This window comes from Lonchura striata, chromosome 20 (genome assembly GCF_046129695.1).
Source record: "Lonchura striata isolate bLonStr1 chromosome 20, bLonStr1.mat, whole genome shotgun sequence".
In the NCBI taxonomy this organism is placed as follows: domain Eukaryota; kingdom Metazoa; phylum Chordata; class Aves; order Passeriformes; family Estrildidae; genus Lonchura; species Lonchura striata.
This window is the reverse complement of record NC_134622.1, coordinates 761,139-829,739: the sequence shown is the minus strand read 5'-3', so window position 1 is coordinate 829,739 and position 68,601 is coordinate 761,139. Positions and strand designations below refer to the sequence as shown.

Genomic DNA, 68,601 nt, shown 5'->3' with positions numbered 1-68,601 from the left:
CTCTGACAGGATGTGTTATACAGTGCCCCTTCTACAACATTCTTCCCTTATCCCATGTGTCCTGAGGGAAAAAAAACAGTCTCAGGAGGGCTCTGCTGACCTGCTCTCCTCCAGTGTGTGTGTAGGCATCACCCCAGCCCAGGTGCTCTCTGAGAGAACGTCTCTATTCTCTCACGGCCAGTGCCTCAGGCAGCAGCTATTGGGTCACACATGTGCCAGCTGTTTCAGTAGATCCTCAGCACTGGGCCAGTTTCTCCTTCTTCCCCTCTGGTTTCAGTCCCCATTTTCATCCAGTGCTTGGGTGCTGGTTGAACCAGCAGGTTCTCTTCTCTGACCTTCTGTCTGACCTCCTACTCCTGCTGTGGCCCTGATGGAACAGTTTGTACCACTGTGTGTCACCAGCACTGGGGGTCCATCTGGCTCTGGTACACTCTCTGTGCTGGAAGATGATGGTTCCCTGGGCAGCAGACCCCACAGTGAGGCCAGAGGCAGAGCAGGGGCAACTGCAAGTCTCCATCTGGGGGAGGCTCTTCTCCCTCCTTCCATAATTCAGCTTCCCTTGTGACCTCCAGATACCCTGGCTGGGCTCACACTTCCAAGGCCATCCATACCCTGCTACTTCAAGGATCCACAACACTGGAGGGGCTCACCATGGGGTCCTGGCTGCAGGGACCTCCCTTATAGCTGTAGGATGAGGATGTCACCAAAGGGTAACAGCAGCCATGTCTACCCCAGTGCCCACAGGTTGGGATGGCAAGCACAGCTTGGCACTTTGGCTTTGGGGCTGCACTTGGTGCCCAGGTGGGTGCAGAGAGCCAGCCCTGCTTCTGTGTGGCATGGAGAGTGCTGCTGGAAGGACTGGGGAGACCCTTCTCATCTGTTTTGACATTGGGCTGCCAGAAATGTGTCTGAGACAAATGCTACAGTCCCTGGTTGTATATGGCACTGGAAGCAAGGGTCAGGGCTGCAGATGAGGCCCTTTTGCTGCTCGGTGTGTGTGGAATCCCATGTGAAATGTTGGAGCACAATATCCCCTCAAGTGATGTGAATGTGAACAGAGCTGGTGGATGTCTAACAGAGATTTCTGGCATGACTAGGTGACAGACTGTCCCTACAGGGCTTGGCTTCAAAGCCCATAAGTATTTACAACCCTGAGAAAAATCCTTATCAGTAGTTTTTGTCACTTTTATGGAATTCAGTGTGAACACCAGCAGCTGAGAACTCTTATCACTGAAGCACAACAGCTGGCACGTGAGAAAACAAGTCTGTGGAAAGAGGCAAGCAAACCATAAATGTACAGGAATGGGTGAGTTCTGCTGTTTGGATTGACTACCTCACCTCGCTGACAAGCAGAGCTGGGCTGCTGGCAGAGATGCTTTGTGCCTTCCATCAGCAAAGGCTGGGGCTAAGGTCAACAATCTTTCCCAGGGGTGGTCCTGGATACTTGGTGGCAGCTCTGAGCAAAAACCTGGCCCCTTTCCCTACACTCCTGCCCTTATCCCATATGTCCTGAGGGACAAACTCAGGAAGGCTCTGCTGACCTGCTCTCCCTCACTGTGTGTGGGTGGGCATCACCCCAGCCCTGGTGCTTTCTCAGAGAACATCTCCATTCTCTTGTAGCCAGTGCATCAGGCAGGAGCTGCAGCTGTTGGGTCACATCTGTGCAGGGTATTTTGGTAAATCCTCAGCACCAAGCTGGAGTCTCTTCTTTCTTCTCCCCTGCTTTCAGTCCCCATTTTCATCCAGTGCTTGGGCTGCACCAGCAAGTCCTCTGGTTGGTGTAATGGTCAACCTGCTGGCTGACACCAGGGGCCATGGTCCTGGTAGGTGTAATCAAAATCTTTTCTTGGTTTCCTGGAATCCTGTGCGAACCCTAGCAGCTGGGAACCTTACCACAGACATACAACAGATGGTGCATGAGCAGAGGTACCTGCAGAGGACAAACAGACCATAAATTTCCAGGAATGGATGGGTACTGCTATTTGATCAGCTGCTTCACCTCACTGATGAGCCCTATATAACATCACAGTTGGCTGTGCTGCCACCAGACCAGACCTACTCAGCTCCCCACCCATGGATGAGTGTGGGATGGGATGGGATCAATTCTGTGTGCAGCTGGGCATCCCAGCCTTTTTTTCCAAGGTCTTAGGTCCCTGTGCTTTGTTTATGGCTCCTGCAGTAGCTTCTGAGTATCTTTAGGTACCATCAATGCCCACAACCCAACATGTCAGTTTTCCTCCAGAGGATACACATTCCCAGATTCACTGTTTATCTTCTTTTTCCAGCTGCTCATCACTACAGTCCTCTGCTCTTCACCTCCATGCTGGCCCAGCTATCCCCACTTCTTGCTCTGCACATTGAAAACCTGGAGAGATTGAAAGTAAATTTACATGAAACTGTTAATATCCATTCCAATGGGCCTCTTCCTGGTATGTGTTCTCTGTCTTACATCCCTGAACTCTGTTCATCCAAATATCAGGAGCCCTCTCCTCTGTGCAGAAAGGGAGGGGTGGAAAATAGTCTTGTGGAAATACAAGGATCCTGATCAAATCTTCCTCTAACTTAATATATTAACCAAACTTCACCAGATTTGGTAATTCGACTTTCTTTGTTATTGACAAGGTTGTATGTGGCAGCTTTTTCTAGGCAGACTGTTTCTCTTCCTTTATGTACTCTCTTCCCATATATATTTGTATAGTTCATTCACAGCCCTGAAACTTCAGAGAGACTTGTTGCCTTCAGGGGAAGGCAAGGCGACCTGGTTTCAAGGAACAGCACGGCAGCCCAGTCTCCCCTGGGCCACTCGGGCCAACGACACGTGCTGGACACCAATGTGGTGGACGGTCGAAAGCGTTTATTATCTTATCTCATGGGTTTAAATAGTCTTGGGGGACTCTGCTACGTCAGGGGGGGTTGGTAGGGTCTCTAGGGTTAGTCAGGAGTGGAAAACTACTGGGTTAGGTGTGGTTACATTCTTTGGGGTAATGGATAACATGTTGCAGGGTGAGAGGGGGAAGGGGTCTTTCTTTCCGTCACATCCCGAAATCTTCCGTTCGCCTGTCCCTATCTACTACATCTCCCCCCTCCTTTTCATAAGTAACATGAGGTAGTCGTAGATATAGGCACTGGAGTGAGGTACAAACTTGTAACTTGGTAAGGAAAAAAGGGTTTTTGGTAAACCTGAGTAAATCTCGCAAGGTGAGTTTCGAAGGCTTTTGCAGCTGACTGTGTTCGCAGTTTTTGGTTTACAGCATTTGTTGCTGGCCTACAAACAGAATGTTCGCCCGTTCTAGATGGGCCTGAACAAATGAGACTAGCTTGTTCAGCAGGCATGGTCCTATGGTAACAGCTAAAAGCAGTATTGCCAGTGGACCTACCAGGGCAGAAATTAAAGTGGTGAGCCAAGGTGATTGATTGAACCAGGATTCGAACCAGCTCTGCTGGGTTTCCTTGTCTCTCTTTCTCTGAGCCAGTCTATCTCGGAGTTCTGCCATGGAGTCTTTAACGACTCCCGTATGATCTGCATAAAAGCAGCATTCCTCTTTTAAAGCTGCACACAGTCCTCCTTGTTGCATGAACAAGAGGTCCAGTCCTCGCCTATTCTGTAAAACTACTTCTGAAAGCGAAGAGACTGATTTCTCTAGATAGGAGATGGATTTCTCGATCCTCTGCAGGTCTTCATCGATGGTTATTTGCAGCTGAGAGAGTCCGTGCTGTTGGGTTGCGATGGCTGAGACACCTGTGGCTGTACCAGCTGCTCCCAGGCCGAGCAGCATTGCGATAGTTATACCTGTGATTATTTCTCTTTTGTGGAGTCTGTCAGGTTCTTCGAAAAGGTGGTACACTTCTTCATCTGAGTGGTACAGGACCCTAGGAACAATCAGAACTTGGACACAGAAGTCAATAGAGTCATTAAATTTGGCAAGGAACACACAAGGACTCACTCCGGATCGCTGGCAAACCCACATCCCAGATGTGGATGGGACTACCCACTTACTGGTTTTTCTGTTGGGCTTGACAACTTTAGTGCAGAAGTTGCCTTTCTGCTTTGCTAAAGTTGCATTGCCAAAACATTTGCCTTGTCCTGTGATTTGACTTAGGGTGATTCCTCTGCGGGGAGTGTCCTATCTGCACTGGTGGGGGGCACTGGCTGTGGAGTAACTGAAGGGGGTGTCTAAAGCAATGCCTTCGTAGAAAGGGGGTTTAACATCATAACAAAGCCAACAGGAGTTAGTTAGGTTCGGTTTGGTTTCGTTTAGGGTTAGAAAGGTAGCTTCTAGTATATAAACACAGGGGTGTTCCACGGGATGGTGGAGGGTTCTATGTGACCCTTTTGCAGCTCGAGGTTGACCAGTTCCAGCAAGGCTGCCATTCGAGGCTTTGACAGGGGCCACTGCTCGACCCATACGGGGTCTGGTGATTTTTAAGTCCGGGACGGCCCTCTCACTCTGTTCACTGGGGGGACTTCTTTGCATTGCCAGTGTCGGGGCCACAGTGCTTGGGGAAAAATCGAGCAGTCTGCTCCTGTGTCTGCCCAAAACTGAAGCCCTATGACATGGGGGTCCTGACTGCCATAAAGGCGGCACGTCTCCCACACCTTCGGTGGCTCCTTCCCTATTTTCATGGCCAGGGCCACCCAGGGGTCCCGTTCTGGGGCGTCCCCTGCTGACCCTGCGGCACAGGCACTGCTTGCGGCGGTAGTGGGTACGAAGGTACCGCAGGCTGTGTTGCGAAATTCGCTGGCGAGGGTACCAAGCTGGCTGCCTCCTGTGTGGGTATGGGGTATAAGGGCGCCCCGTCCCACTGGGGGTTGGCATAGATGGGCTGCCTTGCATTCGCGGCAGGAGGAGGCTGGGTGCAGCCCGCACGCCCCCTCCCTCTCCCGTTTCCCTGGGGCCGGGACCTGAATTCCTTGGCTAGATGTCCTTTCCTCCCGCAGCTCCAACAGGCTCCTCTCGGGCGTGCTTGGGGTGGAGGTGCCGCGGCGGGCTGCCGTGCCGGCTGGGGACAGCTCACCGCGGTGTGACCTGCCTCACCACACTTGAAACACGCCATGGCACTGGTCAGGGTGTGGACGGCTGCCTGAATGGGTGTCAGCTGTTCTTCCCTCACTACATGTCTGATCATGCCAGCCAGGCTGGCTCCGGCTGGCAGGGAACGTAAGATATCTTTGGTGACAGAGTTGCACTGCTGGCGCAAGCAGTCAGATACCACGGGGCCCTTTGCCTCTGCCGGCAGGGTAGAAGAGTCTATTGCTGCCTGCAGGCGATCTACGAACTGCGTGAAGCTTTCTCTCTCTGCCTGCCTCACGGTGGACCACGGCGACAGCTTGGCCACGACCCGGGAGGCTGCACGAATAGCCTCCCTAGCAGCCTGAGTGGTCGCCCTGACCTCCTCAGCCCGCATCTGCATGGCTTGTTGCTGAGGCGTGATCATATCATCGTGCTTTCCCATAAGCCTGGATAAAGTCGATCTGTGTAGTGGCTGCCTCGCGCCAGGTGCTTGGGCTAATAGCTTTGTACAATTATCCTCCCATTCTTGTCTAAACACAATCATTCCCGCACCATCAAGTATCATGCGACCTATTCGCTCGATATCAAAGGGAAGCAGGTCGTCATTACTAAAAAGACCATCGATTAATGTGGAGACCATGGCCGAATTGATTCCTTTTTCTGCAATGGCTTTGACAATTGATTGTACATCTTTTGGGTTTACCGGGGCATATACCCTCTGCTGGTTCCCTTCTGGGCCGGTGATCCTCACTGGGAAGGCTTGTACGGCAGCCGCTGGGGACCATTCGGCACAGGCTATTTTTATTTCTCCCCAGTCGGTAAACTGGGCTGGCTCGTATTGTGGCTGCTTTTCGGTGCGGCTTAAAGCTTTACTTGGTTTTGTTTTAAATTGCATTGGCTCTATTCTCTTCGTCTCAGAGTCCCAGCCGGCTGCTGACAGCTCTTCCGAGCTGCCGGAGCTGCTGCTGGACTCCGAGTCGGAAGTCGAATGCCAGCGCACTTCCGGGGCTCGGTGCCGTTTTGTGCGGCTCCAACCCCGCTCCTCCCCCCGGGGGCGGCGCCGCTGCCGCCCCCCGGGCTCGCCCTGCCTCCTGCAGGGGTGGGTTTCTCCCTTACATGGTGGCGGCGTCAGGCACGGCTGCCGATCGGCTCCGAGCCCTCTGCCGCTCTCCTCCTCTTTCTCCCGCACACGCGCATTAGCGAAACTCCGCGCCTCTGGGCTCTTCGCGCCGAGACTGCCCGCGCCCCGCCCCTCCCCTTGGCTGCCGGCGCCATTTTCAAAGGGGTATGGAGGCGGCGTGGGCAGGATCCCCTCCCGAGCCACGGCCTCCGCGCCTTTGGCTTCCCCCGCCAGTCCCCACCGACAGAGCTCTGCGCGCTGCTGCACCTCCGGTACCAGGTCACCGACCGGCGGTGGTGGGGCGGATGGGGAAGCCGTGGATCTTTGGGAGGTTTCCGCGGGGGGCCCCGGGCCCCGGCCCGGGGAGGGGAGGGACGCGCCGAGCCCCCCCTGATCCCCGCTCCCGAGCGGATCGTCCTCAGGGGCTGTTTGCGTTGCCGCTCTTACCCCTAGCTTGGGTGTAACCAATAAACACGTACGCGCTGCGCTCCACATCTCCTGCTCTTCTATTGCTTTGCGCAGGGCTTTCTCTACTTTTCCCCACGCCTTAAGGCATTTGCCGCTGCCTGAGGATTTCGTGTCCTCGGCCAGCGCGGCTGTGCATTTTTCCCATATCTCCAGATGCAAAACATCCACAGGGCGTTCAATTGCCCCATGCTCAAGCAGCCTTGCTATAGCAAGATAAAAGTCTTTGAGCTTACACTCAATTCCCCATTGCTTATGAACCTCACTTACGACCCTGGCGATGGCATCCATGATGATCGCGGGTCCTGGGACGTCTCCCTCGCCGAGAACACGGTCTCACCGGTCTGGCCGCTGCTCTTGTCCAGGCGACACCCGCAACCCGAGCGAATTATTCCCGGGCTTCGGCACCAGTTATGTTGCCTTCAGGGGAAGGCAAGGTGACCTGGTTTCAAGGAACAGCACGGCAGCCCAGTCTCCCCTGGGCCACTCGGGCTAACAACACGCGCTGGACACCAATGTGGTGGACGGTCAAAAGCGTTTATTATCTTATCTCATGGGTTTAAATAGTCTTGGGGGACTCTGCTACGTCAGGGGGGGTTGGTAGGGTCTCTAGGGTTAGTCAGGAGTGGAAAACTACTGGGTTAGGTGTGGTTACATTCTTTGGGGTAATGGATAACATGTTGCAGGGTGAGAGGGGGAAGGGGTCTTTCTTTCCGTCACATCCCGAAATCTTCCGTTCGCCTGTCCCTATCTACTACAAGACTTTGTCTAAGTGAAAAACCAAAACGCTTTCTGAAGCTTGCATGTGGCTAAACAGTCCCAAAACTTCATCACACCACTGATGGAGGTCACAATTCCAGAGGCTCTCAGGGAAATGGTCTTACTGAGATGGGTGCTGGGATTTCGCTTAAACAGAGCATCGTTCTCTCATAGCTGTGAGCTCCCTCACACTCTGAAGGTTTCTGGAGCTCATTATGGATCGAACGAACACGAGTCCACCACTGAAAAGCAGGTTCACAACAACAGCTTCCATCTGTTTGCTCTTGGTCTGAGAACACCCATGGTCTGATTTCCCTCTCTATCCTTCTCTCTCTGTACATCCTACTCATCACTACTACCCTGAGCGACTTGTTCAGGGGAAAGTGTCCCTGCTTATAGCAGGGGGGTTGGGCTAGGTAGTCTTTTAAAGGTCCCTTCCAACCTAAACCATTCATAATTCCATGGTTCTATTCAGACATGCTGTCTGCTCCTTGCTGAGAGGAGCAAATAGGCAGCTGCTTAATGGCTGCAACATTCCCATTCTGATCTCTGATCTCCATAGTCTCTGATGCCTTTGAAGTTTTTCCAACCAAAAACTACCACACAGGAAGAAAAATGTGCAAGTGGCATCACTGAAATGCCCTTAAAAAAACTCAGTGCTGGAAATAATATCCTGTGGGGGGTATACTTATCTCTTTGCTGTGGCACAGGGCTGCTCTTTTCACTCCTTGTTTCCTGATGCAGATGAAACTGGAGGGATCATCCAGTGGAACCAGGCAGCTGACCCTCAGCAGACACAGGGCCGGAGCAGTAAGGACCCACATCCCCCAGGGAACAGGGAGAAGTGTAGGGAATGAAGGCACAGTGGAGGTGGGTTGGCAGTCAGCCTGGGGATCAGCCAGCTGATCACTTCAGCAGAACTCCAAGTGCTCCTCCAAACTTGAAGGCACTGAATGAGGGTGGGGTCAGGTTGGAAATGGGGAAGAAACATCAGACATTGAGAGTGGTGAGGACCTGGCACAGGTTGCCCAAAGAAGCTGTGACTGCCCCATCCCTGGAAGTGTCCAAGTCCAAGGATGGGGCTTGGAGCAACCTGGTTTAGTGGAAGGTGTCCCTGGCCATGGCAGGGGGGTGGAACAAGATGGGCTTTAAGGTCACTTCCAAGCCAACCCATTCTGGGATTCTGTGATCTCAGAGGACTTTACTGCCATTACTTTGCTACTATTACTCTGCTGCCACAAGTCCACAGAGAATGTCCCTTCTCAGCAAAGCTGGACTTTCACAGCCATCCACAGGGTCCAATGCTAAAGGAGTGAGGTTTCCTCCTTCCCAACCCTAGGGATCCAGTGAATGCCAGGGTTGCAGGGACAGCAGACTGGGATGTTGTGCATTGGTCCTCCAATGTTCTCTCATGCTCCAGGTTGGCCCAAGGACTGCAGTGAGCTCCCTGCTAGCAGCTCCAGTGGCGTCTACATCATCCAGCCCACAGGACAGCAAACCATTGTGGTCTACTGTGAGATGAACAGGGAAGATGGAGGCTGGACTGTCATCCAGAGGAACCACAGAGATACACCAGTCAGCTGGAATGAGTCCCAGAGCACCTACAAACACGGCTTAGGGATGTGCATACCGAGTTCTGGCTGGGCACCGAGTACATCCATGAGGCAGAAGGTCTACCATGTCAGGTTTGTCATCTGGGATGCTTCAAATAACATGAAGTGTGCAGACTACAACCTGTTCAGTCTGGATGATGAGTCCCAGGGCTACCAGCTGAGGCTGGGAGCGCACTTGGGGATGGTGCTTCGAAGAAGCCATGGCCTCCAAGGGCACAACCACCATGCACAACAACATGAAGCTCTCTGCTAAAAATTGGGATCAGGACACTTCTAGTGGGAACTGTGCCACCAGCCCTGGGGGTGGGTGGTGGTACTCAGCTTGTTACTCTGTGCATCTGAACTTCAAAAGGGGCCATGACATGGGGCAGCCTGTGCCCGGAGAACTGCAGAGCCTCAGCCATCCTCATCAAAGCCACCACCTACTGCTAGTTGCATTTTCATTTCCTTACTGTCCAACCTGGGGCTAATTCTGGGTCTTCAAAGAATTGGAACAAAGCAAAACCAAACTGGATGTGCCACGGGGTCTTTGCAGAGGTTGGTCATATGTAGCTACTGAATAAAAGAAGGAATTTTCAATTTTTAATTCCTCCTGTAGATTTTCTTTACTTCTCAGCTGTGCCTGTGTCCTCTAGTTCAGAGTCAGATCATTTTAATGACATTAATAATAGAAACAGTCTCCTGGAAATGCAGAAGTTTCCAGATTGGTAGCGTGCTTTATATAACATGTGAAATAGTCAACCCAGTAGACTTCTGTGGCTTTGTCAGTTAAATTACATCCTTAGTTTCACGAAAACTACCTGATTTTTACTGACGATCTTGCTCAAGATAGTAAAGTGCACAGGCACCTTCCCACTCTGAACCTCATGCATGTAAGGCTTAATTGATGTTAATTAGTCAAATAAATTGGTATTCAAAGAACTGTCTGAATTGTGAAAGTCTATTTCAGACCTTTGAAGTTCTCAAACAGGTTAATGCATTAGAGGGTTCCTACTGCTGCAGCTCAGCTTTTCCCTGAGTCAGGGCCATGATGACTTCCCAGAGTCAGTGCTGGTAGAAGAGTTGAACTTGAGGTAGAGGGCTTTTCCAACCCTCATGATTCTATGACACATCCTCATCTTTGAGGGCAGAACTCTTCAGCAGATGCCACCCTTTCCAGCTTCCAGCCTCCGTGGTGTTTACGTACTAAAATTGCCTTCAGTGGCATGTGAGTCCTGGAGTACCTTTGGTTCAGGGAGGTGAGAGCTGTTTCCTAATCAATATAGAGACATGAGCTAGAAAATAAAAATCATCCATAACAAATCTTCTATTACTTTGTCAGGCTTGTGTGTGATTTTTTTACACTGTTGTTTTACTGCATGTCTGCCTTGAAACCTGGGATTTCTCTCCCTGCCTCCCACTGCCTCCTGCTCCTCTTCAGTGAGTCATGAGGTGTGTGACAGGTGGGAGTAGGCATCTGCCAGCTCAGAATGGAGACTAAACCCAGTGTAGGAGACAATAACTTACATAAAGTGTTCTTGGCTGCCAAACTTGGGAATTTTGTGTTGCATTTAGAAATATTTTTTGTTTTTTTTTCTTGGCTAACTCACTTGCCTTGAGATACACATGGAGATGTATGATTAAAAGGACCCTCTGCTAATGCCTCCCCCCAGGCTGGGCACCCACTATGCATCCAGGTAGGGTGAGAGGCAGCTCAGGGGCAGCACCACCCTCCTGTGTTGGGCTCCGAGCATCACATTCCCTTCCATGACAGGAAAGACAATTCCATTGTATATTCCATCCTCATGGTGAGTCTCTTTAGCAAGATGCAGAAAAATCTCTTTTGCACCATGTCTGCTTATTATCTTTAACCAGTGGGACATTTGTCAGGTGGGAGATTGTCCCCATCTGTCCTTGTGAGACCCCAGCTGTAGATGTTCTCAGTTCAATCAGAGAGAAAAGAGAGAATTCTCCCAGGCCTAGCCTGGGAAAGTTATGAGAAGGAATGAAAGCAATTATCTCTCTTTCTGTTCATGCTGTTTATAGATATGTTCTATCACAGTGTGCTATTCATAGTGCACCAATGGTGTGAAAAGTTTTCACTTTGAGACCAATCATATTTCACCTTAGCAATCCTGGTTATCAAAGGAACATTACTTCCTGCTAATAAAGATTATTCTTCTTTAAGCCTTCTGAACACCATGGCGTCTTTTCATCCCATCCCTGACTCAAAAGCAGGCACCCACCTGCAGAGCTGCCTCCAGCTCTGGGGTCCCAGCACAGGAAAGATATGAAGCTGCTGAAGCAAGTCCAGAGGTGGTCACTGAGATGCTCCAAGGGCTGGAGCCTCTCTACTCTGGAGACAGGTTGGGAGAGCTGAGGGTGTCCAGCCTGGGAAAGAGACCTTTGATCCTCTTCCAGTGCTTAAAGATGTGGAAGTCCAGAGCTTCCCTCTGGCTGCCCTGGCAGGTCTGCGACCCTGGCAGGGGTCAGGAACCCCCCTGGACAGAGCCCCCAGAGACACTGTCTGTGATCTCTGTCCATGGAAAAGAGTTTTCAATCTTACAGGATGAATTACCAGCTCTGAGTGTTTGATATAAGTAATAATTAAGTGTGGCATGGGTGCAAAAGTAAAATTTTAGGATTCTAGATTAGGGGTTCAAAGGGGACAAGATGGAGGAAATTGGGTGTGTCTTGTCCTTTTTCTCCTTCTTCATGCCCTCCATGTGTCACTGTGGTGTTGGCATTTTTCTGTTGGTTCAGGCTGGGGACACACTGTCCAACGTAGGTGACAGATATTGGCACGTTATTGTAAATCCAGCCCAGGGAGTTTCTGGTATTTAATGTTTGTAACATCCCTCTGAGGGCAGAGCCCCACATGCTGCCCTGCAGGACAGAGCTGGGCAGGGCAGCAGAACATGATAGAGATAAACAGAATAAACAACCTGGAAACCAGCACAGACAAATTATGACTTCTTTGGCAACAGGGCTGACAGAGACTTTCTACAATCTTGGAATCATCAATACCACAGATTCCAACAAAAGAGTCGCCAGGAGAGATGAAGAGAAACTTTGAACAAGCCCCTGGAGTAACAGGACAAGGGGGAATGGCTTCCCACTGCCAGAGGGCAGAGTTAGATGGGATATTGAGAAGAAGTTCTTTCCTGTGAGCATAGTGAGGCCCTGGCACAGGGTGCCCAGAGAAGCTGCCCCATCCCTGGAAGTATTCCAGGCCAGGTTGAACTGGGCTTGGAGCAACCTGGTGTAGTGGAAGGTGTTTCCTGGCCATGGCAGTAGGGCTGGAATGAAATATGTTTAAGATCCCTTGCAACCCAAACAATTCCACGATTTTTTGAAGTGATACCTCACTTTTCGTAGAAGCTCCAAGGTTGCTGTGTGGCCTCAGGCTTCTCTTGCTCTCTCCAGGGAGGTTCAGCTTGTCCCACAGTAACAGAGATGAAGTCTAATGAGCCCACCCTCTCCAGCAGACTCTGCTTTCTGGGCAAACAACCTGGCATGCATCACCATCATGAAACCCACTTAAAATGCAATGTCAGTGTGAAAAGAAGGGATTTGAGAAGTGCAATATCACCATTACATTTCTGCTGGTCCCCAGAGGGTGCTCTTGCCCAGGTTTTGCCAGGCAGCTTCCTGTGGGAAGGATGTCTGGCAGACAAGGAGAGCCCAGAAATATTCTATGAGGAGTCTAGCTGCAGGCTGAAGGCTGCAGTTCTCTTTTCTATGTTCCTTACTCTGTCCTGCTACTGCATGGAGTGTTAAGCTCCTGTCAGCACCAGCTGTTCACAGAGGGAATGTGAGCAAGACCATCCAAGGAAAAAAGCATCAAGAACCTCATTGCATAGATATTGAATCATGGACTTACAGAATTATTTGGGATCTTAAAGCTCATCTGGTTCCATCCCTCTGCCATGGGCAGGGACACCTTCCACTAGACCAGGTTTCTCCAAGCTCTGAGTTCCCATCAGTCAGCTTTGCTTTGGACACAGAAAGAATTTTAATGGTTACAGTCCTCCATCAGTTTATCCAATTCCTTATTAAGTCTGATTGGACTTTTAGTTTCACAAAATCCTGAGATGAACATGCCAGCACTTCCTTTGCCTGGTGCCCTCAGAAACACAGAATCACAGAATAGTCAGAGTTCAAAGGGACCTCTGGAGATCATCCATTCCAAGCTCCAGCTCTGAAAAGTGATGAATAATCACCTATAATCATTCCCTGTTCCTCCTATACCCATGTCTACACTGTCAGTGCCTTTTACCTGATTCACATCTTTCCTAACAGTCCTGATCCTTTTTCTTGCAAGGATGCCATTCACACTTCTGACCACCCATTTTCTTCATCTTTGTGACCTTTTCCGGTGTTTCTCCAAATTTTCTCAGCCAGGCACCAAAGCCACACACACTTGTGAGCTTGCTTTATATGGGGGCAAGCAATATTTTCCTTGCAATATCTGGAGCCTTTTTTACTTTTTAATTACTCATGAACTTTCAGCTGATGTTTTCAGGGAACTGCTTGCAGTTACCTTCAGCTCTTGACTGGCATTAATCTAGAGTCCCCCAGTGTACAGTGAAGGATATGCTTCACTATACCCTTATCAACATTGATTCTCATTTCCAATGGCATCAAACATTTTAGGATCCAAACAGCCTTTTACAAAATTCCTCATCTCTGCAGCCTACCTGCCCCTGTGTCAGACTCCTGCTCTGCTCCCTGGTTGACTAAGGTTCTGTCACCTCATGGGATTTCCCTCCTCTGCAGCACAAGAGCTGCTGGACCAGCAATGAAGGATTTGTGATGTTCATAAAGGCCTCACTTGATGTGCTTCTCTGTTTCCCTCAAATAGATGTTATCCCAGAGGACTGAAGTCTGCCTGGGACTGGTGAACAGATGGCAAATGTTTTTGGTCAAAATTCTGGGAAGTGCCTTTTGCACAACATGAGTGGAATGTGCCCAGAAAGCCTCTGTATCTCTGACATGTTTGTTTCTTTGTGCCTTGCCTAATTCTTAGTTTCCCAGGACATTCACATGCCCATTACTGCTTTAAAATGTATACAGATGGTACTTTTAAAATTACTTCTCTATTCAACATCATGACAGGCAGCTTGGGACATGCTGAAGTGTTTGTAATGGATCACAGAGGGGAAAAAAAGCTACAGACCCACAGAAATCTGGCTGGAAAATGAAGACATGGTTCTCAAGTGAAGAAATGGTCTGAAAGGGAGGGTTGCACCAACCAGTGTAGAAGCTGTCCAAACCAGCTTTTTGTGTTTATTCTTCTTCTAGCTCTGGAAAATACCCTGGATAGCTGCTGACCCTTCTTGGACTTACCTGGGTGGTATGGAAAGTATTCAGCTCCATCTACAAACTGGATGCCTGCAGCTGTCTATTCTGAGTTTATCCCACCCATTTATATTGTATTTCCACTGGAGGTACCTAAGATCTCTGCCTGGGTGCTTTCCAGGCATGTGTGCTCCTTCCAGGATGTGGGGCTGGGAAAGAATTTGCCAGAAACTAGAAACCTCAGAGGTGAAGGCAATCCAGGGTGGATTTAGAGTGGATATTAGGAAAAAATTATTTCCTGTGAGGGTGGTGAAGTCTGAGCACAAGTTGCCCAGAAAAGCTGTGGCTGCCTCATCCCTGGAAGTACTCTGGGCTAGGTTGACAGGTCTTTGAGCAACTTGTTCTTGTGGAAGGTGTCCCTAGTCTAGTGGAAGGGTAGTGGAATGAGTTGAGTTTTAAGGTCCCTTCCAACACAAATCATTCTAGGATTTGATGAGTCTTTGATTTTTACATGACAACAAGATGTGTAAATCCCACCATACCCAAACTCGTATCTGTTCTCTCTCACATTTGTTGTTTGTATCTCCTCTCCTGCTGGATCTCCGCTTGGAGCAGGCTTTCCTGGGGCTGTTTCTCAGCTCGGCACTTGGCTCAGTGCCTTGGCTTGCCTTGTGCTGAACAGAGTGCCCGTTGCTATAATTTTACCTGTTTGTGTCCCTTAATCTGTATTTGTTCCCTTGAAAGTGCAGGGAGATCCATTAAAGCAAGGCACTGGGTAAATACCGCCTGCTCCTCACTCCACCAGCACCCAGGATCAGTGATTAACTCCAGGTAAACAGAGCCGACCGCCAGCCAACCCTTGGCCACAGCAACGGGGGGACAGGGGACCTGCAGTGCCCCGCCCCAGGTGTGTGGGGGATGTAAAAGCTGGGATTGTTAGGACACTGCTGGAGCAGGACAGTGGCATGGAGCTGAAGCTCTGGTGCTTGGTGGCCACCAGATGTGTCCTGCTGAAGGCCTGCCATGGGCGGGATCAGCCAGCAGCGCCATAAATAGGGCTGGCAGTGCATCAGCCCTGGGGAACCAACCGCTGAACCCTGGAGCAAGGAACAGATGGTGCTGTGGGCCGGCTGGAGGAGGTGCCTAGCAGGAGGCGTGGTGCCAGTGTTCTGTACTGGGGAGCTCAGCATGTGCTCGATGCCAATGGAGTGTCTGTAGGGCTTCAGCTCAACGGGGACACGGATCACAGTGCCGGGTCAGATCCATCAGGGTTCCCCAGTAGGCAGCAGGAATGGCAGGAACTCAGGTGGGACTACCGGGACCATTCCTGGAGCCTCCGGTTGGGCCTTGCCCCGTCTCCGACTCTGACTCTGACTCAGACTCAGAGGACACGGCTGTGGGTGGCACAGGACCCAGTGCTGCAGCACAGAACTACTCCCAGGTCATCCACAGTGGCCACTTCATGGTGTCGTGCCCGCACAGCGACTCGCTACCCCGGCGGCGGCACCACCGTGCCGAGCCCGAGCTGGCTGATCCCCGGAGTATTGACCCAACCCTCACCCGGCTCTTTGAGTGCATGAGCCTGGAGTACAGGTGAGTCCTAGAGCCCTTGTGTGTGTCTTACAGACCCCCAGCTGGCTGAAGGCAGGAGGCTAGCTGAGCCCCCCCGTTCCCCAGCCAGGAATTTTTTTCCATCTGACCTCCTCCTCCTCTTTTTCATGGGCTGTGATGTGTCATATGCTCAGAAATTGCCATCCTGGAAAGTTTCAGGGAGAGAGAGCTGATGCTGGGTTGTTGGCTGCAGAGCCAAGTGAGAAGCTTCTCTGTTCCACATGTATCTTGACTTTTCTCCATTTTTGCATGAGATCAGGCGTCACTGTGTCCAGCTGTATTTCCTCCATGGCCAGACCTAGCACACTCTGTAGAGCAGCAGTGACTCTGTGGACAGCTAACACTCAGTTGTTTGGCAGTCCAGCCCAGAGCAGTCCTGCCTTCTGTCCTTGGCTCTATCCCCATGTCCTGAGGTTATTCCATGATATGCAGTAGCACTTGGGACTGGATGGCTGCATGGCTTTTATCCAAGGTCTCCTGAAAGCTTTCCTCCTTCTCTCCTGCAAAATCAGATGGGTGCCTGCATTGTTCCCCTGCTGTACAAATTGCCAAAGCCCAGTGGCAGCTCTTTGGTGACAGCAGGACAGAGTGCAGTGTGTCTCTTATGGCCACAGTCCACATTTTTGGAGGCAGCTCCCCTCCTTTGCCAAGCCCCGAGGTTTTGAGTTCTCTCCAGCACGGCATCAGCATGGAGTCAGTGCCACACCACTTGTATAGCTCTCCCAAGATGTCCAAATGTGAAAACCTAGATGATGATGTTCTACCACGTGAAAGCAAAACCTCAGCAAAGCAGCCTTGAAGAGGTGCCCATTACCTCATCCAGGATCTCATCCAGTGACTGAGCTCTCTGGTTTGCCTTGGAGTCCTCAAGTGCTCAATGCAATAGGGAATGTGGTCACTGCCAGGGCATCCTTGGCACAGAGGGTACCAGTTCCCGCATGGCTGTGTACATCTGACCCTTGATCATATCCCAAGAGATGGATGGAATCATCCCAGTTTGCCAGCAGCCAGCACAGCATAGCAGTGCTCTCTGGGATCACAGGGAGCCTCAGCATGGGGTAACCCAGGTAAGGATCATGCTTCCTGGCTGGGCAGGTCACTCCTGAGTGCCACAAACAAGGGTCATAGAAACACTGGTGGCCTCGCTGCCTTTTCTTCTCCCAGCCCCATTCTTTCCATACTGAGCCCTGCAGATTTGAGGCTGGAGAAACAGACACTGTCACACCAGGGTGCTCAAACTGTAGACTCATGAGGTGCAAGGAAGCTTCAGTGTGCCCCTGGGCTCAGGAGCTCCCAGGCAGAGTGGAAACAGACAGGGTACAAGGGCTTTGACAACTGGAGTACTGTGTGTAACTGGGGGCTGGCCATTCCACTGCAGTCAGGGTTCTATTGCTCCAGTTTTCCCCACTACCTGGAATCTCAGTGGCTCATTTCCTTCCTGCACTGAGCATGGCAGTGCAGATACTGGCTCCTATGTAATGGGATGCTCACCCAAGCCTTGTCCAGCCTGGCCTTGGACAATTCCAGGGATGGGGCAGCCTGTGCTGGGATCTCACCACCCTCATAGGGAAGAATTTCTTCCCAATATCCCATCTAGTCCTGTCCTCTGACATTGTGAAATCATCCCCCCTTTTCCTGTCACTCCAGGCCCTTGACCAAAATCCCTCTCCAGCTCTCTTGGATCCTCTTTAAGCACTGGGAGGGGTTCTAAGGTCTCTAAGGTTGTCCAGGCTGGACAACCCCAGCTCTCTTAGCTTTTCTTTTGCTAATAATTTTTTTACACTCTTGTAGGCAGCAGCTAGAGAAAGGTATCAGGGTGGAATAATGGAGTTAAGTGTTCTTGGTGCATTTCTACATTTAGTGTTGTCTGATTTGATACTGGTCTGCATCACCTGTCATTTCACACTTCCCCTCCCATCCAGGTTCCCAGAGGCAGAACAGCCTCAGTTGGGGTCACCAGCCCAGTATCCTCCAGCCCTCAGGAGAGCACCCACAGTTAAGCTCAGACTAAATTCCTAACCAAGGAGAAACCACTGTAAGCTGTCACCTGGGAGGCACCTGTGGATTTCATCATGCAACTCTCATGCAGGGCAGGGCTAGATCCAAAGCCAAGTCAGGTTGCTCAGAGCCATTACTTTGACAGATGGAGCCCTAGGATGTGACCTCACCATCTGTCCAGCCTGCTCAGGGCTGCTCCTCTCCCCTAGGGAATTGCTGTCTGTGGCTGTAGTTTGGAGTTTCCCTGTTCCAATTCTTAGGTCTGTTTCCCCTTGGCCTTTCTCAGTGTATGATTGAGAACTGTCTGGCTCCATCTCCTCCTTAGGGCAGCTGATGGCAGTAATTCTCTCTTCACCTTCTGCAGGCTGAACAAACCCATCCCTCACAGTCCTCTTCTGTCATATATGTTAGTCCCCAGCCACCTTGATAGTCTCCTCCAGGATCACTCCAGTTTGTATACCTCCCTCTCTGTCCACTGGACACAATGTCCAGGCTTGGCCATAGCAGTGTGGAGCAGAGGGGAAAACCATCCTGTCTCCTGGTGAGCTGTGCCTGCTGCATCCATTGCTGTCTGGGCTCACACCATTTCAAAGGTAACTCACTAAACTTTCCCTAAATATTTTTCAATGGTTACCGCTGGAATTCTTCCCCTCTCCAGCATTCCTCCTCTGCTTTTCACAGACATTATAGCAGTCCTGTCTCAGTCTAAGCAATCATTCTGGGGATATGACTTATCTTCCTTCCATGGGCAGGACTGTACCTCACCCCTCACTGGTAAAGAAATGCTCTCTCCACATCAAAGTTTTCTTCCATCAGTAATTTGTTTCCTCAGATTCCCCAAATAGAAGCAACTCCCCTCTCTGAAGTCTTCATCCTAAGGCTAGGATAAAGCAGTTCCTTTTTACCTATATCCCAGGACATTTAGAGCAGCTTCCTGCTTAATGATCCTTTTTCACTCCTTCTCCTGGAACATCCTGCATTCCTTGCATCCTTCCTGCATTCCTTGCATGTTGTTTCCCCCTGCAGCTCACCTGGCTGCATCTCATTATCCAAAAAGCTGAGGGTGGAGCTGAGCTCCCTCAGGAGCTGCTGACATTTTGGCCTTAGCATGAGAAGGCTCATCCTCTCCATCACCACAGTGTGACCTGCACAGTGCCATGGCTGGCCTCACTCCCCCTCCTGTGACTTAATGTTGGGAATCACTGATCTGGGGAACATCCTCCTGAAGGAAGGAAAACTGGGGGCAGACTGGGAGATGTGAACTGCAGTAATTTGTGGTCTTACCTGCCAACATTTGTCTTGTGCTCCGGAGAGGAGACCTGACAAGCAGGGACATCAGACTGGGAAGTGACTTGGAGTATACACTCAGCCTCTCTTGTGATTTAAAACTGTGTGACAATTCCCTACTAATTCATCCTCTTGTTAGCCTGTGTCTCCCCTGGGAGAAGTGGAACTGCTGCTATTGATTCTCTAATTCACAGTGCCCTAAATGCTCACACAGGGGTAGTGAACACCAGGCAGAGATTCCAGGGATGCACCCAGTGGAGTTCATAATTCAACCTTATTTTTTCTTGCAGATGACCTCCATTCTAGAGGTTCTGATGAGTGGGAAAGGCTCGTGCTTGGGCTAAACCCACCCACGCTGCACTGTGGTTCTGCTGTCATTTGTGGCAGGGAGTTGCACTTCTTTCTTTGGTCATTCCCCAAGGTTTTGAGCCTGATCCTGTTCAAGGATCATACATAGGGGCTGGGCTGCTGTGCTGGTGCAGCCCTCCATCTCTCCAGATCACTCCTCTTTTCATACAGCAGCTCCTCTTGCTGTTGATGAAGAGGAAAGTACCCGTGTTGCCATGAAATCAGGGACTGCAACACCTGAAACTGCTGGATAGGTAAATGAGTCACAGACCAAACAAGGTACTGCTGGCCCCATGCCAGCATTGGACCCAGGCTGAGCCCTGTTGCCAGAGGTGGTACCTGCCACTGGTGGGTGCCAGCCCACCTCACCCTGAACCCCAAACAGGCTGTAGCCTATGGCTGGATCTGTGTCCCCCTCCTTTTGACAGTGTAGGGCAGCAGGACCCCCAACCTGTTTGGGGCACCCTATAACCTTCCCACGGTTCAATGTGAAGTTTGTGTCCGTCTCCCCTGGGGAGATAATTGCAGTGAAGGGTGGGGCCCTTTTCAAGGAATAGCAGGGAGCAAAGATCAGCCTGTTAAGCCCCAAAACAGAAAGGATCATTAAGGGGGAGACAAGGCATTTGGTAGTAAAGCTCAAAGGCTTCCACTGCCTCCAGGTCCCACAGCAACTCCTAGCCATGGCCCACTGGCCTTGCACGAGGCCAAGGTGTGTCCCACAGGCTCAGGCTGCTCTTTTTAGCTGGCTGTGAGTGAGGAACATGGCCTTGACCAGTAAGATCTGGCCATGTGCCCAGGAATCCTGTCTCTTCCATTGGCTCCTCCACTTGGCACCATCTTGCTGTTTGCCATGTGCGCTTGGGGAAAGTTCAAAATCCTGATGATAGCAGAGTGGTCAGTGTCAGCCTTAACTCTCTGCAGGCTGGAGTCACAGGTCCTTCCCCAGCCCTGGGGGCCATGTGTCAGGCTGGGTCTCCCTTGGGAGACCATCCCCATCCACTCCTGCACCTGCTCCTAGACACATCCCTGCATCAGGCTCAGAATTGCAGGGGTGTCCAGTCTTCCTCCTCTGCCAGAGGCGGATTACAAAGCAGGTCAAAACAGAACCCACCAAAATCATTATTTGAGAGCACTTAGAGGTTTCACAAGCTTTAATGAACAAGTCAGAGCCTTCATGCACCTCCCTGGGGGCATGCCAGATGGCACCTGGAGAGGCTGGGAACACGGGATACAGCAGCACCCTGACACCAGCTCCGCTTCCACCTTTCCTGCTCCATGCATGTGCCAAGGAAAAGTAGGAGTTAAAGCAGCACCAAGATATTTAAGGTACAAACTCTCTACTGAACATGGACATGGTTTCCCAGGCAGGAATGCCATGCAGCCTGCAGCCAGCTCTCAAAGGGACCCCTGGAGCACCTGGCATTGTCCTGAAGCCACACCATGTTGCTGGGAGAGTTGGAGATGTGAAATGGACTCCAAAGTAAGGCAGAGGGACCCTGGCTTCCCCCTCAGAGCTCCTGGGGCAGCAGGACCCTCAGGACTTCCTCAGTGGCTGCACATGAGGGGTTGTGTTCCTCAGCTGGATGGAAACAAGATGAGGACGAGGAGGAAATGAGGCTTCCTGCACTGCAGGTCCCATCGGGGACATCACCACCACCACTACGATGAGCTGCAGAACAAGCACAGCTGCCTCAGAACCAGGAAATGGGAAGCAGGGAGCTCAGCTCAGGCTGGGGGGGCAGGTTTGGAGGGATCGGTGTGGAGAATAGACCAGGGCTGGTGTCATTCTGTGTCTGTCTTGGAGCACAGGCAAGTGTCCCTTAACATCCTGAACATCCTCCAGTGTTGTCCTGCCTTCCCAGACCCTCCACAAGGGCTGCCCTTGACTGCTCCAGCTGAAGGCAGCATTTCCAAGCCTTGCCTGGTGCTAAAGGAAGGGTCAGAATTAGCTGCCCAAACACTGTGATGAGGCAAGAGCCACTACAGTACATGTCACCATGGATGTCATCTGGGCCAGAGACTTACCTTCCTGTCCCCCAGGGCCAGTACACAGTTGGTGTAGTCAGGGGCAGCAGGATCCCACCTCAAAGCTGGGGTTCAAACATCAAGTAATCAATGCTTCAATGGGCTGTGCTTTAATCCAGGGGTTTGAGAAGCCTTCTGTGGGTCTGTGAAGCTCAGGGTTTAGGTCTGTGCTGTTCACAGGGTGTGCAGGAACTTGGAATGCTCCACTGGGTACTCCCACAGGTGCCTGGCAAGCACCTCCAGCAGAGTCATGTGGCTGTACCTGTTCCTGACCTACCACCAGGCTGGTGGCCCCTGGACATCTTTCAAGGTGGTGCCCCTCAGCCTCCCCTTTGCTTGGTGTTTCAGTGGGAAGCTAGTATCTCCGAAGTGGAAGAATTTCAAGGGGCTACGGCTGCTTTGCTGGGATAAGATTCGACTCAACAATGTGATCTGGAGAGCATGGTACATACAATGTGAGTATGGGCACCAGGCCCCACTATGTCTGCCAGATGCCAGGCTGTGCCAGTGGGATGGGGCTGGCGCTGTAATGACTGTGGAGGAGTGCAGAGATAGGGATAGCCAACTGTATTCTCCCCTGTGCAGATGTGGAGCGGAGGAAAAACCCCATGTGTGGCTTCATCACCCCTCTGGAAGGCATGGAGGCTGATGAGCACCGAAAACCAGAGGTAGGACAGGGTCCCTTGCAGCTCTTTGGGGCAGCACCAAGGTCTGTGTGACACAGTGGAGATCTGGGAACACGTTGCATTTCATAGATTTGCTGAAAAAGGTGTTTCTGACAAGGCACAAGGAAGGCAGGCCTGGCTGTTGGGTGCTGGGGCCAGAGAGCTCAGCCATGACCCCCTGTCCTGTCCCCCAGGCTGTCGTGCTGGAGGGCAACTACTGGAAACGCCGCATTGAGGTGGTGATGAGGGAGTACCACAAGTGGAGGATCTACTATAAGAAACGGGTGAGTGGCTCTGCCTGTGCTGCTCCCCATCCTGTGGCAGTACCAGCAGTGGGATGGAACCAACTTGGAGCCATGGCTGACAGGGCAGGACATGACTTTGCCAGCATGGCAGGGTGTTGCTGGCTGGCCCCCTGAGCTCTCCCTGCCTGGGGGGTGACCTAGGCTGTCTTCTCCTTCCAGCTCCGAAAATCCACACGGGAGGGAGGGATCTCCAGTCCAAAGCGGGTGAGTCTGCTGAGAAAGGGTGGGAAGAGGGAGAAAGGGGAACGCAGTTTGGACTCCTGCACTGGGTAGAAAGGCAAAGAAAAGCCCCAGGGCATGATAAACCCATTGGAATGGGATGCTAAGCACCTGGGATGCTGGATTCACCCTCTGGAAGTAGCAATGTGCCAGGCCTTAAGGTTTGGAGGGAACAAACACTGCAGGGAGCATGGGGGCTGCTGGGTGGGCAGCCAGACAGCCAGACATGGACCCTACCCATGAAAGGTCCACTCGGCTCCTTTGCTCTACCTCATGTAGGACGAGGATGTCTGGAGGCCAACAGAGAAATGGTGCAACCAGCTCTTCTGCAATGTGGTGCCCATGCTGCTTGGAGATGAGGAGGAGGAGCATGGGAGCAGGCAGCATTTCGATTTGGACACCTTCCTCTCAGACATATCTGACACCCTCTTCACCATGACACAGATGCCCAGCACCCACCAGGCACTCCCTGAGGATGGTAGGTGCTGCAGACCATGCTTCAGCAGGATGTGGAGGAGGAATCCAGATTTTTTTGTCTTGGTTTAGCCCCTGAGAGCTGCCAGCCATGTCCTTTTGGGCAGGCAGGGTCCCCTGGCATCTGCCCTGATTGGGCAGGGGGAAGGGGTGTGTCTGTTCTGCCCAAACAGGATCCACCAGGGGAGGGGATGCTAAGGAGTGTTTGGGCAGGGTGGGGTCATCCCCTTCTCCTTTGGTTCCCTATGCATCAGCATGCTCTGTCCCAAGGCTGAGCTCCCCAGGGACCACCAGCACCATGAAGGACTTTGCCCCAGCCCCCAGGGCAGGTCCTGCTTCCATGGCCACTCTTTGCTGTCCCTACCTGGCCATGTCCCTTGGGCATCTGCAGCTCCAGACAGGTCTTGTGCCAATGATCAGCCTTTCACTGGGGTTCCTGGGAGCTGGATGAGGCCCTAGAGGGGCTGATGGACAGTGGTGAGATAGGATGGGATGTCCCTGGCTCTCCTCAGGGTAGGAACTTTTCTCCCTGCCCAGGAGATACAGGGTGATTCTGGGGTGACACAGAGATGTGACAGCCAAGTAGGTGTCAGGGCAATGGTGAGAGCAGCCCTCAAGGTGGGTCTCAGGGATGCAGTGGCTGGGCTTTGATGTTCCAGCTCTGCCCTCTTCCAGCATATGTTGGGAATGCTGACATGATACAGCCGGATTTGGCACCCCTGCAGCCCAGCCTGGATGACATGGACATATCAGGTAAGAGGCAGCCTGGTTGAAGTACTGCATCCCACCCAGCCCTGCACGCTGTGACTGCCTGAAATGGGGGGGTCACAGGTTTGGCCTGGCAGTAGTGGGAATTGCTGAGGCAGGCAGAAAGCACTGCACATCTAATGGCATAGGAAAAGCAGCATGGATGGGCAGGGGCTGTAGGCAATGAAGGCAGAGCCTTGTTGTGCCTGCCTGCCCCTGGAAAGAGCCACAGAAGGTCAGGAAGGGCTTGGCCACGAGCTGTGGGAGGAGATTTCTACAAAAAGAGGTTATTTCCAGGAGTGCTAAAGCCCCTCATTTTGGCTGCAGATAGAGGAAGGACAATTGTCCCCCAGAGGAAGAGGAAACCTCTAGAGAGTAAGTTCTGCTGAGTCCCCTCCTCACTCCACTGACCAGCCAGCCTGGGTGGTTGGTTTGGAGCTGGGACCCTGCACAGGGCTGTGCTACATGCCCTGGGGACAAGTCAGTGTCCCTGCCAGGCTGCCCAAAGACAAATCTGGCACTAATTTCCAACTGTGGGAACACCAGCAAGTGGGCAGGGGCAAACTGCCCCATGCTGCCATGTAGGCTCTGAGCTGTGAGTATCCATGCAGTCATCTGGGATATGTCTTGGTCACAGCAGTGACCATAAATGCCAGAGCAAGGCACTGTTGGTGACCAGCTTTGCCCTCTACATGCCAGAGCTAGCTACCCAGTTATAGCTAGTGGCCTTGGGCAGCACCAGCATCTCCAGACCCCTGTGTGAGCAGGCTGGAGCTCCATGGTCCATCTCCACTTCCTTCAGGAGGAGGAAAGAAGGGTACTTGCACCATATGGCTGTGGAGTGTTGCAAGACCAGATGCTGGCAGGGAGCAGGCTGGGCACTCTATGTGCCAGGGCAGGTGGTGGCATGGGTGCCCTTGGAATGGATGCTCTTGGGATGGATGAGGTGGGAAGACTCCTGCCAGCACCCTCTCAACTCATTGCAACCAGAGATCCCATCAGAGTGAGGCATGCAGGGTGGAGGGTCTGTTGTCATGGCAGGTGCTTCACCTTCTGTGCCTGGTGCTCCAAGTGGGCATCAGTTGCTAGAAGGTGTGACAGCTACAAGTGGGTCAAATTGACCTTTGGTAAGTGTTCCTTATCCTGAGAGGTTCTGTATGGTGTCACAGCAGTAGCTTCAGAATCTGTCTGAGGGCCCAGCATGGCCTCAAGCTCAGCAGGAGATGGCAGGAGCGCAGTGATTCCTTTCTGAGACAATATATCAGTTAGGTTGGCTTTTTTATGGGGAAAATGCCTCCATTTTTGCTTCAGGGTGCTTCTTGGCAATGGGATGGGTCTTACTGCAGACCATAACATCAGAAGGAAACATCCCTTCCTGCTCTGACCATGTCCAGTGCCTTAGCCCAAGGACACTGTTGGGGCTGAGCAGGGTTCCAAGTCTAGCTGTGGCTCCTGGTCTGCCAGGCTAGTGTGTCCTGGGACAGAGCAGCATCCCATAGGGTGCTTGGAGACCTGTCAGTGGGAGTTTTGTCCTGGATGGAGCAGCTCCCTGGGTGATAAGATGTTACATCTGAGCACTGTGTGTGCCATGTACCCCTGGGACTGTGGGGAGAGTGGGGAGAGGAGATAGGGATGCTGGGTGCCAGCCAACCCAATGATGTCCCAAAAGGTCACTTTTTCAGCAGGGCAGGCAACTTGGGAGCAAGGATCACCCAGCAGCCTTGTGCAGAGCTAGACAGGGCAGGCATGTGGGGTAAGCACATGAGGTCACAGGGCTGTCATTGTGTGGGGTGGTGTGGCAGAGCTCAGTGCCTGTCAGTCAGTGCCTGCAAACCAATCCCCAAATGAGGAAGCATCTCGTGTTTGCAGTGGGTGCTGGAGTGCGGTGTGAGGCAGATGGACGAGTGCTGATGGCAGAGGCGAGGGAGCAGTCCAGCCCTGTGCCCTGCTGGCACCGTGCTCCAGGTAGGATCAGTGCTGGGCACTGGGGCTGGGCTGTCTGTCCCATGGGGTGGCAATGCCCTGCTGCACTGCAGGGCTCTCCCCAAAGCCTGGGACAAGTGCTGAAGGGTCTTTGGGTTGGGAAGGCCCAAGCACATTGGAGATAATCCCCAGGTTTGAGCAGGATACCAAAGGTGTGGTTTGCTGACCATGCAGGCTCTTCTCCCTTGTGTAGGCTGTGCCCTGGCCATGCCTCACTGCCTAGAGTGTAACAGGCCAATACGACAGTGAGGAGGAGCATGGGCAAGAGCTATGGGGTGAGGAAGGGTGGGAGAAAGGGAGGACCAGGCTCCCAGGGACTGCCAGCCACCTTCTATCCCTGTAGCACAGTGAGAGGCACAAGAGGGCCTGGCACGGTGAGAGGCACAATTGGATCTGGCAGGCTGGGTACCACAGATTCCTATAAATACCTGCAGAGCTTCAGTGCTGGTGGCAGAGACATCTTTGTGCGAGCATGACTGAGGTGGGGGCAATGTGGGGCTGGGACTGCATCCCAGGAAGGCCAAGCTCCTGCCTGGCAGCACTGCGGCACACATAGAGTGCTGGCCTGTGGAGGGGCAAGGATGGCCCTGACATGCTGTCAGGGATTCACCATGGCTGTGGCAGGCGTAAGAGGCAGTCTGAGAGCTGACTGGGACATCTCAGCAGTGGCTCTGTCCTGTCTCACATCAGTGTTCCCCTCAGATGGCAGCGTGTGGTGTGCTGGAATCATCACCATGTCCAGTCCCCTGGCATCCACAGTGCTGGCATGTTTGCTCCTCTGGTGTAGATTCAGCAGGACCGTAGGCCTTTGTGGGTCCCAGCCAGGGCACCCCAGGTGCTGCAGCCTGGACCACAGATGGTGCCCTAAGCATGGCTGTGCACACCAGGTGGGCAGAACTAGCAGCAGGGCCTGGAGCTGGCATGCTAGTGCCAGCCAAGGGCTGGAGAGCACAGCTAGGTGATTCCCAGAGGAGATGCAAGTGCCTGTTCCCAGTGCCTGCTCAGGCACTGCATCTGTGCCAGGGGCTGCTAGGCAGCAAACATAGTGAACGCTCCTACTGCATCCTACAGGGAAGCATCCAGTGGTGCCATCCGTGTCCCACAGTCATCCTCTCCATGAAAAACCCTCCCTGTGGCGATGCCAGAACCAGCATTGACACAGGCACTGAGCCAAGGCATTCATGGGGCTGATGCACCCAGGGAGAGAGCTGCCAAAAGTGTGGGGCCAGCCCTTTGTGCTGTGGTGTCTGGGCCTGCGGAAGGACCAGGGCTGTGGGAAGGAGAGAGGAAGGGAGTAGGAGTCATGGCAGGGTCACGCGGCTTGGCTTCGGGAAGGCCATGGGATGTGGTTAGCCACAGGCTGCACGCAAAGCAGCAGTGCAGTGGGCAGCACAGAACTTGTTGGCCCTGAGTGAAAATTTGCTGGAGATGCCCTAACCCCAAAAAGTGCAGAGTGCCAGTAGCAGGGTATGGTTCCACCCCTCATGCCCCATGGTGTCCCCCTCCTTGCCGGGCACGTCCACTTATGCCGGTCGCTGTTTCTCTACTTGGCTCCGCAGAAATCTTCACCAGCCACCGGCCATCCCCATCTCAGACACAACTGGGCTACCAGGACCCATCCTGCTTCTCACCCATGGCTGAGCCCCTGTTCAGCAGTGGGGGGTCCCTGATGGGTGCTCGGGGTCTGCCTGTGAGCTCCGAGACCCCATTCCTACCTGGCACCCTCCTGCAGGTGAGTGGGATCCCAGCCTGCAGCCTTTGGCTTACTGGTGGTGTACCAGTCACCCATCCTGACCCTGCCATGTCTTCTGCAGCCCAGTGGTGCCTCCCAGCTCAGCCTCCACAGCGCCTTCCTGGGCTCTGAGCTGCCCCTGGCCCCCCTGCCCCCTGAACCCCCCGAAGTGGCACCCAGCAGCCTCAGCCCCCAGATCCGACACAAGCCCACACTGCAGTACGACTTCCCTGGCAAGTGCCTTGGCCCGGAGCCACCAGCACCCCACTATGCCCCCCCAGTCCCGTCCCCCCGGGCACCACTGCTGAGCCTGGAACCCCCCTTCTCCCCCACCTCGGCCCCCCGCTCTAAGCTCCCCTACAGCAGTTCACCTGACCCCTCACTTGCCACCCACCCTGCCTCCCCTCTCTCAAGCCCTTGCTTTGCCCCCTACGTCCCAGGGTTGGGCTATGCCACAGGCATGGGGCCCCAGGGGTACTCCAGCCCTGCTGTCTCCCAGCTCCTGCCCCCCACCCTGCTGGGCAACTCCAGGTTTACCCCCCACAAGGGGCCACCCCAGGGTGAGGGTGGGCAGCCCAAGGCAAAGCCCAGTGGCACCAAGGCAAGGAGGCTACCAGGACACCCCCTGTCCCACCTGCCTGAGCCCAACCGCTGCCCGAGCCAGCTCCTGACCACAGGTAACAGGGTTGGGGGGCTGTGGGGGGACACAGGAGTGAGGTGGGGGGCATGGTGTTGTGGGATTCAGAGTGGGGACCCCATTTTTCCCTGGGGTTGCAACACAGGGAATACTGGGCAGGGCGCATGGCAGTCTCCATAGTGGGATAGTTCCAAAGCCATGGGTGAAGCCATACCTGAGGGATCAGCCCTGGCTTCAGTGGCCTCAGAGGGAGAATAAGCCCAGCCCCCGGACTTGGCCACAGGCACTGCTGGGAATTTCCTGTGACCCTAGTCTGGTCTCTATGGCTCTGTTGGCGCAACGGCTGGGGGGCCACTGGTATCCTGCCTGATATGCTACCTGTCGGTGTGATAAGACAGATCCCTTGGGCACTGTTATGGCCCTCTGCTTGCTTGAGGAGGGGCTAGGGCTCCCTGCCTGCCCGAAACTCCTGAGAACTCCCCTGTGAGGAGAATAGACTCCTCCTACAGAGATACATCCCTGTTCTCTGGGGCAATCCAGCAGGGAAGGGGCTGAAGCAGTTCTGGTGCAGGGAGGGACTAGCTGTCTCCTGGGGCAGGGAAGGTCAGCCCAGCCCCAAGAGCTTCACACAGCAGTGCCCATCTGCTCCCTACCCCCTCAGCCAAGCAGGATCTGGCGCTGGATACCCCTTGCCCAATGGGTGCAGGACTCATGCCCACGACCCCTATCTCCCCGGTAAGCACTAAAAACCCCCCTGGGTTGGGAATTGCCTTCTCCTGGCTGCTGGGGAAGGGGTGAAGGTGGGCTCTGGAGGTCACACTTTGGTGGGGGCTGGACAGAAATGGAGGGAAGGAGGGGGCATGTGGCTGGGTGGCTGGGGATGGCAGGAGTTGCCTGAGTTTCTTGTCCTATAAAACAATCAAGGCAGAAGTAAGAGACATCCTGCTTGCAGGGCCCCTTTTCTGGGGCACTGTGGCTGCCCCTGCAGATGATGGCAGGAGCTGCACATCCTGGTGCAACCTGGTGTGCGTGGGGTGCTGATCCCCCAAATCCCCTTCCTCTGTCTTCTCCCAGCAGCAGAGCACTGTCCCCAAAGTCCCTGCCACCTTCCTCTCCAGAATGGCCCAGATGAGCCCAGGACTGGCTCCTGGCTCCAGCCCTTCCCAGGTGTTGCTGCACACAGTGGACACACAGCTGGGCCCCCTGCAAGTCCCCAAGACAGAGCAGCTGTCCCCCACATCAGCTTGTGGTGAGTCTGGACCACCCCAAGGAGCTCCACAGGGCACTGGGGCTCCTGCAGAGAGCTTGGACAAAGCGCTGTGGGAATTTTCATTTTGGCTACAATCCTGGCTATTTCCATTTATCCTGCTGAGCCTGGATGATTCCTTCTGTGCCCCTTTGCCTGCTTCTTTCTCCAGCAGCAAAAGCAGAAATAGGGAAAGACAAAAATGGAACAAAATGTCAGACTGTGGTTTTGAAACCCCGGAGCTTGGTTTTGGAGCAAGAAGCATCCGCTTTCACCTACAGTACCCAGTGCGGCTGCTGGAAACCGGGCTCTGGTGTTCCCAGTTCAGTTTGGTGCTGCACACCACAACCTTGCTGCCCTCACAACTCTTTCCATGCAATTTCCACCCCAAGAAATACTGGGCATTTAAAATGTCAAATCTCAGATGTTCTCATTTCTGAACAGCTGTAAAATGAGAGGGACTTGGGATAATGTGTGCTTGGAGGCTGAAGTGGAGCATCCCCATCAGCTGAGTGGGGTGGCTTGTCCTGGGGTGGGGACAGCACTGTGGGATGCCCCTCTCTGCTTGTCCCAGGTGCTGAGACATCACCTTGTCATGAGTACTGTTGCTATCACACTCTTCATAGCAGCACCTTTCCTTTTTCAGGCAGTGACTGGCCCAAGCCAAGCCAGGTTTCCCCAGGACTCACTGCAAGGCAGGGCACTAGCATCTCCCTGCACCAGCCCATGTCCCGTCCAGGAAGGCCTGAGTCCAGCAAGGTATGGCAAGAGCTGCCAACTTTATATGCATCCCCCTTTCCTCCTCCCCCCAAGACACCATCTACCTTCACTTCACGCTTTGGGCCAGCCTGTCCCCAGTGGGGCTGGTGGCCCATGCTGTCCCCGCTGCTGGGAGGTGCCTGACGGCGCTGACCTGCAGCTGGAGAGCCGCCGCATCACACACATCTCCGCTGAGCAGAAGAGACGCTTCAACATCAAGCTTGGCTTCACCACACTGCACAGCTTGGTGAGCACACTGAGTGCTCAGCCCAGCATCAAGGTGAGTACCCAGGGTGAGCCCTGGGCATGGAGGAACACAGCACATCAGCCAGAGACACTGCATCCCTGCTGTGACCCACAGCACAGACCTCCTCTCCTGCGCCCCAGCCTGTGGTGCAGGAGGCTGGAGCACACAGCAGGCACACAGTGAGGCTGTGGGAGGGTAGTCTGGGACCCCTTCCCCTCTCACCCCCACGGCCCCCCAGGTCAGCAAGGCCACCACCCTGCAGAAGACAGCAGAGTACATCTGCAAGCTGCAGCAGGAGCGGGCAGCTCTGCAGGATGAGGCACAGCGTCTGCGGGAGCAGATCGAGGAGCTCAATGGCTCCATCAAGTAAGGAGGCCATGGCTGGGGGAGATGGGGAGCACTGCCTGCTTTAGGGGAGCCAGGCAGGGCAAGCAGCAGTGCCAGGATAGCAGCAGGACAGACATGGCAGGGCTCCCTGCAGCACCTCCCAGCTGACTGCCCCTCTTCAAATCCTCTCTGTGGGAGGGTTGAGACTCAAGAGGCAGGACAGAGTAGGGCCAGGTCCCACACCTGCCCTGAGAGGTGGCTGGCAACTCCTGCTGAGCTTCCCAGCCTCCCAAACATGGCCCCACAACACTGGTTGTTCCCCACAGCCTATGCCAGGAGCAGCTGCCAGCCACAGGGGTGCCCATCACACGACAGCGCTTTGACCACTTGCGCAGAATGTTTGATGAGTATGTTCGCTCCTCCACACTGCAGAACTGGAAGTTCTGGATCGTATCCTTTGGGGCCAGTGCCTGCTGCTCTGTCTCACCCTCCACTAGACACCAGGTGCTCTGGTTCATCTGCTGCTACTGGGTCTTTGGGGTCTCTTAAGCTCAGGAGGCTTTGGGGACCACAGGGAGATGTTTCCCAGCCAAAGTCACATGGTGGGAATATGCTGGTATTCTGTGGTTAGGAGGGATATTCTGCTCCAAGGAATCAAAAACAGTTGGGTAAGTGGTCATCAGGGAGAAGGGAAGTGGAGCTAAGCTTATGGAGGGAATTGCTCCCAATGACATGGGAACTGGCTCTGAAAGGCAGTAGCCATGGATTAGGAAAGGTCTAGACACAAAGCTGTGAACATGATGGCTTGGTCTTGGTGGTTGCATGCCATACCCTGGAAACACAGGAATGGAGAGGATCAAGGGCCAAGGAACCTACGGGCAAAGGGCTGGATCTGCTCCTCTGTGAGCATGGATTAGACACACTGGGAATCACTGGCTGAGCCTGTGAGGTCTGTGAAATCCCAAGTGGCAGAGTGATGAAAGGCACTGCTGCCCATAGTCCCATCCAGCAAAGGGCATCTGGACAAGGCAGAGGTTACTTCTGATGCATCCTTCTGAGCTCCTTCCTCAGGACATGGGGTATAGTAAAGCCAGCATGGGCTCTAGGACATGCTTGTGGTGGAGGCATCTCTGTGCATTATTGCCTGCACAAAAACACCAGGCTGGTCCCTGCAGGCTGGAAGCAATAGGGGAGCTTACGGGACAGACTGGTGTCCTGCCTGGTCCCTGAGCACTTTTCTAGCTGGTTCCCTGACCTGCTCTGAAGGACATGTCTTGTATCTCAGCAACCTTTTCTAGCAACCCCAGCCATGACAGGGGTTTTGAATGTCTCCCACTGCCTACCCAGGTAACACTTAGGCCATCACCCCAGCAGTTTGGTCTAATGTGAGATGTGGTGCTATGCTGGGACAGCACTAAGCAGGTCTGTTCCATGGCCTGTCCTGCTGTCCCAGCAGTTCTGCTCCATGCCCAGACAAGAAAGTCTGTCCTGCTGCGATAGAAGGGTGATGCCCATGCCTGGGAGGAGTGAGACCATTGTCATAGCAAAGCTGGTCCTTAACTCCTCTGATCCCAACAGTTCAGTATCATTATTCGGCCCCTCTTCGAGTCTTTCAATGGCATGGTGTCCACAGCCAGCATGGAGAGCCTCACCCAAACATCGCTCGCTTGGCTGGACCAGCACTGCTCCCTCCCAGCACTTCGGCCAAGTAGGTGGCCCTGTGCCTGGCTGTGGCACACTGACCAAGTTGGGTTGGCATGGACTGAGGGGAAGAGAACAGGGGTGTCCTGGGGGATGGCAGGGATGATGTGTGGGACGTCCTGGGGCTCCTGATCAGTGATTTCCCGTGCTCCTGGCACACCCACGCCCCAACTGAGCCGGAAGTGCCCCAACCCCGTGTCTCGGCGGGGCAGACTCAGCCCTCCCCAAAGCTCCTCAGGGTGGGTTTCCCTTCACCGCGTCTGCTGGGACTGTGGAAGCGACCAGTCCCACCATTCCGGGGGCTGGAGCGGGGCCGGGCAGCGCCGTCTTCCCCAGCATGGGTCACGCCTTCCAGCCCCCTGTCCCCTATCCCCGTAGCTGTCTTGAGCTCCCTGCGGCAGCTGAGCATCTCCACCGCCATCCTCAGCGACCCTGCCCGTGTCCCCGAGCAGGCGGCGCGGGCAGTGGCGGCGCTGGGACGCCCTGGCGCCTCCTCCTCCATCTGACTACTCCGGGGGCTACGGGGTGTCCCTCGGGCACCGGCGTGGGGACCGGGACTGCACGAGGGCTGTCCTGCCCTGTCCTCTGCAATAAAGGATTTGCTGTGCCACGGACTCCGCCTGGCTCTTCAGACCCGGGGCCGCTTTGGGCACGGCCGGGACCTGAGGGGGGTGACACCGGGACGGGTGAAAGCCGCGACGGGGAGGGGGGCCAGGGGCTGGGGGCGGGGGATGAGAGAAACTGAGGTGGGGGCAAGTGAAGGAAGAGGCTGTGGAGGGGTGGTCCGGGGCTGGCGTGGGGGGTGTGGGGTGTGAAAGGAGGTGCGGGCAGGGGCTGGCGGGGGCAGGGAGCGGGCTTAAGGTAAGAGCTGGCGGGAGGTGATGGCCGGGTTTTGGGGGAGCAGTCTCTCGAGGGGAGCTGGCGTTGGGGAGCATGAGGGCAGGGACCGGGGTGGCGGGGGGGACGTAGAAGCTGGAAGTGAGATGAGAGGAGCCCGGGCTTCGTGGAAAGCACGGTCTGGGGTGCTCAGGTGCTGGGGGAGTGTGTTAGAGTCTGGGGGGGGGGGGGGGGGGGGGGTGTTACGGGGCTATGTGGGAGGCAGGGGCTGAGAACAGGGCCTAGGAGGAGTCAGGGGTATCCGCTGTTGAATGGGGCACGGCCTGGGCGGGGGGTGCGATGCTACCGCCAGGGGCCGCCCTCCGCGTATTACCGGGACCGCGTACCCGCACACGGAAATTCCCGCCCTCCCGGTGCCGGCCGCTGACGCGGCGGCGGGAATATGGAGGCAGCGGCGGCGCTGGGCGCGTCGGAGATACCGGGCGCCCTCATCGTCCTCATCCTTGTCCTGTTGCTGGCGTTCGCGCTGCACCGCTCTGCTCCGCGGGAGACCCCCACCGCCCCGCAGGACGGTGAGTACCGTGCGGACGGTGGGGCACCGGGCAAAGCGGAGCGGAGCTGAACTGTACCCACCGACCCCTCCGCTCCCGCAGGACCCAGGGCGAACGGACAGGCCAGGCCGCAGGAGCCGCGGAAGGCGAAGGCGGTGGTGAGGGCTCGCAGGGAGAAGCCGCACCAGCACAGCTTCGCACATCGGCTGCTGGTGGCTGCCCTCAAGGTACCTCAAGGGGCCGGTGCCTTCCCAGTGCTGATGCTAGTGTGCTGCTAGGCATCGGTGTCCCCCTCGGTATCGGTGTCCCGCCGGCCGCTGCCCCCACCTATCCCTCCTCCCCCTTCCCCTCCCCCCCCCCCCCCCCCCGGTGCCATTGTCCTGCCGGGGTCGGAGTGAAATGAGCAGGGTCTATGCCTTAATGTGCAGCTCTTTATTAAAAAGATCAGCTGGGCAGGGGGCTCGACACGGAGCTCGCCCCCGCTGTTGTAGCTTTTTCCTGGTAGCCGAAGGGTGAGAAAGCGTGCAGAATCTGTCCTTGGAGCCTCTGTGGCACACTGGTAGCCAGAGATGAAGAGGTGTGCAGTCTGTATCTGAAGTCCCAGCAGACCATCCTCTCTCCTTTCCTCGTGGCACACTGGTAGCCAAAGGGTGAAGGGATGTGCAGAGCCTGTTGCTGAAGTCCAGCAGCAGCTGTCCTCTCTCCTTTCCTCCTCATAACACCAGAAATAGTTATTCCTTTGTTCCTGCTTCCCACAGCTCAGTCCAGTCTGGTCCTCTGAGGGTTATGGTGACAGGTCAAACACAGACTAGGGATGTGGTTCCCTTTTCCCCAACCAGTGCACCCATTGAGCCCCCTCCACTGTGCCCAGCCTTCCATTTATGGGTGTTTTCATCCCCAAACCCCCCTCCCATGATTCCACTGGTCTCCCTATTTTGCATCCCAGTCCTAGAATGGTAGTTGGGGGGGGGGGGGGGGGGGGGGGGGGGTGTAGGTGATTCCCAGGAGCAATTAGCTAATTAACATTTCAATGTTAGTACTTAGTTCTAGCCAAGTGTCCCAGCAAGGCTGTTTTGCTCATAACAGGAGCAGGTGTCCATCTCGATGCTGGTGTACCTCTTCCCCCCACCAGGTGCTGGTGTTTTACTGCTCCTCCCCATCCGCCCCATGTCCTTCATGATCGCTTTCTGTCTGCAGGGCCACAGCAGTCCGGTGACATGCCTGGACTTCAGCAGCAACGGCAAGTACCTGGCGTCGTGCTCCGACGACCGCACAGTGCGGCTGTGGAGCACCCGGGACCTGGCAGGGCGGGAGCACCGCTGCCTGCGCATCAACATGGGGCTGGACCACGCCGAGCTCGTCCGCCTCAGCCCTGACTCACGGTACAGCCGGACCTTGTACTGGTACCGGGATGTCCTGCAGAGCCGCCAGTCTCACGGCCAAGCTGTGGTGGGATCAGTGGTGTTGCTCTGGGATGGGTGGAGGCAGCATTTCTCACCAGGTCATCACAGTATCACTTATCCATGGCCTTTCCTGAGAGCAGCTGGCACTTAATCACAGAATCACGGTAGTTCAAGTTGGAGGGGACCTCTGGAGATCATCTAGTCCAGCTCCTGGTGGGTTAATGTGGTTTTCAGGCCAAATATCCCTGTGCACAGCTTGCTGCCCCCATGGAAGGTATCTGTTGAGGTCACTGCCAGCTGACTGCAGCTGCAATGTGCTACTGAGTCTCTCCAGTGGCCAGGGGAGCTCTTGCTGGGTGGGAAATTTGGTGGAAGAATGTGTTTTGGCTTTTTGAAGTGGTCTCTTCTGGAAAGAGAGAAAGGGATCTTGTTTCCTCGTATGGATAATAAATTTCATTCTTTTTCATTCAGTGTTGCAGTTGAACCAACACAGGGAGAGAACTTGGTGCCCTTGTAAATACTTTCATCTGGCAGCATATCCCTCTTCCCAGGTGCCCCTGAGTGACCTGGGCTGAGCTGGGGCTCAGAGCCTGTCCCTCCACAGGGCTTTCATTGTCTGGCTGGCCAATGCTGAGACTATTCGCGTCTACAAGATGACCAAGAAGGATGATGGCAGCTTCACCTTCACTGCGACTTCTGGGGACTTCCCAAAGAAGCACAAGGCTCCTGTCATTAACATAGGGATTGCAGAGACAGGTATGGAAATGAGCTGCTCACCTCTCCAGATAAGCTTTTATTTCCTTGTGAAGCTGCTTGATTCAAAGTGTTGGAGTTTTTGGCATTCTCGGGGCTGTGTACAGCATCAGTACTAAACTCTGTACTAAACTCTGTAGTCTATTAGGGATTTTTTTACTTAATTTGCTACCAACTGAACCAAAAGGTGTTGTTTTCACACCAATAATATCCCTGTAACCAGCTCCTTGATATGCACAGTTTCTTAATTTACATTTTCAGAGATGCTGTTGCAAAGAGGTCTGGCCTCAATATTGAGAGGATTGCTGTTCTCTGGGCTGCCAGTCTCTCTTTAACCAGTGAGAAATCTCTCTAGTGAGTTAATATGGTCTACCTTGAGCTTCTGGGATCATCTAGAACAGAGGTGGGGGTGGGTGGGTGGAAATTACATTTTAGTGGTGAGGGCTTGATGGATTAATGTGTCAGGTATGTGCCAGTGGCAGTTGGGAGCAGGTGGATGTGAATTCACCTCTGTAATAGGAGGTCAGGTAAAATATTAACTGAAACTGGGGGTGTGAAAGTGAAAACTTAAACCTGCAACAAGTAGCTGGAAGGTAAACAGGCAACTCCCTGCCTGGGCTGAAGTGGCAAAGGGGAAATGGGAACAAGCAGGAGTCCAGTATGGGCACAACCAGCAATAATGGATCGTGGTCTGTGGATCATGGTTGTGACTGGGATTCAGTTGCCTGCCTGCAATCCATAGCTTGAAAGGTGCTTATCCTCAAGCTGATTTTGGGCATGCAGATCAGGTGAAGTGTTTGTTCCTGTATGTGGCACAGCCCAGTGGGGCTGCACATGGGGCTCCCAGCTCTGCTTGTGGGGCTCAGAGTCCTGAGTATAGGGCACACATGGGCTCAGTGCCTGCTGCCTGCTTGGGAGCCAGGGGACTACTCAGGCATAACCAGGAGCTGAGTCTTCTGATACTGCTCTTTACTCTGTCCTAGGAGACTGACACTCCTTGGATTTTGGTGCTGCTGGTGGTTTTCTCCAGCTGCAGGGAGAGGTTATCCTGGGGCTTCATTGAGTCTGTGGCAGTGTTAGGTCTGGGGGCTCTCCTGAACTTTGCCTTTTTTTCCCCAGGGAAGTTTATCATGACAGCTTCCAGTGACACAACCATCCTGATCTGGAGCCCAAAGGGCAAAGTCCTGGCCAGCATTAACACCAACCAGATGAACAATGCCTATGCCACAGTGTCACCCTGTGGGAGGTGAGTGACAGGCAGGATTCCAGGCTACTCTTTTGCACAGCATAGCATCAGTTCAGACCATTGGCAGTTAATTGTTATTGCAATGCAGTTTTCTGAGGGTTCCACAGTTTAAAAAGATATCTTGGCCCTCCAGGAGATGGAGCTGATGTGGGGTCAGGCACTCTTGTGTTGCTATTCTGCCTCAGCACTGCTGTTTTGGTAACCTGAGAGCAGCTTTGGTCTCAGGTAGCAGGGGTGGGACAGAGCAAATGCCCTCTGCAAAGAAAACAGCATTTTGAACTTGTCTGTGACCTCTTAAAGGTTAATTATAAAAATAAAGATTATTTTCCTGGGAAATCTGTTAATTGGGAAAATCACTTGCTGCTGTAGCTGGATTTGCCTTGCTCCTGGCATGAGGAGTTTGGGGATCCATAGCATTTAGCTCTTCTACTTTGACCGAAGAGTTTCTCATTCCTGAGTTGTTCTGGTACCCTTCCTTAGTGTTCCCTTTACCAGCTAGGTTTCAGAGAAAAGTGGAAATTCAGCTTGAGTGCAGGAGTCAGGATGGATTTGCAGAACTGTGGCCCTGCCTTGCTCAGGTTCTCTCTAAGAGGCAACCTGTGTCTCTGCTTCTGTTCCTTCACACAGGTTTGTGGCATCCTGTGGCTTTACCCCTGATGTGAAAGTGTGGGAAGTGTATTTTAGTAAGAACGGAGACTTCAGGGAGGTGACCAGGGCTTTTGAGTTGAAAGGCCACACTGCTGGTGTACAATCCTTTTCCTTCTCCAATGACTCAAGAAGGTATGTGTGTTACCTGCTCCGAGTTACCCTAACAACATGTAAGCTCATCTCTTCCAGGGTTCACCAGCTGCATCACTAAACTGCAGGGGGTAAAACACTACCCTGGGGAGCCAAATCTAGCTCATGCCACCTATGTATTCCCTGCTCATAGGAATCTCATGTGGTTTAACAAGACCAAGTGCTGATGCTGCACCTGGATCAGGGCAACCCCCGGTATCAATCCAGGCTGGGGATGAACAGACTGAGAGCAGCCTGGGAGTGCTGGTAGGTGAGAGATGGACATGACCCAGCCCAGAAACAGCACATGGGTAACAAAGGAGAGGGAAATTCTGCCCCTGTGCCCCACTCATGTGAGACCCCACTCGCAGAGCTGCCTCCAGCTCTGGGGTCTTAGCACAGGAAGGACACGGGGCTGCTGGAGTGAGTCTAGAGGAGACACCAACATGATCAGAGGGATTGAGCAGGTCTGGTATGAGGAAAGGTGGAGAGAATTGGAATTGCTGAGCCTAGAAAATAGAAGGTTTCAGGTTATGTAATTGTGGCTTTCTAGGACCTGAAGGGAACTGACAAGAAAGATGAGACAGTATTTACAGGGGCCTGAAGTGACAAGATAAGGGGGAATTGTTTCAGACTGATGGAGAGTGGGTTAGGTGGGACATTAGGAAGAAAGCCTTGGTTGTGAGGGTGGTGAGGCCCTGGCACAGGTTGCCCAGAAAAGATGTGGCTGCCCCATCCCTGGAAGTGTTTGAGGCTGTATTGGAAGGAGCTTGGAGCAGCCTGGTCTAGTAGTAGGTTTTTTGCTTTGGAAAGAGAACAGAGACTGTATCTGTGTATTGACTCACCCTTCCCAAGAGATCTCTCTCCACAGGATTCCTGGTTCATGGGCAGGGCAGGGTAAGAGGTGCCACCCTTTTTCCACACACTCACCGTGATCTCTTTTGGCTGCAGGATGGCAACCGTGTCAAAGGATGGCACATGGAAGTTCTGGGACACAGATGTGGAGTACAAGAAGCAGCAGGACCCATATCTGCTTCTGACAGGGCAGTGTGCAGTGCCGGAGCCATGCCGCATTGCCCTGTCCCCTGACAGCCGCACGGTCGCCGTGGCGGGCGGCACAGACATCGTGGTGTACAACACACGGCACGGTGAGGAGGAGGAGCATTTTCTTGGCGTGCACAGCCACTGTGTCACAGACCTTGTGTTTGACACCACCGGCCGCTATATCGTGTCCTGTGGGGATCGTGCTATCCATGTCTTCCACAACGCTGCTGGGCATCGTGCTGTGGTGGAGGAGATGGAGGCCATGCTGAAAAAAACTGGCAACAAAGCCATGCAGGAGAGGCTGGAGCAGCAGATCTCCAGCGCTCACAAAGCATTGGCTGCTATCTATGGCAAGAAGTACTAAGCTACCTGTACAGCAGGAGGCAACTGCACTCTCCCTTGGGGGTGTTATTTTTTTTTAAATAACTGTGAACAGCAATAATAAACAGAGTGCCCAGGTTCTTCCTTGCGTGCTCTGTGATGGCAAGACAGGGCTGGGGACAGTGGCATCTCCTAGTGTCACATTCATGTGTTGTTTTCCCCTCAGGGCTTAGATCATCAGTATCCCATGGAATTGATTGCTAAGGCAATGCCTATGAGTTCTCCTGAGCTTAGAATTGGGAGTTGCGTGCATTTGGGGTAGGTTTTATGGTTAGTTGTTTCGTTTGTTTTTTTTTTTCCAAGAGAACTGACAAAGTTCAGTGTTGATACTGAACGGTAGGGATTCAGCTGCAGGGAACGGGGCAGTGCTGTAACGGTGCAGCGGACTCGGGGTGGCCCCGTTCCCTCGGCCCGGGATCTCGGGGGAATCGAGCAGCGGGACGTGCCCCACGGGAAACCACCGCTGCACCGCCGCTTCCCGCGCGCGTCGTTTCCGCGCCCGCTGTCAGACGCGTGCGTCTGCGCAGGCGCAGCAGCCGGGGCGTGTCGGGCGCGGTGACGCAGGAGGCGCAGCGCGCGGGCGGGCCAGGCAGTGCGCGTGCGCGGGGCCGGGTGCGCCGGCGGGTGCGGCGGGGCCGGTGCTGCGGGGCTGCGCGCGCCATGTCGGGGCGCTCGGTGCGGGCCGAGACCCGCAGCCGCGCCAAAGATGACATCAAGAAGGTGATGGCGGCCATCGAGCGCGTCCGCAGATGGTGAGGGCGGGCCCGCGGGGGGGGGAGGGGGAGGGCCGCGCCGCCCGCGCGCGGCCAATCGCCGCGCCGCGGGGTGCGACTCGGAAGTGCGCGCCCAACCAGCGGGTGCGGGCGGAGGGGCGGTGGCCAATGGGGTCGGGGCGGGGACGGAAGCGGCTGTGATGGGCTTTGAGTGCAGCCAATGGCAGTGCGGTGGGCGGGGCAGCCCGCCCGGTGCGGAACTGACGGCGCTCCGGACCAACCGGAAGGTGGCGGGGGGCGGGGCTTGTTGCCATGGTGCCCCGGCCCGGCCCGGCCCCCTCGTGTCTCGCAGGGAGAAGAAATGGGTGACGGTGGGTGACACGTCCCTGCGGATATTCAAGTGGGTGCCAGTGGCGGACAGTAAGGAGGTGGGTACCGCGCGCGGAGACGAGCCAGGAGCCACCGCCCACAGCCAGCCTAGCTCCCTTAACTTCAGCTGAGCTCCGAGCCTTCCCCAGCCCTACCGACCACCGAGCCATCCCTGAGCCTCCCGATTCCGCCGAACGCCGCCAAACCCCCCTGAGTCCCCTCCAGGTCGATCCCTGAGCCCTCTCCAAGCCAGCACCTGAGGCCCCGCTGAGCCCTCCCAGCCCTGCTGAGGACCTTTGAGGCCCCACCGAGCCCCTCCTGTCCTATTGTGATCCTCCCAGCGCCCCCAAGCCCCTGATCCCCCCCCAAGCTGACCCCGAACCCCACCAAGTCCCTGTCGAGCCTTCTTGGGCCCCCCTCCCAGCCCCAACAGGCCCCTTCAGCCAACCTGAGCATCCCCTGAACTGTCAAGCCCCCTGAGCTCCCTTGAGCCCCCTCCTGCTTCCCTTAAGACTCTTTGCTTGACTCCTCCAAGGATTTGCTTTACTCAGTGTCATTCCTAGATGGGCGTCTGCTCCTCCTCTCTTTTCCTGCTTTCCAGTCCCTTCATAGATGGAGTTTTTTCCTCTCACTTAGGAATGTGCCCCCAAAGGCAAGGGAAAAAGGCCAGCTTGAGCACATCTCTCTGGGCTTCTGGAGACAGAAAGGGGAATGGCTCCTCTGGAGCAGCATGTGTTTCTCTGACATTGTGTTTGTGCTTTTCTTTCTCTCCTTAAGAAAGAGAAATCCAAATCAAGTAGCAGCACGGCCCGAGAACCCAATGGCTTCCCAGCTGACACCTCTGCCAACTCCTCCCTCCTTCTGGAGTTCCAAGGTGGGTCTGGCTGAGCTCCCTTCAGCATGGGGAAAGACTCCAAGGCTGTACAGCAGCTGGGACATTGCTGGTTCTCTGTGCTGCCTGTATGGAGAAGAGCAGTGCTTGCCTCTGAGCACTGGTGTGGACTAGAGAGCTATGAAGTTGAGCTGTGGAGTTGGGCTGATCCACTTCTGGATTGTTTCTGTCTAAACTGTTCCTTTTTGCTGTTAGAGATTCTTAATGGGCTGTTTCTGGACTCTTTTGTGGGAAGCTTCACAGCTGACTAGAGGAGTGGGGTTTCCTGATCACCCCTTTCCATTCTCTGCTTGGGAGAGTCCAGTAGCCACCTGTAGCCAAGATTGCTTTTCCAACAGTTATTTCCATGGACCTTAGGGTGAAGGGGCAATGGCTCTCCGTGGCCTTGCTCTTGGTCTAGGCACTGTGGTGCAGCCAGGAGAGGCTCTGGCAGAGCAAGACTCACTGCTGAAATAGAATGTACACATCTCCCCAACCCCTTCTCTGTGTGTGGCTAAGGAAAATCAGGAATTTGCTGGCACTTCAGGAGATGTGGTGGGGTTATGTTGCAGATCTGCAGTTTGGCAAGGTGTGTGTCAGGCCTGCTTTCTCATGGGAGACAGGTGCTGAGTATTAATCCTTGTGTTGCTTCACAGAGAAGGAGCAAAACCCTAATACAGAGCAGGAGATTCCTGCTCTTTGGATGCCCAGGGCCCTCCCAAGCTGCAGATGTGGAATTTGGCAGTTCTCATTCCCAGGGCAGGAACATTCCCTTTGCCATGGCCAGTTATGTATATGATTCCCACTGTGTTCTGGAGGACTCAGTCCTGTGCCTGACAGCCCTTAGGCTGACGGGGAACAGTGAATCCCCTGGTTAACTCTCTGACCATGCTCTGCCATCTCAGCAGGACCTTGGGCTGCCTGTGCCGCTGTGTCAAGGTGCTCTTCTTCACCAGGTGCTGTTTCTGCAGATGAGAACAGCAACCAGAGCTCCTTGTCTGATGTATACCAGCTCAAGGTGGACAGCAGCCCCAACTCCAGCCCCAGTCCTCAGCAGAGTGAGTCTATGAGTCCTGCCCACACGTCTGACTTCCGTACGGATGACTCGCAGCCTCCTACCCTGGGGCAGGAGACCCTGGAAGGTGGGTGCTGGGCCAAGAAGGGAGCAGGCAGATGGGTGGGCTCAGGGAAGGCCACTCCAGGGCTGTTGCAGGTCTGGTGGGTGGCCTTGGCGCTTCTGGAAGCTACCAGGGCATCGGGGACTTCTGTAGCTAGGTGTTCTATCCTGGTTCAGCACTGAGCTGGGTGCTGGCTCTGCATTTTTGTTGACCCACCTGTTCTCCCCAGAGCCCTCCCTGCCTTCCTCAGAAGTGGCAGATGAGCCTCCCACTCTCACAAAGGAAGAGCCAGTCCCTCTTGAGACTCAGGTAAGGGAAGGGGGATTGAAGCCATCTCTAAATGTGCTTGGACCCAGACTGGCCCTTTGACCATTGTTGCTACTTCTTGTAGCTGAAGCATCTTGGTGGATGGACTTGCTCTGCAGTCCCAAAGTGCCCCCTGGGAGCTCCCAGAACCTCCTGGTTTTCTGAGCTTTGGTCTTTATCCCCTGGTTCAGATCAAGTGTTGAAGTGTGAGGGAAGGATATGGGGGTGTGCGAAAACTACAATTCTGGCAGGCTCCAGGGCTGGAGTGGATTCCCATTCCTGGTGCCCTGGGGTCTGTGCATAACTGACAGCCCGGGCTGTCCCCATAGTGTGACACAGCCTTGTCTAGGTGTGCGTAGCTTGGTATCACTGCCTGTGACCTCTGGCTCTTGCAGGTAACTGAAGAGGAGGAGGACTCCAGTGCACCACCTCTGAAGAGATTTTGTGCTGATCAGAACTCTGTGTGCCACACAGCCTCAGAGAGCTAACCTGCCTGGCCCGGCACCTTCGCCAGCCCCTTGCAGAACTGCCTGGCCCCACCAGGATCAGCGCTTCCCTCCAGCCTGCCCCTTCCCCAGTGTCGGGGCTCCCACCACTCACATCAAGTGCGCCATGCCCTGCCCTGCCTGATGGATGGGGCTGCTGCCAGTACCTGCAAATTTGCCTCTATTTATTGGCTCCTTCTCTCCCCGTTCCCTGCCCTAGAGTTGGGGGTCTCCGCTGGGTGGGCTGCATGTGTGGGGGGGTTCTCCATGGGGCTCCCTGCTCTCCATGGTCCCTGGGACACTGGCAGATGTTGTTTGCCTGCTTGTGGCTCCCCTGCCTGCCCTTCCCCTGGGTGCTGGGAACAGGAGAGCAACCTTCCACCTGGCTCCGGGTGATGTGTTATGGGGGGCAGTGAAGGGGTGGCCAGCAGGGACCCACTGGGACACTGTGCAATAAGCTGCTAGTTTAAGCCATTCAGCTGGGAGAGAGGGGAGCACTTTCCCCTCCTGGAGGGCAGGTACTGACCGGCCTCGGCTCTGCCTCGGGGCACAACTCCAGCTGAGTGGAATCTGCAGTCCCCTAGGAGCCAGCAGAGCAGGGGGAGCTGCTGCCCTGTGCTGGAGGATCTCGCCCCGGCCTAGGTACCCGCTTTCACTGAGGTGGTGAAGGAAGCGCCAGGGTGCTGGAGCACCCAGGAAGCGCTCCCGCCCTGGGGCTCTGCCGCCCCCCAATACCCACTGTCCCCCCAGCCCCACTCTCCCCCCACTGCCACTGCATGTCCCGCCGAGTCCGTGATCGAGTCTGGTGAAGCTGGAGGCGCGGCCGCGTGTGGAAGTGGAAAGTTATTTTAGCACTGAATAGAATATTTTTCAAATTAAACTGTTTGAAATACAGATGCAGAGCACGATGTCGGCCTGGTGGGGAGGGGCGGTGCGGGAAGAGAAGGGAAGTTTCTGCTAAACGGGGGCTGGTGCTGGCCTCCCTGACAGGAGGGTACAAGCAAGGTGAGGGTTGGGCTCTGCTCCCACAGAACAAGGAGTGGCATGAGGGGAATGTTGTGAATGAGGTCCCATATGTCTAATTTAATATACCACAAACTTTAAATTTAGCAGCAGTTTTAATTGAGATAAAATAACACAATCAAATATAACTCGGTAGTTACAAAAATAAATTTGGTAGCGGTTCCGATAAAGCATAAGCAAAAACTGATTGGTTGGGGTATGTGAAGAGCTTCCCATCCTGCCTCATGTACAAAAGGCAAAAGGATCCAAACACGACATATACTGTATACTAATACATATTCATTAATAGTTTCCCACAAATCTCCTATTTCCGATTCTTGACATCTACATCATTCTGCTGCACAGTGCATGTTTCCATTGTTGCTATGGGGTCTTCTGGTCTCTTCAGGGGTCTTCTTGGAGAAAGGCCAAAGGTCTTCCTCACATGTCCTCTGGATAACCTGGCAGGTGGCACATTCACATTGAGCTTGATGTTATATAAGTAAGCAGTATGTTCCAATTAAACCTTATTTATTTCATAGATAAGACCACTATTTTAGACTCCCTGTCTGGAATGGTCCCAACTTTATTCATATTCAAGGTCGATCCTGCTCTAGGAGTTAACTTCAGTTAGTGCCAAATTTGGTTTGGAGTCAGTTCCTGACTGTCTTGGTTTGACAAGACAGGAGTCTGTGAAGGAGGGCTAAAGCCTCCTGTGCAATGGAGAAGGTAAACCCCCTCCCTCCAAATTACCAGGATTTTTAAATTAAAAGGCTCTCAGGCAAAGATATGGGAATGGGAGTAACAATTCTTTACTAGGAGAAAACTAGATAACAATTTGAAAAGGCAAATGCAATTGGTACAAACAAAACTAGTGATAAAGTCCACAACCTGACACCCTGAGGAGTCGGGGTGTTAGTAGCAGTCCGGTTGAAATGACAGCTGCTCCTCTTGCAGTGGCTGATGAATTGCAGCTGAAGTGGTGATCTTTAGAGGGGTATAGTTTTCTCTGAAGATCTGGTGGCAGTTGGGCCGGTCTTCCTCTGTGCCGGGGCCGCCTCCGAGCTCTGCCGCTGCCGCCTCACCGCGCTCCGGCCGCTTCTCTGGGAATCCCGCCGAAGGAGCTGCTTCTCTGGGAATCCCGCAAAGAGAGAGCTGCTCTGTCTCCCAAAAGGTACCCCTTTATACAATAAGAGTGCTTGGCTTCCCCCTCTGGGTGGAGTATCTCACAATGGGATGGTGTTATGTTACCAGGCCTTCAGTGAGTCAGTCAATGGCCCATTAACAAACCATTACCTCTTCGGAGCAAACCATTGTTCTTGGAAGAGATAACAAACCTGCCCAACCTCCAACAGATGGCAAATAGAATACAAGCTTATCTTACAAACCAGGACACTGACTTCTGCCAATTATGTGTTGGGAGTTTTTCCTCCTCAAGGCCGTTTCTACATTTGGATATTCTGCTTCTTCCACCATTACATCCTATATCCATTTTCTCACAAGAATAATCTGTAAGGTAACCCTCCTGCTCTGTAATACTTATAATGTATGCTTTTTCTTACTATTTTCCCAAACTATTGATATAATTGCAATTTTATTAGCATGAATCACATCCATTTATCACAGCAAACAGTCTCAAGTTTTCTCAGGGGAGATTTAGGTTGAACACTGGGGAAAAGTTTCTTCAGTGAAAGGGTTGTCCAGCTCTGGCACAGGCTGCCCAGGCCAGTGGTGGAATCACCATCTGTGGAGGGATTTAATAGATGTGTAGATGTAGCTTATGGGGAGGGACATGGGTTAGTGGTGGCCTTGGCAGTGCTATGGGACAAATTGGACTCCCATGGTCTTAGAGAACTTTCCCAACAATTCTGTTCAATTCTGAATCCTAACAATTCTGTGATAATCATGAAGTATTTTTAATAATATATCATTTCAGCATCAGGATGGCCAGCCAGGAGGGGCAGCTGCATGATTGATTTGAACACAAACTCCTGATGTGTTTGTGGTTATTGGGAAAATACTTTCAGGAAAGAGTTCCAGAAAGAAGAAGTCTAGCAATCAGAAAACAGAAGTCTTTTCCATAGCAAGTGTGTGCATTGCTGAATTCAGGAGGAGGAATACTGAGAATGGAGCATGAGGACAAGAATGACTTCTTCTGGGAGCATAGCATTTGTGGAGACATAGAGACAAGCCTCAGGGATTACACTGGCAGAAGCAAGGCCTCTGAATACTTTGCATGGATGCAGAAGGGGAGTGACCTGCTGCTTTTTGTTAAAACATGGTGCTGTGGAGGTCCGGAGCTGGGAGGTGCAGCCACAAAATTGCACCTCTGCAGCTTAACCACTGGTTTGTTTTCATAGGCCCAAGTGCATTGGTTTATCCTGTGACTTCCAGAGAAGCTCCTGAATTCCTGAGGAAGAAAAACTGTGGCAAGTGCCACAATGAGAATGGACTGACCCCAAGAGAGCTCAGCTGAGTTTTTATGAGGGAGCAAAAGAGACTCCTCTGAACATGCAAGAGCACAACATCCAAGATGCTGTGGGCAGGTGTATAAAGAAGGATGAAGTGCTCATTGAGGAGGTCCTGTGTTTCACAGAGGCAGCACTTACTGAATTTAAGGAATGCAGTACAAAGAGTAGTTTGTAATGCATCAGAAAAAAGCCTTCCTAAATACATCTCAGCCTTTTCAAACACCGAGGGTGGATATTTATTTTTTGGTGTGGATGACGATGTTAAAGTCGCCAGCACCCACAGAGAGAAAGTAGCCTTAGAACAAACAGTAGCTGATGCCATCAGCTCAATGTGTGCCCTTCACTTCTGCAGCTCTGGGGCTGGCGTGCAGATCCAGATGCACATCCTGGATGTTTATCACCAAGCAGTCTGTTCACAGGGCTATGCCTGTGCCATGCACATGGAACCATCCTGCTGTCCCGTGTTCCATGATGACACTCAATCCTGGATGGTGCTGGGTACTGTCAAGGACGAGAGTGTGGAGGTCCAGGCACTGACCAAAAGACTGAGCATCAGGAAATGGATGGAGCTTATAACAGCTGCAGACCCAGATAAAACCTGCATTTATGTTAGTGTCAACTTCATTTCCGCATTCTGCTGTAAAGGTTCAGGAGGAAAGATCAACTTGTTTCCAGGGTGTTCTCACCAAACCTAGAAAGAGCCCTTTGACCCATTCCCAGCCACAGGCACTGGGATAACAGTGCAGTTACTAGCCTGCAGTGGTACCCCTGTCCCTGAACTCATTCAGCAAGACTTCTTGAAGCACTACCAATCATAGAGTCATGGAGTGGTTTGGGTTGGAGCACAAGTGCCCACAAGACACTGGATTGCCAGGCTTTCCTTAATATGGAAAAGAGCTATCAATTCATGGTCAGGCACTGTAATCCAAAAATTAGATTCTGCCTCCTAAATTTACAAATATCAGAGGATTCCTTCCAGATGAAATCTGCCAGGCTCTAGCTGACCTTGGACTGCTGGGGGCTGTGTCTCAACTGCCCCTGAGACAGTCAGTTGCAAGGCTTTCCTTCCTATGGAAAAGAGCTAACATTCGCAGTCACTAATGTGGGGACTAAAAGTGGGATTCTGGGGCTAAAAGTGGGATTCTGCCTCCTAAAATTCTGAATTCTGAGGATTGTTACAAGATGAAAGCTTCCAGGAGTTATGACTCTGGCTGGCTTTGGGGTCCTGGGAGCTGCCTCTGAACTGCTCCTGAGATACTGAGTTGCTGGGTTAAGTAGTTGTAGGGGGTAGTGCTTAGGGTAGTAGTTACAGTAGTTAAAACTGGTAATTTTTCTTATATTTTAAACATATATATATATATATATATATATATATATAATTTTAATTAAAAATTATTTCCAAATACAACCCTTTATCTACTGTTTTACATGCAGGATCTTAAGAGTATAAGAAATTCCAAATACAGATATATAGAGTTTGAAAATACAAATGTACTTTTTGTATAAATAATTTAAATAAGAAAGAGCTTGAAAATATGATCTCTATGAAGGCCATAGAAATGGCTCTGTGTATTCAAAGAAAAAGTGGTTTTGTGTGTCACTGCAAGACAAAGGCCGAGACCTTGGTTGGGCCTTAAATCGCTGCTGCTACCTGGTGGTAAATACGAGGTACTGCGCAGGTGTGCTATTTAATTTACCCAGGGAACTGGTGGAATCACCATCCCTGGATGTGTTTAAAAAAAAAAGATTGGATGTGGCACTCCGTGCCATGGTTTAGTTGAGGTGGTGTTAGAGCATGGGTTGGATTAGATGATCTTAAAGGTCTCTTCCAATCTAGTGATTCTGTGATTCTATGATGATAATGTGCTCAAGGTAGTAGAGGAGCAAGGAATTGGCATCAGTCCACTCTCAAAATGGTGAGCATGACAGGAAGTCATGTGCTATAACAGTCAAGATGGCAGATCCAGAACAAACTTGCAGTGCTACTCTCAAGATGGTGAAGATTTACCAGAAATTGCATCACACCACACTCAAGATGGCAGTAATGGCCAGAATTCACTACAGTGAAGTCAAGATGTCCTTTCCAAGATGGTGGCAGTAAAAACAAACTTTGGGAAAGAATTCAAAATTGCATTTTGGGAAGACATCTCTTCTCAGAAAGGTGTTTTCCAGCATGCTTGAGCACAACCTAGACCTTGACCTCCAGCTTGCAGTGCAGTAAAGCTTGCAGTGCTTCCTAGTGTGAGGACAAGGGTGGTAGGGCAGTGGTGATGGAGGAGGGCAGAAGGTTTGAGTAAGGGGTTACGGTTAGGGTAAGGGCTAGGATTAGAGGTTAGAGTTAGGGTTAGAGTTTGCAATTGCCACTTAGTTCCCAGAGATTGCATTGTGTCATTGTGGTCTCCTGGGTGCCATGAGCTTGAGGTAGGGACAGCTGAGGTCTGGGACATATCCTTTGATGTTCGTATTTTTTGCACTCATCCATCCACTCAGGGCCACAGGGCCGTAGGCACATACTCCGGCCCTTTTCCCTGGGAATGAAAACTCACCAGTCCAGGTTCCTGATGTCACCTTCTAGGGCTCCCTTGGGACTGTCAGCGCAGCACAACTTTGAGAAGGGAACTGCTGCAGTCTCGGACACACCCTTCGATGTTTGGATTTTTTGAAGTCAGCTGTTGACTCTGGGCAAAAAGGCCCTGGTCACAAACTCTGGCCCTTTTCCCTGGGAAAGAAAACTCACCAGTCCAAGTTCCTGATGTCATTTAGTAGGGCTCCCTTGGGACTGTCAGGGCAGCACAAGTTTGATATAGGGGCAGCTGGGATCTGAGACATATCATTAGATGTTTGGATTTTTTGCAGTCAGCCACCCGCTAAGACCGAGGGGGCTCCTGGGCAGAAACACTGGCCGTTTTCCCTGGGAAAGAGAACTCGCCAGTCCAGATTCCTGATGTCAATTTGTAGAGCTCCCTTGGGTCTATCAGGGCAGCACAAGTATGAGGTGGGGAAAATTTCCATCTGGGATACATTCTTCGATGTTTGGATTTTTTGCAGTCCGGTCCCAGCTCAGGGTCAGCAGCCCCTGGGCATTTACTCTGACTCTTTTTCCCTGGGAAAGAAAACGCACCAGTCCACATTCCTGATGTCAATTTGTAGGGGTCTCTTGCGTCTATCAGGGCAGCACAGATTTGAGGTTTGGACACCTTCAGTCAGGGATACATCCTTCGATGTTTGGATTTTTTGCAGTCAGCTGTCAGCTCAGGGCCAGGGGACCCTGGGCTCATACTCTGGCCCTTTTCCCTGGGAAAGAAAACTTGCCAGTCCAGGTTCCTGATGTCAGTTTGTAAGGCTCCCTTGGGACTGTCAGGGCAGCACAACTTTGAGTTTTTGGCAGATGGTGTCTGGGACGTATTCTTCGATGTTCGTATTCGTTGCAGTTAGCTGCCCGCCTAGGGACGCATGGTCCTGTGTGTCAGTTTCAGCCCTTTTCCCTGGGAAATAAAACTCGGCACTCCAGGTTCATGATGTCCGTTTGTAGGGCTCGGTTCGGACTATCAGGGCAGCACAAGTTAGAGGTGGGGGCAGCTGGGGTCTGGGATACATCCTTCGATATATGGATTTTTTTCATTCAGGCCCCAGCTCAGGGCCAGGGGCCCCTGGGCACATACTCTGGCCCTTTTCCCTGGGAAGGAAAACTCTCCAGTCCAGGTTCCTGGTGTCAATTTGTAGGGCTCCCTTGGGACTATCAGGGCTGCACAAGTTTGAGGTTGGGACAACTTTGGTCTGGGACACATTCTTCGATGTCTGGATTTTTTGAAGTCAGGTGCTGTTGCAGATGATAGATAGATATGATTGCTCTCTCAGCTAGCCGGATGTCACTTCTGCCCTTGGATGAATCCTGGAGTGAAATGGATCGTTCCATCCCACCCCCCAAAAGATGTGTGGCTCATCCCACACCTCTGTACCTGCCCCTAAAACATTAGTGTCTGTAACCCCATTGGCCCATGCCTTATCCCAGCCCACCTAGGAGCCCCTGATAAGGGGGCTCTGAGAAGCTATGCAGCCTCTTGGACCTTTCCCTCTCTCTTGGACCTCTTCCCCCTCTTGGACCTCTTCCCCCTCTTGGACCTCTCCCCCTCTCTTAGAACCTCTCCCTCCCCTCCTGGGGCTTCCCCTCTCCTAAACCCTCCGTTTGTCTCTCCCCTCACCCATCGTCTTAAGCCCGGCCACGTGCTACGCCTGAGAGCACGAAGCACAGGCCTTCCTGCACCCCCAATAAACCTCTTCCTCCAAGAGTAAGCTTCAGAGATCTCTGCCTCCCTCCACCCACACCGTGCTGGAGCGTGACCCTCCCACAAGGTGCCAGCTCAGGTACAGGGACACCTGAGCACAAACTATGGTCCGTTTCTCCTGGGAAAGAAAATTCACCATTCCAGGTTCCTGATGTCAGTTTGTAGGGCTCCCTTGGGTCTATCAGGGTTGCACAAGTTTGCGGTGGGGACAGCTGGAGTCTGAGACACATCCTTCGATGTTTGGATTTTTTGCAGTCAGCTGTCAGCTCAAGGCCAGGGGCCCCTGGGCAAATTCTCAGGCCATTTTCCCTGGGAAAGAAAACTCACCAGTCCAGGTTCCTGATGTCAGTTTGTAGGGCTGCCTTGGGACTATCAGGGCAGCACAAGTTTGAGGTGGGGACAGCTTTGGTCGGGGACACATCCTTCGATGTTTGGATTTTTTGAAGTCAGGTCCCAGCTCAGGGCCAGGGGCCCGGGGCACATACTCAGGCCCTTTTCCCTGGGAAAGACAACTCACCAGTCCAGGTTCCTGATGTCAGTTTGTAGGGCTCCCTCGAGACTGTCAGGGCAGCACAAGTTTGAGGTGGGGGCAGCTGGGGTCTGGGACACATCCTTCAATGTTTGGATTTTTTAAGTCAGCTACCAGCTGAGGGCCAGGGGGACCTGGGCACATATTCTGACCCCTTTCCCTGGAAACAAAAACTCACCAGTCCAGTTGCTGATGTCAGATTTTAGTGCTCCCTTGGGACTGTCAGGGTAGCACAAATTTGAGGTGGGGACACCTTCACTCTGGGACTTCCCTCAGATGTTTGGATATTGTGCAGTCAGGCGCCAGCTCAGGGCCAGGGACCCCTGGGCACATACATTCGCCCTTTTCCCTGGGAAAGAAAACTCACCAGTCCAGGTTGCTGATGTCAGTTTGTAGGGCTCCCTTGGGTCTATCAGGGCAGCACAAGTTTGAGGTGGGGACAACTTCGGTCTGGGACACATCCTTGATGTCTGGAGTTTTTGCAGTCAGGCACCAGCTCAGCGCCAAGGGCGGCTGTGTACATACTATGGCCATTTTCCCTGGGAAAGAAAACTCACCAGTCCAGGTTCCTGATGTGAGTTTGGAGGGCTCCCTTGGCTCTATCAGTGCAGCACAAGTTTGAGGTGGGGACAACTTTGGTCTGGGACACATCCTTCAATATCTGGATTTCTAAAGTGAGGCTCCACCTCAGGGGAAGGGACAGCTGAGCACAAACTATGCCCCATTTTCCCTGGGAAAGAAAACTCACCAGTCCAGGTTGCTGATGTCAGTTTGTAGGGCTCCCTTGGGACTATCATGGCAGCACAAGTTTGAGGTGGGGACAGCTGGAGTCAGGGACACATCCTTCGATATATGGATTCTTTGCAGTCAGGCCCCAGCCCAGTGCCAGGGACCCCTGGGCACATCCTTTGGCCATTTTCCCTGGGAAAGAAAACTCACCAGTCCAGGTTCTTGATGTGAGTTTGAGGTCTCCCTTGGCTCTATCAGGACCACACAAGTTTGAGGTGGGGACAACTTCAGTCTGGGACATATCCTTCGATATAAGGATTTTTTGAAGTCAAGCGCCAGCTAAGCGCCAGGGGGACCTGGGTACTTACTCCAGCCGTTTCCCTCGGAACGAAAACTCGCCAGTCCATGTTCCTGATGTCAGTTTGTTGGGCTCCCTTGGTTCTATCAGGGCAGCAAATGTTTGAGGTGGGGACAGCTGGGGTCCGAGACACATCCTTCGATGTTTAGATTTTTTGCATAGGGCTCCCTTGGGTCTATCAGGGCAGCACAAGTTTGAGGTGGGGACAACTTTGGTCTTGGATACATCCCTCAATGTATGGATTTTTTGAAGTCAGACGCAAGCTCAGGGCTTGGGGGATCTGGGTACACACTCCGGCTGTTTCCCTGGGAAAGAAGACTCGCCAGTCCAGGTTCCTGATGTCATTTTGTAGGGCTCCCTTGGGTCTATTGTGCAGTTGTGTTATTATAAATTTTATTATATAATGGTTTGCTCCTCTGTACCCCCATGTTCTATTTGGTTTGTCCCTGGTTTTCCTACCCTACCCCACATGTCAATCCTCCCCTGAGTTGCCTAACCACCCCCTTATCCCCTCCCAGGCGCCCTGTCAGTCATTCGGCATCTCCTCCTGGACACCTAGAAGCTTCTATCCGGGGTGCCGGGTGATGGGACAGGGGTCTGGGGACCCCACCTACGTCTGCCCCTCATTGGATCCCCCAGACATCACCCCACACCAGAGCCACTCCTTACCCCATCCCCATTGGTCAACCAGTTCCCCTCCCTCCCCGGTTATAAGGTGCTGCAAGCACCTGTCAGCTGCTCTTGGCAGCAGGACTGTTCGGGTGTTGTTAGCCCCGGTTGGGCTGCAATAAATCTTGGATATACCCCTGCCAGGAGCCTCTCTTCTCTCATCGCCGCGGGGTCCAGCAGCACTCGGAAGACCCATGGAGCACTCTCCAAAGCCCCTCGGGGTCCAGCGGAGGGTGCTTCATTTGCCCCTCTCACCCCACCAGACAGCTAGCCGGGGCAGGATCGGGTTGGGGAGCGCGGCAGCCTGGCGCCCAATGTGGGGCCCCTCCACAGCGACGGACCCCACGGCAGAGGACCTTCTGAGTCTCCCAGACTCGAGGATTACAACCTCTTTTGGCTGTCAGGCTACCCCGTTGTGAGCAGACCCTCGTTTTAGAGGGTGGCGCTCCCAGGGATAGGACCGGCAGCTCCAGACAGCATTTCCGGAGTCGGCTTCCTCCCGTGGCTGGATCTACTTTTGGGATTTTTTCGTTTCTGCCCCGACCTCACCGGACCCTCTTTGGTAAGTAAGGGGACCCTCGGGGCTTAGCCCTGTCCATTTTGGGTGTTTTCTTTCTCCCTGGGGTCCGGGGAAAAGATTCCTTTGGTGGGTGGGCATTTCTTTCTCCCAGGGTTTTGGGGGAAAGATCCCACTTTCTTTTTTGGTGCTCCCTTTCCCGGGGTGTGGGAAGCATTTAGGACAATTTGGCTAAGCTGTCAGGGCAGTCTTCTGTTTTTAGTTGGGTTTTTCCCGGTGGTTGATTTTTGTGGCGCACTTTTACACCTGACAGCATGGGTGCTAAGCTGTCTGCGCTGGAGAAGAGATTGTTTTCCCAAGTTGTGGGTATCCTCGTTGTTGGAAAAAAAAATTTTAAAAAATCGGACATTAAGAAGTTTGTCCGATGGCTGTCTCAGACCTTCCCTGAAATTTCGGCAAGTAAATTATATCAAGTCCCCTTTTGGGACCAAGTGGGGAGGGAGATCCTTCGGCAGTCGGATCTCTCTCTCTCTAAATTTACTCATCTGGCTTTCCAAATTAGAGATATTATTAAAAATAATTACGAAGGTCTGCCACAACCATCTGCAGACAAGCCCATCCCCAGTTCTAAAAATCCTACCCCTCTTTCCTCTCCCTCTTTCCCGAGGTCGGGTATTCTCAGACGGGCATCCCGGCACAGCCCGCAGGCAGATTCTGGCCCCTCTGTGAATTCCCTGGACCCCCGACAGGACAGTGCTGGCACTGTCCCGAATCTTCCCTGCACCCCTTCTTCCCCACTATGTTCCACCCCATCCCGAAAGCATTCTGTTGGGTTTAAGCTACCCCAGTTACCTAAGGATCCCTTATCCCCTACTCCCTTAACCCCGAATCCCCAAAATGGCTTCCCTTCTCCCTCCTTCCCGAGGACACAAAATGGCGGCCCAAGGACACAAAATGGCGGCGACCGCGTGGCTTTTCCCGCCAATTTTGCCTCTTCTTCCCATCCCCCCTCCTCCCAAAACCCCTTCCGGACATTGTCCAACCCCTTCCTTTCCCGAGATTTCTCCGCCCCTCCCTCGTCTCCACCCCCTAACTCCTCCTCTAATGAATTATGCAGCACCCCGCCCCTCGGCTCCACCCCCGGGGAGGGGAGTCGCCCACACGCCACTCCCCCTGCTCCAGACTCTGCCCCTTCCGTCTCCTCCCCTGGTTCCCACGACCCAACTTCCGGTTCCCACGCTTTGGGTTCTGGGGCGGGGGGAGCGCGGGAACTCTGGCCTGCCCCATTCCCTGCCTGCCTTCTCAGCTGCACCTGTCACCTTTACACCTCAGCGGGGGGGCAGGCCCCTCGCACAGTGGTCCCCCATCCCACAGCAGACAATCAAGGATCTCTGCAAATCCCAAAAAGAATACGGTCGTGAAACCGAATATTTTAGAGGCATGTTGAAAGCAACCCTCTCCTCGGCTGAGTATGTTCCTGCTGACATCTGGACATTATTCTCCTGCTTAATTACCCAAGCAGAGTTTTTAATGTGAGAATCCGAATGGAAGCGGGAAATCAGGGAGGTGTTGCCAGACTTGTGGGCTGATGTACACGGGATGTGGATGGTGCAATTTTGTCCGTGGACCACCTGTGCGGGGAGGGGGATTGGCAATTAGGAACCAAGCAGGCAGACAAAATCCCTAGAGAAGCCCTTCAGGTTTCCACCAGAACAGCAGAAAAAGCGTTCTTTAAGTTAAGACCAAGCGGCCCGGCCATTGACTTTCTTTCTATTAAGCAGGAACCCTTTGAATCATTTGTCACTTTTGTGGATCGTTTATGCACTGCCATAGAGGCGCAGGTTCCCGACGAGAGACTCAGGAGGGGGATGCTTACCGAGGTGGCCAAGCGGAATGCAAATGAGGCATGCCGGCAAGCAATCCTGAGCCTCCCACTGGACCCAGAGCCAACTCTCCAGGACATGTTGAATGTGTGTGCCCGAAAAGTGACAGTTCCTGCCAGAGATACACCTGCGACTCCTCAGACATCACGCAGGAGAGTTTCCTTTGCAGAGGCCGTAACACCCACAGCCACACCTGCGCCAGAACGCCACTCTGACAGACCACCCCCGAGGGGAGCCCAAGACAGGCCGTGTAACCTTTGCAAATAGAGGGGACATTGGGCTTCGCACTGCCCATTGAGGGAGGATTTCTTGAAATATAGACAGCAGCAACAGAGGAGGACCACATCTAACTCTGGGGGGAAACAAAAAAACTGACGGGTCAGCGCAGTCCCTCCTTGCACGATGAAACAAATTTGGTGGGACTTACAACATCTGAGGAGGGGAGGGACAAGGATTTTGAAAGCCCACCTGTGGACAAAGACACTTTACCGGACTGGACTATGGCTGACGAACCAGCCTATATGAGGGAGGATGTGGATTTTATTTCCACTACCTGGTTAGGTTGGGACCCTGATCACCCCAGGCCAATACTTAACACCTCTTCCTATTTCTCCCCATATAGGTTGGCCCTGACCGAAGCTCTTCATTTGAAGGACAGTTGTTGGCACTTCATCGCTGTTGACACCGCAGACCCAGGAACCTGGAGGAACATCCACAGTAGGTATATCGTTCTTGGGGACACAAAGTTCACGCCACTCGACATCACAATTGCACCATCCCTAACATCCAAAAACACTGAGCAATTAGTGTTGTGGCTGCACTGCTCCCATCCACCACTGTTCCTTCCCAAGGGCCAAGTCATCGCCCAGGCCATCCCTGTGCCTGGACGTCTGGCACACCCAGAACACCTGTGGAAGAAATCAGCAAAGAAGAACTACCAGGTATGCCAGGCAAAGGTGATAGGGAAGGAAAGGCCAAAGTTATCATGTTACATGTGGAAGGATGGGGAGCACAAACACCTCAACGAACTCTTGGACACAGGGGCAGACGTGACAGTCATTCCTTCACGGGATTGGCCGTCACGATGGGAATTGCAAAACGTGGCGGGGAAAATTCAAGGTGTAGGGGGTTCTCAATTGGCTAAGCAATCTAAAAACATCGTAAAATTTGAGGGGCCAAACGGGCAATCGGCTTACTTACGCCCGTTTGTTTTGGATTATACGGAACCCTTGTGGGGGAGGGACCTAATGGCCCAGTGGGGGGTCACAATTGACATACCGACCCCCCAGGTTTTTCGGGCAGCGGTCACTGAGGAGCGTCCTACCCGGAAGCTCAATTGGCTTATGGATACACCCATCTGGGTAGAGCAGTGGCCACTCAATAAACAAAAATTAAAAGCGCCCCGGAAGCTTGTGGAGGAGCAACTCGCCAAAGGGAATATCCAGGAAACAACATCTCCCTGGAATTCCCCCATCTTCGTCCTCCAGAAACCTGGCAAAGACGAGTGGTGCCTCCTCCATGACCTTCGTGCTATCAACAATGTAATTGAAGACATGGGCCCTCTCCAACCAGGGATGCCATCCCCCATGATGTTACCGGAAAATTGGGAATTGGCTGTGATAGACATAAAGAATTGTTTCTTCCAAATTCCCTTACACCCTGATGACGCACCACGGTTCGCCTTCTCGGTTCCTTCCATCAACCGGGAAGCCCCAATGGAGAGATACCACTGGAAAGTTCTGCCGCAAGGCATGAAAAACAGTCCTACCATCTGCCAGTGGTACGTCTCTTCATCGCTGTCCCCTGTGCGTGCAGCCACCGAGGGCGTGATCATCCAGCACTATATGGATGATATACTTATTTGTGCCCCCAATAGCGATTTACTTACACACGCACTTGAACTGACAACCAGTGCGTTGGTTGCTGTAGGGTTCGAGCTGCGAAAAGATAAAATTCAACGGATGCCACCTTGGAAATACCTAGGTTTGGAAATAAACAAGCGGACCATTGTTCCACAGAAATTGGCCATTAAAAACACAATTCGAACCCTAGCTGACGTACAGCAGCTGTGTGGGTCTTTAAACTGGGTGAGACCCTGGTTAGGTATTACTAACGAAGACCTAGCCCCTCTTTTCAATTTATTGAAAGGGGGGGAAGAGCCTAGTTCTCCCAGGGAACTCACTCCAGAAGCCAAAGCTGCTCTACAGAGGGTTCAGGAGGCAATGTCTGCCAGGCAGGCCCACAGGTACGATCCAGGCCTGCCCTTCAAATTCATCATACTGGGCAGACTGCCACACCTCCACGGTGTGATCTTCCAATGGACAGACACCCTAGGGAAGGGCAAGGATCATGACAAAAGGGATCCACTCTCAATCATAGAGTGGGTGTTCCTGAGTCACCACAGATCCAAAAGAATGACACGGCCACAAGAGCTGGTGGAAGATTTAATCCGCAGAGCAAGAGCGCGGATTCGGGAGCTGGCGGGGTGTGACTTCGAGTGCATCCATATTCCGTTGAAATTGGAATCGGGCCAGTTCACAAAGGCAATGTTGGAACACCTACTGCAAGAAAATGAATCACTGCAGTTTGCACTGGACAGCTACACGGGCAAAATTTCAGTTTTGAGACCGGCCCACAAAATTTTCAATTCGGAAATCCAATTCACTCTGTCAACAAAAAAAATTCAGAGTAAAAAACCCTTAAAGGCTCTGACAGTTTTCACAGACGCGTCCGGAGGGTCTCACAAGTCAGTAGTGACTTGGAAAGATCTTCAAACTCAGCGGTGGGAGGCAGACGTTGTTAAGGTTGAGGGCTCCCCTCAGATAGCTGAGTTGGCTGCAGTCGTTAGGGCCTTCGAGCGGTTCTCTGAACCCTTCAATTTGGTAACAGATTCGGCTTATGTAGCAGGTGTAGTGTCCAGAGTGCAGGATGCAATCCTGCAAGGTGTTTCCAACTATGCCCTCAATAAGTTGCTCTCAAAAGCTAATAAAATTAGTCTCCCACCGAGAGCAACCATTTTATGTGATACCCATCAGGTCACACACCGACCTGCCGGGGTTCTTGGCCGAGGGCAATCGGCGTGCCGATTCCCTCGCTGCCACCCCCGTCCAGATGGCGCCGCTCCCCGACAAATTCCAGCAAGCGAAGATAAGCCACCAGCTCTACCATCAGAATGCACCCAGCCTGGTGAGACAATTCCACCTCACCCGTGACCAGGCCCGGGCCATTGTGGCCACCTGCCCGTCCTGTAAGTCGCTCCCATTACCATCGGTGAGCGCAGGGGCTAACCCTAGGGGTCTGAAGTCCTGTGAGGTGTGGCAAATGGACGTTACTCACATCCATTCCTTCGGGAGGATGAAGTACGTCCATGTCTCCATAGATACCTTCTCTGGGGCAGTTTTCGCCTCTGCCCACACAGGGGAGAAGACCAAGGATGTAAAAAAACATCTAATACAGGCCTTCTCTATGCTGGGCGTCCCAAAATTAATTAAAACAGACAATGCCCCTGGGTATACCTCCAAGGAGTTTGCAGGCTTCCTGCAGCAATGGGGAATAGAACACAAAACTGGCATCGCCTATTCCCCATCAGGTCAAGCCGTGGTGGAGCGGACTCACCAAAGTCTTAAGAGGATGCTGAAACAACAACAGCCCTCAGCAAAGACTGAGTCCCCCCAGGTTCAGTTGGCGTGGGCCCTTTTTACCATCAATTTCCTAAACTGTTCCTTCGAGTGCCTGAATCCCCCCATCACTAGGAACTTCAATAATTATGAGCTGAGCAAGGTCAGGGAGAAGCCACCAGTTCTCATTAAAGATCCTGAGACCTGGCGGCAGGAGGGACCCTATGACTTAGTCACCTGGGGACGGGGGTACGCCTGCGTATCGACGCCCTCAGGCCTGAGATGGGTCCCCTCCAAATTCGTCAAGCCATACCTCCCAAAAGATCGGAGGAGAACACCAGAAAGTCCTCAGGTCGGGCATGCTGCCCTCCGACGGCGGAGAAAGACTCCCTCACCCACTTCTCCCTCTCTTCCCACTCAGTTCCCGTCTCCCTCTCCTCTCCCCAATTCCTGTGGCTCTCTCTTCCCTTTTGAGTTAGACCTCCCTTATCTTGAATATTAATTTATGTTACAGTTATTTTCCAGGACACACTCCACCCCGAACTCACCCAGGATGCAACCAACTCTGAGCCTCATCCTTCTTGGCATCACCATCGCCATAGGACCCCAGCTGGCATGGATTGTTCCTCAGCCCCCAGCCAATGTATGGACCACCCTGGCCAAATCCCTGAATCAAGATCATTTGTGTTTGTCAACTACCTCGGCTGCTAATCCCTTTCTATCCTGTCTCGTGGGGATCCCATATCCTCTATACAATTTTCCTTTCACCCTCCCTATGAATACCTCTGCCCCACAAATAAAGAAAGATGTCAACACCTTTACCACGCACACCATGAAACAATCAGATGCGTGGAGGGCGTGGGTTAGAGCATTCCCCGTTATGGGGAAAGAGCCCAAGGAACTCAAACTACTCGGCTCCTCCCTTGCTTATACCTGTATCCATTTCTTTGTCCACAATCCATATGCCCAGCCCAAAAGGGAAATCAAGCAAACTATCCCAGAATATCAGGCAAAGAGTTGGTGTTAGGGGGTTATACAAATTCCAGGCTTCTCTACCCCTGATAATAAACCCCATTCTCTCCCCAAAGGAGTGTTTTTAATTTGTGGTAATCGGGCTTGGGCAGGCATCCCCCCTCACCTGGTCGGAGGTCCATGCACATTTGGGCAGTTGAGCTTGTTTACTCCCAACAAAACACAAATAGCTCATTGGAAAACACTAAATGAGACAGGGCAATTGGCAAGGAGAAAAAGAGATACTGGACTCATGGATTGGGATGCAAATTGTAATGATGAAGTAACTCATTGGTCCAAAGCAAAAGGCGTTGTTACCACTGCTTTTTTACCGTGACTATCAATCGCCCAGGCATTCAATGAATTGGCTGGCCTTGAATGCTGGGTAGCTAAACAAGCCAATCTTACATCAGCTGCCTTAAGCGACCTTCTAGCAGATGAGGAAGTGACGAGACAGGCTACCCTCCAAAACCGTGCAGCCATAGATTTTCTTTTACTCCTCCACGATCATAAGTGTGAAGAATTTGCTGGCCTATGCTGTATGAACTTAAGCTCTAGGGCTGAGGACGTCCGTACCACCCTGGACAAAATGCAATCCATGATTCACCATCTTAAAAAGGAATCAGCAGGATGGCTGGGGTCGCTATTCGAAGGATGGGGACTCTCTGGGTGGGTTCAATCCATCCTCCAAACCAGACTAATGCTGCTACTGGGACTCATACTTTTCATCATAGGTTTCGGTGTGGTTAAAAGACTGCTAATGAAAGCCATCAACTCCATCATTAGCATTAATCACGCTGCACTAACCGCACCTTATGAACTCGAGCCCCTCAACAAAGAAGGGCCACAGGAAGAAGACCCACCAGAAGAAGAAAACATCTGGTTTGAGATGAACCCATGGACTATGAAACCCCCAGTTAAAAGACTTATTTCACCCTCCCACCTTTCTTTCTTTTTAAACAAAAAAGGGGGAGATGTGGAGTTGTGTTATTATAAATTTTATTATATAATGGTTTGCTCCTCTGTACCCCCATGTTCTATTTGGTTTGTCCCTGGTTTTCCCACCCTACCCCACATGTCAATCCTCCCCTGAGTTGCCTAACCACCCCTTTATCCCCTCCCAGGCGCCCTGTCAGTCACTCGGCATCCCCTCCCGGACAGCTAGAAGCTTCTATCCGGGGTGCCGGGTGATGGGACAGGGGTCTGGGGACCCCACCTATGTCTGCCCCTCATTGGATCCCCCAGACATCACCCCACACCAGAGCCACTCCTTACCCCATCCCCATTGGTCAACCAGTTCCCCTCCCTCCCCGGTTATAAGGCGCTGCAAGCACCTGTCAGCTGCTCTTGGCAGCAGGACTGTTCGGGTGTTGTTAGCCCCGGTTGGGCTGCAATAAATCTTGGATATACCCCTGCCAGGAGCCTCTCTTCTCTCATCGCCGCGGGGTCCAGCAGCGCTCGGAAGACCCACGGAGCACTCTCCAAAGCCCCTCGGGGTCCAGCAGAGGGTGCTTCATTTGCCCCTCTCACCCCACCGGACAGCTAGCCGGGGCAGGATCGGGGGGGGGAGCGCGGCAGTCTATCAGGGCAGCACATGTTTGAGGTGGGGACAACTTCGGTCTGAGACACATCCCTCGATATTGGATTTTTTTAAGTCAGGTGCCAGCTCAGGGCCAGGTGGACCTGAGTACTTCCTCCAGCCGTATGCCTCAGAAAAAAAACTCACCAGTCCAGGTTCCTGATGTCAGTTTGTAGGGCTCCCTTGGGTCTATCTGGCCAGAAGAAGTTTGAGGTGGGGACAGCTGGGGTCTGGGACACATCCTTCGATGTTAGGATTCTCTGCAGTCAGGGCCAGGGACCCATGGGCACATCCTTTTGCCCTTTTCCCTGAGAAAGAAAACTCCCCAGTCCAGGTTCCTGATGTCAGTTTGTATGGCTCCCTTGGGTCTATCAGGCAGCACAAGTTTGAGGTGGGGACAGCTTTGGTCTGGTATGCATCTTTTAATATTTCGATTTTTTTTACAGGAGGCACAAGCTCAGGGCCAGGGGTACCTGGTTACACACTCCGGCCATTTTCCTGGGAAAGAAAACTCGCCAGTCCAGGTTCCTGGTGTCAATTTGTAGGGCTACCATGGGACTATCAGGGCAGTACATGTTTGAGGTGGGGACAGCTTTGGTCTCAGACACATCCTTCAATGTTTGGATTTTTTAAAGTCAGGCACCTGCTCAGTGCAGGGGGAATATCGGGGGGAAATGGCTTTTTTTGGAAAAAAAACATGGTGTAAATATGCGATTTTTGCAGGAAAAACATGGGGGAAAATGCGATTTTTGGGGAAAACGTGGAGGAAAGTTTGGATTTTTTGGGGGAAAAATGGTGGTAAAAATGGGATTTTTGCAAAAATTGGGGGGAAATTGTGTTTTGGAAAAAACATGTGGTGAATATGGGATTTTTCTGGATAAATTGAATTTTTGGGGGAAAATTGAAGGAAATGGCAATTTTGGGGAAAAAATGGGAGACAAATGGGCATTTGGGGAAAAATTTGGGGGAAATGGGATTTTAAAAGAAAAAATGAAAGTAAATGGATATTTTGGGGAAAAAATAGAGGAAAAATGAGATTTCTGCGGAAAACATGGGGGATAATTGAATTTTTGGAAAAAAACTGGGGGGGTTAATGGGATTTTTTGGGAAAAAGAATGGGGGAAATGGCAATTTTTGAGGGAAAATCAGGAAAAAGAAAATTTTTGGGGGGAAATGGGGGAAAATGGGATTTTTTTGGGGGAAAAGGGGCAAAAATGGGCTTTTTGGAAAAATCATGATGGGAAATTGGGATTTTTAGGGAAAAAATGGGAGGAAATGAGAATTTAAAGGGAAAAAATGGGGGAAATAGCAATTTTGGGGGGGAAATGGGAGCAAAATAGGATTTTTGGGAAAAAACCTTGGGGAAAAATCAGATTTTTGGGGAAAACTTGGGGGAAATGGCAATTTTAGGAAAAAATGGGGGGGAAATGGGATTTTGGAGAAAAAATGGGGGAACAATGTGATTTTTGAGGAAAAAATGGGGGAAATGGGATTTTTGGGAAAAAAAGAGGGGAAATGGGATTTTTGGGAAAAATGGGGAAAATGGGATTTTTGGGAAAAACATGGGGGGAAAATGGGATTTTTGGGGAAAACAAGGGGGAAAGGAGATATTTGGGAAGAATGGGCAGAAAATGGTTTTTTTTGAAAAAACATGGGGGAAATGGTATTTTGGGGGGAAAATGGGGGAAAATGGCAATTATTGTGAAAAAATGGGGGAAATGGGAGAAAAATGGTATTTTTAGGAACAAAACTAAGGGAAATTGGGATTTTTGTGGAAAATTTGGGGAAAATGGCAATTTTGGAGAAAAAATGGGTGGAAAATGGGATTTTTTTAGAGAAAAATGTGGGAAATGGGGGAAATGGGAGAAAAAAATGGGATTTTTGGAAAAAAACATGGGGGAAAATTGAATTTTTGTGGAAAACTTGGAGGAAATGGCAATTTTGGAGAAAAAATGTGGGGGGGGGAAGGGATTTTTTAGGGAAAAAATTGGGGGGAAATGGGATTTTGGGGAAAAATGGGGGAAAATGGGGGAAAATGGGATTTTGGAAAAAACATGTGGGGGAATATGGGATTTTGGGGAAAAATAGGATTTTTGGGGAAAAATGGAAGGAAATGGCAATTTTGGAGGAAAATGGAGGAAAATGGGATTTCTGTGGAAAACATTGGGGAAAAAATGGGATTTTTGGAAAAAACCTGGGGAGAAAATGGGATTTTTTGGGAAAAAGAATGGGGGAAATGGCAATTTTTTGGGAAAAATCAGGGAAAATGGAATTTTGGGGGGAAAAATGGGATTTTTTTGGGGGGAAAGGGGAAAAACGGGCTTTTTGGAAAAAGTATGATGGGAAAATGGGATTTTTAGGGAAAAAATGGGGGCAATGAGAATTTATAAGGAGAAAATGGGGGAAATGGCAATTTTGGAGGGGAAAATGGGGGGAAATGGGATTTTTGGGAAAAACGGGGGACATGGGATTTTTGAGGAAAAAGTGGGGGAAATGGCAATTTTTGGGTAAAAAATGGTGGGAAAATATGATTTTTGGGAAAAAATGGGGGGAAATGGGATTTTGGGGAAAACCATGGGGGAAAACGGGATTTTTTGCGGAAAACGTGGGGTAAAAATGAGATTTTTTGGAAAAACATGGGGGGAAATAGTACTTGGGGGGGAAAATGGAGGAAATGGAATTTTGGGGGAAAAAATGGTCGGAAAATGGGTTTTTTGGAAAAAACATTGGGGGAATATGGGATTTTGGGTAAAAATGGGATTTTTGGGGGAAAATGGAAGGAAATGGCAATTTTGGGGAAAAAATGGGGGGAAATGGGATTTTGGGGAAAAAATGCTGGAAAAATGGGATTTTTGGAAAACAAATGGGGGTAAATGGGATTTTTGGTGAAAAAAGAGGGGAAATGGCAATTTTTGGGTAAAAAATGGTGGGAAAACATGATTTTTGGGAAAAAAAAGGGGGGAAATGGGATTTTTGGGGAAAAAATTTGGGAAATGGCAATTTTTAGGAAAAAATGGGGGGACATGGGATTTTTGGGGAAAACATGGCAGAAAAATGGGATTTTTAGGAAAAAATTGGGGGAAATGGGATTTTTGAAAAAAATATCGGGGAAAATTGGGTTTTTGGGGAAAAAGTGGGGGTAAAAATGGGATTTTTGGAAAAAAACATGGGGGGAAATGAAGCATATGAATAGCATTTCAGTTCTAAATAGCCATCTTGGTTTTTATTAGGAAGTAAAAACCACTTTTTTACTATTTCAGAAGTATTTTCTGAAGCATTACTGATGGATGTACAATAAAACTCTTGACATACTCTGAGAAGGCTCTATATCTAGAAAAAATGCAGTGGTTTTGATTGTAAATTAATCCAGGAGCAAGGTAAAATTGTCTCTTTTCTGCCAATGAGCAAGTGTGTGAGTATGGACACATTGCATTCATCCCTAGATTATATCCATTACACTCTTTTTTACTAAGAATGACAACTGTCATTATAAGGCTTGGAAAATATTTTTATTCATAGGCCTCAGTGTGCTTTAGAAAAGGAGATAAAATTCAGTAATTTTCATACAAGATGAAATGGATTCAGAAAAAGTTTCACTTAACACTAAACTATTCTAATTTCAATTCAAATGCATGAAGCATTATCCACCAAGCATGCAAAATATCTGAACCCTAGATAGCACACAGGATTTTTATTCTTGATGAGAGTTCTGAAGGGATATTAATATAATTAAGAATAGAAAACCAAAACTTATAAATTAAGCAGTTGAAACTCAAACTGGCGGTAGTTTCTCACCATATGCTCTACTCAGAACTTGATGGTTAAACACAAAAGACATCAGGACATAACCTGAAAATAAGAACCTGGGCCTCGGTTAGTTGACCAACTGTGTTGCCAGCATGTATAAATGATTTACGCTACTGGAATGCAGAGGGCTCTGCAGAGTAACAGTATGTGACATTCTATTACACAGCTAATGTTGAATTAGCTGCCTGGAACTTGGCTGATGAATGAAATATGCTTATACATTTAGTATTAATCCAATATAAAAATCTTCTAGAATTTTAGTCAAGAAGATGGTATTGTTATTACAAAACTGTTTTGCTTTATAACCAAGTTAGGCCATGGAAAGTAATCTTAATGTCAAGCATTTTTACAATGCTTTAAACTAGTCTTGACTGTACATAGTATGCATACACCAGAAATGCATTTTAAAAATAATTTTAAATTTTTATTTAATTTAATTCCTGTGTGAGGAATTTGAATGGATTACAGATGTGATACAAAACTGCAGAATTAATTTTTCTGTATTCTAAAATAAAATTTGTTTTTCTGAATTGCAAAATAAATCTTAAAATACAGAATCTCATTCTTGTCATTACTTGCTTTTATTTATTTCTTAATTTCTCCTAATTGGTGTTTATCTTTTTTTGGGAGGGGAAGGAGATGGTTTCCCACCAAGCATTATAGGTTACCTTGAGCATTCCCTTAGTTGCAAAGATATACCCATACATTATTTTTCAGTCCCAAGAGATATGCAATTAACTTGTTCTAGAAGACTTGTACATTAACTCCATTGAAAATTAAGTCAGGGATACTTTAAATTTTAAATTCAATGGATAGTTATGTATTTTCACTGACCTTAAAAATCAAAAACAAACACCGGGAAAAAAAATAAAAAAAAAGAAAACCAAACCCCAGAACAAACTAACTAACAAACCACCAGAAAGATCAAAATAAAAAAATACTTTCAAGAATTTTTCTAATGTTTTGCAGAGACGGCGAATTAAATTGTTTAATTAAATAAGAATGTATTTACAGCATTACTTTATCTGAAATGCTGGGGGTTCAGCAGCCACTAAAATATGACCCACTTGGAAAAAGTCCTTAGGCTATCAAATCTCCAAATATATCTCTACACTATGAAAAGATTCCAAACCCTCAGGTATGATCCTGGCTGGAGGATTAAAATTTAATCATGATGACAGCTATTATGAGCCATACTGCGTACCTGGTTCAGAGCCATAAAAGAAGCCTTGCATTGCAGAATCAGACCTTGCTCCTCATGTTGGACTACAGCTCCTGTTACTGCAAAACTTTGAGAAAAAAGTGAATTACAGAATAGATAAATCAACAGAAATTTGACCGATGTGAAATGCTTAATTGGGAGCAGCTGGCATTTTTATCATCCTTTCCATCCGGCTTTAAATCTCTGTTAAAAGTTTGCAGTGGTTTAACTCCAGTAAGTCATTAATCTCAATGCAGCTGTTTGTTCCACCATTCCCAGGAGAGCAGAGAATGAAGTAATCCCTGAAGAAAAATCTGAAGTAAATTTCCCTCTAGCAAACAACTTTTAGTGTTAATTTTCCTGGATATATAACCTGGCTTGACTCCCAGTATTTTTTAGCTGAGGTGCTAGAAAAAAATAGAATTTTTAAATAAAAAGAAAAAAAATTGTTTTCAATATAGTAAAATTAGTAGGTGGTCACCTGAAGAGAAGGACTAACTGATTGTTTAACATATATTACTATAAATTAAAAATCGCACATGCAAATTATATGATGGGTCATGTCTTATAGAACATCTGACTGTTATTTTGATTTTATTACTAGGTTACTAGGATCTGAAAAGAAAACTTTTGTTTTCTATCTCTACTCAGTATCACCAGACAACCTTGTACATTTTCACATGGATTTTCTTACTCTCAGTTGGTTCTTTTCAGAGGGTGATCCATTTTCCATATTACTGCATGATATGATGAGCTGCTTATAGTGGTAAATTGCATTGTTACTTATACCTCAACAGTTTTTGGAAAACATGGAGTCTTTAGGTAATGTCAGCCCTTGATCCTTTTATTATTTATTTTTATTGTTTATTATTTTTATTTAATTAATATTGCTTTACTTCTAAGTAAGTATTATTATCAGACCATTTTCTGTGCCTAATTGATCCAGTTCACAAAAAATACCCTTTTTAACAACCTCCTTTTTTATTGTTCAAAATGCATGCAGTAATGATCTAGATAAAAGAAAATTCTCCATGGCTGGATGGTTGTCTTTTCTGAAATGGTGAAAAATACTAATGTGATTTCAGGCAATTAGGAGATATCTCTTTGTGCAAAATCACTTTACAAACAAACTAATGAACTAACCAAACCCCAGAATCCAAAAATTCTAAGCATTATTGTGTAGTGTTCTGAAAATTATAAGTAAACATTTTTAATAAAAAAAATATGTATTTTATTAAACCAATAGTGTTTTATTCTTTTTTAAAAAATCTTTTCAGTCCTTACAGAATCTTACTAGATATGACTAATAAAGAGAATGCCAAATTTAAATTCATACAATTTATGATGGAGATGGCAAACATTCTTCAGTTTGCTGAATGCCAGGACGTCATGTGCACGCTACAACGAGCTGGGCAGGAGCAGACAGAAGAGCAAGGCCATCAGAGAGCAGCTTGCATCTTGCCCTGGAAAGGGCAGTGTTTTTGGAGTGTGCAGCAAATCCGTGTTTCTGGGCAAGGGCGGGATAAGT

At 51.5% G+C, this 68,601-nt stretch overlaps 3 protein-coding genes and 1 pseudogene across 12 annotated transcripts; all 4 read left to right on the top strand.

Moving 5' to 3' along the window:
- The first annotated feature begins 8,736 nt into the window (after positions 1-8,736).
- Positions 8,737-9,401, top strand: LOC110475903 (fibrinogen-like protein 1-like protein pseudogene; annotated as a pseudogene).
- A 5,809-nt stretch (positions 9,402-15,210) lies between these two features.
- Positions 15,211-33,174, top strand: MLXIPL (MLX interacting protein like). 6 transcript variants are annotated; one of them, XM_077787452.1, is made up of 18 exons: positions 15,211-15,842; positions 21,867-21,973; positions 22,104-22,186; positions 22,378-22,467; positions 22,648-22,692; positions 22,987-23,185; positions 23,857-23,934; positions 25,798-25,893; positions 27,471-27,643; positions 27,726-28,320; positions 28,942-29,015; positions 29,355-29,529; positions 30,173-30,285; positions 30,446-30,565; positions 30,771-30,898; positions 31,186-31,309; positions 32,438-32,567; positions 32,939-33,174. In XM_077787452.1, the coding sequence occupies exons 1-18, from the start codon at positions 15,541-15,543 to the stop codon at positions 33,064-33,066; spliced, it is 2,760 nt and encodes a 919-aa protein (XP_077643578.1). In that variant the 5' UTR covers positions 15,211-15,540; the 3' UTR covers positions 33,067-33,174. The 6 variants fall into 6 exon arrangements, with proteins under 6 accessions (XP_077643578.1, XP_077643579.1, XP_021396049.1 ...); XM_077787453.1 differs by lacking the exon at positions 22,648-22,692; XM_021540374.2 differs by lacking the exon at positions 25,798-25,893 and having other exon boundaries at positions 29,358-29,529.
- A 598-nt stretch (positions 33,175-33,772) lies between these two features.
- Positions 33,773-39,634, top strand: TBL2 (transducin beta like 2). 3 transcript variants are annotated; one of them, XM_021540354.3, is made up of 7 exons: positions 33,773-33,969; positions 34,051-34,175; positions 35,146-35,351; positions 35,956-36,107; positions 37,224-37,350; positions 37,978-38,130; positions 39,079-39,634. In XM_021540354.3, exons 1-7 carry the CDS (start codon positions 33,840-33,842, stop codon positions 39,533-39,535), a joined length of 1,350 nt encoding a protein of 449 aa, XP_021396029.1. In that variant the 5' UTR covers positions 33,773-33,839; the 3' UTR covers positions 39,536-39,634. The 3 variants fall into 3 exon arrangements, with proteins under 3 accessions (XP_021396029.1, XP_021396030.1, XP_031362317.1); XM_021540355.3 differs by having other exon boundaries at positions 33,781-33,969; positions 35,146-35,330; XM_031506457.2 differs by lacking the exons at positions 33,773-33,969; positions 34,051-34,175; positions 35,146-35,351 and adding an exon at positions 35,379-35,564.
- A 528-nt stretch (positions 39,635-40,162) lies between these two features.
- On the top strand, positions 40,163-44,308 carry BCL7B (BAF chromatin remodeling complex subunit BCL7B). Of its 3 annotated transcripts, none has more exons than XM_021540353.3 (6): positions 40,163-40,304; positions 40,618-40,693; positions 41,412-41,508; positions 42,477-42,647; positions 42,853-42,932; positions 43,325-44,308. In XM_021540353.3, exons 1-6 carry the CDS (start codon positions 40,213-40,215, stop codon positions 43,415-43,417), a joined length of 609 nt encoding a protein of 202 aa, XP_021396028.1. In that variant the 5' UTR covers positions 40,163-40,212; the 3' UTR covers positions 43,418-44,308. The 3 variants fall into 3 exon arrangements, with proteins under 3 accessions (XP_021396028.1, XP_021396027.1, XP_021396026.1); XM_021540352.3 differs by having other exon boundaries at positions 42,462-42,647; XM_021540351.3 differs by having other exon boundaries at positions 42,411-42,647.
- Positions 44,309-68,601: the final 24,293 nt, after the last annotated feature.

What these genes read in the sequence shown, in the direction of transcription:
- MLXIPL (XM_077787452.1), top strand. Translation starts at nt 15,541, where the DNA reads ATGGCAGGAACTCAGGTGGGACTACCGGGACCATTCCTGGAGCCTCCG. An exon ending in GGATGACATGGACATATCAG is followed by an intron (nt 23,935 to 25,797) that starts GTAAGAGGCAGC and finishes TCGTGTTTGCAG; the next exon opens with TGGGTGCTGGAGTGCGGTGT. An exon ending in CCTCCCAGCACTTCGGCCAA is followed by an intron (nt 32,568 to 32,938) that starts GTAGGTGGCCCT and finishes CTATCCCCGTAG; the next exon opens with CTGTCTTGAGCTCCCTGCGG.
- TBL2 (XM_021540354.3), top strand. Translation starts at nt 33,840, where the DNA reads ATGGAGGCAGCGGCGGCGCTGGGCGCGTCGGAGATACCGGGCGCCCTC. An exon ending in TACAGCCGGACCTTGTACTG is followed by an intron (nt 35,352 to 35,955) that starts GTACCGGGATGT and finishes GTCCCTCCACAG; the next exon opens with GGCTTTCATTGTCTGGCTGG. An exon ending in ACAGTGTCACCCTGTGGGAG is followed by an intron (nt 37,351 to 37,977) that starts GTGAGTGACAGG and finishes TCCTTCACACAG; the next exon opens with GTTTGTGGCATCCTGTGGCT.
- BCL7B (XM_021540351.3), top strand. Translation starts at nt 40,213, where the DNA reads ATGTCGGGGCGCTCGGTGCGGGCCGAGACCCGCAGCCGCGCCAAAGAT. An exon ending in CAGTGGCGGACAGTAAGGAG is followed by an intron (nt 40,694 to 41,411) that starts GTGGGTACCGCG and finishes TCTCTCCTTAAG; the next exon opens with AAAGAGAAATCCAAATCAAG. An exon ending in CCTCCTTCTGGAGTTCCAAG is followed by an intron (nt 41,509 to 42,410) that starts GTGGGTCTGGCT and finishes CTGCCATCTCAG; the next exon opens with CAGGACCTTGGGCTGCCTGT.